A 72089-nucleotide genomic window follows, 5' to 3' on the forward strand; every position below is an offset into this window, starting at 1 on the left:
GCTTGAAATATCTGTCCTCTCAGCGTTGGTTTCAAGACACTGTGAGGTTCTGGTGAGGCACCAGGGGTGGAAGGGGGAGGGTGTGACATGGTGTGCAGCTGGGCTTGGCGTCGGGGAGATTGAGCTCAGCTGTGTAAGCCAAGTTGTGGGTAAGTGGTTGCAGCTTGCGTGGTGTCCTGGACCAGATCTGCTGTCTCCACTCTGTTCTGCTCTCCTGCCTTACGTGTTCACCACTCGGCATGGAGCCTGAGTGGCTGATCCTTTCCCAGGAAGCTGTGACAGAAACTTGCCCATCACAGGCAGAGGGGGAAGAGCAGGAATGTGTACCGCAGAGGCCTAGGCTGCATCTGGAGGGTGCTGAACCAGGTAAGTACATAGATACATACAGCCTCCAGACCGAAGCTTGTATGTACAGGTGAACCAGCTCAAGTGGATAAAATGTACCACCACGTCCTCATGGCTGGAGCTGGGGAGCAGCGGGGTTAGGGGCAACGCTTGAACTCATGACTAGTTTGGTTGTGGAGTAGAGGTGAAAGTGAAGTGAATGCTGACTTCCCCGCAAATAAAGCAAACAACCGGAATGGCACTCCTGTGTTCTTCGGCATAGTCCTCATCCGTGTGGCTTCTCTGTTCAATGTCCCCTGAAGTAATTCCTGACGCTGAGGGGATATTCTAAGGGCTGAGGGAGACTAGCTGACTGGGGACAGAAAGCGGGAGAAGTGACCGAGTCACTGAGAGTGGCTTTAGGGAAGTCTCCCTTTCTCTCTAGGCTGTGGCTAACCTCAGGGGTGAGGTTGGTGAGAGCACCCTCCCTCCATGGCAAAACCTGCATGAATGTTGTGGCAAGCAGTTTTGGGCTGTTCTGTGGGTCTCTTCTACAAAAAGAGGGGAAAAATGAAGTGATTAATGGGCACGCTTCTGCTATGCTATCCCACAGGTCTGGAGTAGCAGTGAGGTGTAGAATGGTTTGGTGCAAAAGGAACACTCAAGTTTGTGAAGCAACCTTGGACTCTGAAAGCTTTAGCGGGCGTCAAAAAATGCATAATGACAGGTCTGCTGTTAATAAAGTGGTGAAAAACCCCAGGCTAAAAAAAACAACAATAAAGCAGGGTATTATCGTACTTTTGTTCTTTCTTTTTATATATTCTGTAGCATCTCTAGTTTAACTGAACGTTATGTGTAAATATGACCTTTTTCAAAGAAATTGAAATAATCTCATTTTAAAAATTAACACGCAGTCAACACAATAGATGCTTTTACTGATCTGCCTCCACAAGCTCAATGTTAATGCAAAAAGCATAGTGATACTATAGTTTAGTAAGTAGAGAGGCATAACTATCAGGAGCTATGGCTACACATTTTAATTTCATGAAATTTATTAATACAGTTTGAATGATCTTGGAATAACCCTTCTAGACTTTTCTGGTGAATGGGTTCTCCTCACCAACATAGGTTTCTTCCCCTGTCCCGCTTTCTAGGAAATGACAAGCTGTATTAAAGCTTCCCTGGCTGGCAAGAGCCTTCCCCTAGCTGAAGCAAAGGAGCATCCAAGAGTGATACGTTTATTGCGTGGCTCATGTTTCCCCCTCCAGTTTATTCCTACATCCCACGGTCAAAACTCCACGCTTCGGTCTAGTCAAGTCAAAAATCTGTTAGCTTCAGAAACTTAAGGCATGCTGGAAGAAATAGCTGTGATATCACCACAATAGTCTTCCACTGGATCTGTCGGTGCTGTGCTGACATTATTAAATTTCGGAGGATTCAGCTGGGAAGCAGAAAGCGGTGTTTTTCTTGGTTTCATGTTGCGTGGTGTAATTGGAGATTGCCTTTTCTATCTGTGACATCCATGTTTTCTGTAACATGAAAAAGTAATTTGTAAACCAAGACAACCTATGAAGGTTCCAGTAATTCAGACACCTAAACACCCAGAGCCTTTAGTTTTATTTAGCCTTTCTTCAGGCCCATGCTCATAATTCCTGAAGTGAACATGAATTATCACAGAACCGAGATTCTCCCAGTTGCTCAGGCCACTATGCACTGCTGGAGCCTGTGTCTGGGGCCAGTGATTTCGAGTGAAGGTTTCCTTTTTGGTTGGAAGGTAGGATTTTAAGGCTCTGATTGCTTGTATTGGTAAAGTTTGCTGCAGGCTATTTTAACCATTTTTGTGCTGTGTTTATTTATTTTAATGCTGTCCCTGCAGTTTGGGCTCCCTGTTCCTCTGATTAAGATGGCCCCAGTGCTATCAGTATCACAAGTTCTGTCCCCCTCTGAGATCTGTCATGTGCTGCCACATGAATTTCAGTTTCTAGCATCACGCTGACAGCATCCAGCCCTGTATCTGCTGGCATCCAGGTGTGAGGGCAGGGGGTGACGACTGGAGACATGGATTTAAAATACGTAACTTCCTTCTCTCTGTGCTAGTCCAGATGGTCTGGGTTGCAGAAGCTGAGTTGCCTCTGAGTTGCTATGATTAGACATTACAAATTAGTTGGCAGCAATATGAGCCTAAGGTCTAGCTGTGCTTCTCCCACCCCAGGGTTTTTATTTTGCCTGGTCAGGAGCTGCTCTCCCTGCTGTAATGCACGTAGAGGCACCGAGCTTTGATGCAAAGAGTAGAAATGCACGAGAAGGGGCAGCCTGTTCTACTTCATGCTACGCTGGGATTCATCATTTTTCTTATTGACCCATCTGGTTGTTTCCTCTGTGTGTTCACACTCCGAACGAGTTAAAAACTTTGCTTCAAAAACTAGAAAGCTGGAGAGATAAATTGGATGACCTCCAGGCCTAAGGAATCCCAGCAGGGGATGTGAGAAGAGGCCGCACGTGCCTGGCAGAGCCCAGAGACCGGCTTTGGCATGGGGTGGTTGCGCTGGATCCCCTGGAGCTGCCTGTGGAGGAGGTTCCAATGCAGAGGGTGGTGATGGTTACACAGGGGTTTGCCAGGCAGTCATGGGGCGGTAGTGGCAGGATGAAAGCTGTTGAGCTTTTCAAGGCTCAGGGAGGAGAGCAGGGGATCGAGGGGGGGAAAAGAACAAGAGGACAGGACAGTGGTATGGGTGGGATGAGCAATAGCAGCGTATTTCAGGTCTGTGTTTTCACGTGCCTGCTGAGTTTTGGGTCTCTGAGAGGTGGGAACGGGACAAGGGATTCGCTGCAGTGACATTCAGTGGATTGCATGCACTCCCCATGCAGTCAGTAGAACACAGTATGGCAGCGAGAGGCAGGTGGGCAGGATGAGGCTGGATCTCACAAGGGAGCCGGGAGCCGAGACAGGCACATCACAACCAGGAGGTCTACGAGGCAGCTCGCAATGTAATAGCCCTCTGCTTGGGATGAGTCAAGGGGAATATGACATGTACGGCGTCATTCAGTTTGCTGTCTCCCTTTTGATATAGCTTAGCTAGCTCAAGGCCCTGGTCTCGTCCTCACCAGTATCAATATTGTCCAGATCATCTTCCTTTCTGCCTTGCAGCATCACGTCAGCTAAACCCATGAGCTCATCTTGGCTAGTAAAGTGTCTTTAAAAAATATATGGATCATGCTGAGATTGGGTTTCCTGGGAGCTGAAATAAGGTGGTTGGCTTCATTCAACCGGTGATGGAAAGTCTACCTTTCCTAGGGCCCAGAGTGCCCAAAGTCAACAAAATGCAGTAATGCCACCACATCCAAGTGAAAAGAACCTTTCACTGTGGGGTTTTCTCCTTTGATAAACTGGACTTGGGAGACACTGAGAAGATGGTAGCCACGTGGTGTGAAGACAGCTTTGGAAGGCAAAGGTAATATTTCAAGAACAGGAGAAGGTAACAACTTCTTGAGTAGATACCTATTGTAGATACCTATTCCAAGTACCAACCACTGACTTAGAAATGGGAAGAATTCACTCATTGCTTTTCCCTGAAAAAGTCTATCTCCTGTGATTTACTTTTAAGAATTAGTGGTAGCTAAATTTCTGTGCATTAGGTATTAGAGAATGAAATTCGACTCACAGGAGGGAAAAAAAAAAAGAACTTCTGTGAAGTTCCTACCACACTTTCAGATGTTATATACAGTGCTGTTACTAGAAATGTGATGTGGTGTGAAAACGAGGGGTAAATTTATATAACGGTGGAATTATTCATACCATCTGTTCAGTCTGAAATTGCAAGATGCGTGTTGTGCATAGATGAGCATGATACAGGTCTCTGCTCTGAGTACTACTGCGTATCAGTTGGGTGTTTGGCGGGGGTTGCTTTGGTGTTGACTTCTCCAGAGGGGCTGACAGTCTTCATTTCGCTGACACAAGAGATGGCTTTTTTTTTTTTTCTTTTTTTTTTTAGCATGATACTCTTTTTCAACAAGAATACAACCTGCTACCAACCCTGGTATAAAATTGGTACATGTTCAACAGCAAATATTCTGTAACGAATGTGTGAGCCAGAGCACTGGGGTGTTATTTTGTTTTGGTTTGGTTTTGGTCAAATGTCACAACTGTAATAGATTCTTAGCATAGCACGGCTGCTTTTAGGCCAAGATCCCCCTTTAGGGAAAGTGTAGTTGTGTAATCAGAGAAGAAAAATAAAGGTGTGCTACTGCCCCTTACCTTGGCAGTCTCTGTCGGAGCTTGTAGCAAGAAGACGGCTATGCACTGACGATACCTATTTTCATGCTGTATTAGGAAAGCATTTCGGAGGCTGAAGCCTGGGGGGGAAAAATATGGAGAAATGATATATTATGTGGGAAGCTTTGTTATTTCAAAAAGTTAATTCTGCTGGCATTTGTTTTATTTTTGATTACTTTATCTTTGTGCAGCTAAGGTGCTTTTGAGTCTAGCTGAGGATCATTAAGAGAAGATTCCATTCAAAGTGGACTAAACCATAACTGAAGTTAGAGGGGAAAAAATATCAAAAATTAAAGAGAAAGGCCTCATCTTTTTTTTCTTTTAACTCAAACAGGTCTGTGTGATGGCTGCTATGTAGGGCTACACTCGGGCTGATAGAATCATAGAATCGCCTAGGTTGGAAGGGACCTTTCAGATCATCTGGTCCAACCATCAACCTAACTGACAAAAACCATCCCTAAACCATAATATGGTGGGTTTGGGCTCTCCCTGGGGCATGTGCATGACCCGGTGCCACCGGATGACTGCTGGCAGCAACATCTCACAGCACCGGGCTCTTCGGTTCCTGCCAAACTTCTGCAAAAGTTAATCGGTGACTCTGGGTGTGACAGCAGCATCTCTTGGGTCCTGCAGATGACTTTGGGCATTATGGGGCAGGTTTCCCTGCAAGGGGATGAATCAGCAGCAATGTCACATGTCTGGAGTGAAGGGGTGGCTTAAGTTTGCTACGAAGCAAGGTTGGGGGAAGGGGGGGGGGAAAGCATCTTCAGGTAGCCACAGTCCTGCGGCAGATGGCAGGCATGCTTGGGTGAGCTGGTTGTGGCAGGGAGGAGGGCACAGCAACCTGTTGTAATGCACTGGATTCACGTGTGGTTGGTTTTTTTTAGCTGGAGTTGACGTTGCTGTCAACAAAGCGAGGGTGAGCGAGGCGCAGGATTGCCTCCCTGCGAGCGGTGGCCCGCGGCGGACCCCTGCTCCTGAGCCCGCGCAGCCTGAGGGGAGCGCGAAGCTTGAGCTGCCAAGGCAAGGCAGCGCTTTTCGGAGCCCACTACAGTTGACATATCTTTTTGATGAACTTATCTAGTTCCCATCGTTTGCTCCGAATCCCTGTACTTGCTGCTGCATAATGCTTCTGGTCCAAGCATTTCCAAGCCCTCTACAGTCAGACGTCAATATGTCTCTGGAAGATAAAGTGTCCTGTAATCCTAGTTTTACAGAAAAGGAAGGTGGAGCACAGACTGGTTAAATCCCTGCAGCAAATCAGTTAGCAGCGGAAATTTGTAGCAACAGGGGGGGTACGTTTCAGAACTCATGCCTTCTGTCTGTCCGTGGTCAATGGGAAATACAACTTTACGGTTCCAAATATGAATTTTCTGGGCAATGCTCAGCATCAGGCTCTCAGTAATGTTTTCTAAAAGAAATTCTGTGGCTGTAGATATTATCAGTCTTTGATATAGCAACGCATCAGTGGGTCTGGCTCCTTCAGTCTTAAGGTAAAGCATTATTAGGGGAGCAATAATAAGTAATTGCAAAGATTAAATCCAGAGCAGAATGTTAAAAGGAAAGCGATTTCCTAATCAGAAAGTATGTTGCTGCTTATGATCTTCATAGATGGGTTCCTACTATTACAGTTACACGGTAAGTTACATCTCTTGTACAAGGTCCTGGCATTTACAGGTAGTTCTGCTTTTAGAGTAGCATATAATAATATAATGTAGACTATATATATATTATATAGCATAATATTGTGTTATGAGCACACCATTATATCTCTTATCCCTTCCCTGATAGGTAGCAGGCTAGAAGTATCCTGCTTAATTATCAGCCTCCTGCCTGCTGCCAAAGGAGTATTTCTATGATTTTGCTATTTTTTTTTTCTAGTCCTTGTTTTGTGGTATGTAATGGAGACTGCCAGAGCTAGAGCTGTGATAAAGCTGGTAGGAAAATATGGGGGAGAAGTCAGGCAATGAGGTCCAAAGTGCAGGGAAGGGCCATAACCAGTGGCCAGAGCCAGGGCTGGGATGCAGCAGGTAACTTTGCCTTTTCCTCTGGTTGCGGCTGGATCACGGATCACAGGGATAGAAGGACCCTGGTTAGAAATCTCTGAATGTAGGAAATGCAGGCTTGGCCAAAAACGCAACAAATCTTATTCCCATCTCTATGATGGCTTTTGTGCCCGATCTTGTATGGGCAAACCACCCTCTCCAGCTCCCAGAAGTTGTTGACCTTGCATCTAGACTGGGCTTAGGCAGGAACGTGGGGCTGCCCTCCCCCCGACCCTGCGGGGCGAGAGGTGTCTGCCTGTTTGGTTGGGAGGGAGACACGTTGGGCAGACAGACAGTGCCTGGAGCAAGTTTAAAAAAAGGTTATTCTTGTCTGTGTTCATCCCCTTATCTTCAGTCATTTGCCTTTTATTGCCTACCTTTAATTCCTGTCAGCATTGATGCTGAACGCTAACTGCTCTGGGTGAATGTATTTCAGAGTTATCATAAAATTTATGGGCTCTAGGTTTATTTCCCATATCTATTGATTTCCTACAGAGCACTCTAGCTTCCTGAGCTTCTCCTCATAGTCTTTAGGATTAGGATGGCCAACAGGCCATTTTTCTTGTATCTCTTTGATATAGGAGGCTCCTGGGTTCTGGGCAGCGTGAGACTGAGGTGTGTAAGGCCCTGAATGAACGTCTCAGACCAAGGGAAGGCCTGATTTTTTCATGCCTGCTCCCTGACCCAAGCTCTGATTTGATGATTCCAGGGACGTTGTTTTGGCAGGGTAAGGCTGGTCACTCTCTGTGGAGGTCAGTCCTCCTCTCCTCCTCCCCCAAGGATGCAGCAGCAGATGTTTTTGGGGCAGTTTCCCCTGGCGATGCATTTGTATGTCCGTGAACAAGGAAGCATTGACATATGGGGGTGGTTTCCATCCTCACAATAGCTGGTGGGGGGGTGAGTAGGAGCAGCAGCAGGAGGTACATCTCTCCATCGTCCTTGGGGATTGCTGCTGCGCAGGTGTGGGGACACCCAGGAGTGGAGTGCGCTGGGCTGCCGGGCAGTGGGACAACTGAAAAAGTGCTGCACAAACTACTACAGAGTTGAAAATGTACCTGGGAAAGAGGCCTGGGGTTTGGCAGAGTGTGTTAGGACGGTTAGGGCAAGGAAATACTTGGTTCGTGAGAAATAAGCCACTGGAGTCTTGATACCTCCTTGGGGGCGAATGGATAATATGACAGTCGCTGCTGTGTACGGGAAAGTCACTGTTAGAGGCAGGGGACATGGAGTGTCATGTCTGTGTTAGCAGGTGATGCCTCGCAGTAAGAGCAGAGCTGTGAAGCCAAACGGTGCCCAGGCACCGGCGCTTCCACTCCAGGCGTCTGGGGGTGGTTTGTGGGCAAACAGCGTCTGTATCCTTACGCTGCCACGTACGCAGTGCATTGAGGCGGTGTTTATGAAGACGTTGAAATGCACGTGGGCACGTACCTGTAACGTGGATGGGGTCAATGTTTCTCAGTGTCAGCCTGTCTAGCGGGATGGGCTGGTCTAGGACTGTGCAGAACCCACCCTCTCTTACGAAGGACTGCAGCTCAGGAGCGAGGGAAGGACAGACAGGGATTAAGCCAGTGTCTGAGCCCCCGTATTTCTGGGAATAGACAATGAAGTTGGTTAGCTGGTTGTCTGCTATCTGCTCATGAAGTATAGGCACTAAACAGCCTAAATTACATGTTTTCTTTTATCAATCAGACAGCATATTTGCCTGAGGAACCTCAGAAAAACTCATTGGTACCTGGAGTTCTCCTGCAAGGTCACATCTTGTACTAAAAAAACACAGTAGAAACACAATACAAGTCCACTGGCAGAAAACATTCAGTTTAAGGTGTTCAAAGGTCTTTCCCCTCGCCTCTTTCACGCTGCCCCTCCCCCCTTCTTTTAATAGCAGGACTTTTTCTCCGTTCCTTGGAGGTGCGTTTCCCCATCTCCCCTCACGTACATGCAGAGCACAATTGCTGGGCCTCTAGACGAGTTGCAGACCTTCACAGAAAGTTCATCAACTCATGCACATGGGGCAACCCTCAAAGAACCTTGCCTAAGGGCACCAGGTCCCCTTCAATCTCTGCTCCCTTCATCCCCCCCATTGCGAAGGGATGGTGCTGCTGGTCTAGAATCTCTCACTGCATGCCTTCTCTATCTCCTCCAAAAGCAGAACACCTGCTTCTTTAGAAAAAAGCCAATAAGTCTTTAAATCAGACAGGAACTTCTTGATATTTAGCAGAGGTCCACTTAGCCTTAATTTAGATCGGCTTTATAAACTTAATTAGCTAGATGCACTCCTACACTGAAGCTTTAGGAATTTCAGGTCATCTAGTGCCTTTTTTAGGTGGCTAAATACAGAGATTTATCAGCTATAGAACTATCTAGCATCTTTCATCAATAATAACTTTCTTAAGAGGAGTCATAATCTCCAGTTTAAACTAGGAGAAAACAAGACAAAGAGAGGCCACGTGCAACAGGCTGCGTTAGAACTGAGAATGAATCCAGCTTTCCATCTATTTTAGCATTTCCCTGTTTGGCTTTGTTTGTTTGTTTTGGTGGGGTTTTTTTTCCCCCTTTTTTACTTCTTTCCAACAGTTCTGGTATCTCTGGGATAAAAATTTCTTAGGTTGCTGGACTGAGTCATGAGGGGAGCATTAGAAAACTTCTTACATTCTTGAAACTTTTCTGATGTTTAGGACTCCTGCACATCAAAACAACACCAGGAAAATACTAAGTTAATATAATAACATTAATTCTGCCTGTCCTAGTGTTCTTTTAACATACTGAGCCTACAAACAGGGTTTTGAATCAGTGTTACGGTTTGCTATTAGCATAAGAAAGTACCACCCGTCCTTCATGCTGATTAGTCATGTATTTTTATCGTCAGATCAATCTTCCAAAGTACATTCAAAATATTTACTAAGGTAAAAAACATAATAACCACAACCATGTATATCTCTTATCTATTATTACCTTTTTGTTACGTTTGATTTTGGTAATTAATAAGAAATCATCGAATAGGAAGAGGTAGACATCAAGGAGTCTTGTGCTTTCTGAGGAGGAAAACAAAAAAGTCAACTTGGTGTGATTATTTTAAGGAATTGCTGCCTCTAAGATGAGGCACATCTATGAATCACTGCATCTCACAAAATGCTTTTAACAAAGAAGCATCGTTTCCAACATTTTACAGAATTACTCATCCCCTAGCCTGCACTTTCAAATGCAGCACTTAAAAAATTGTATGTCTCTTGATGATTTTGCCTACTAATACTAGTACTTTGTAGCAGCTGCCTCATTATGAAAAAACAACTGCTTGCCTGCCAGGAGAGGTCACCTGGATCATCTATGAAGACAACAATCAGCTAGCTATAAATTAGAAAATCCTACCTGGTAAAAGTGAACCTGCTGAAAATGGCGGAGATAAAGAAATAGGGAGGTGCCACCTTTTCCTGGGGTGGCATAACACTTTTAATAGTCTGCTGCCCTCTTCACAGGCTTTTGCAGTGATGAAATGTCAATTGATAGCATCACAAAAACCTTCCAAAAACTATGCAGAACGGTGTTGGCTTATCTTTTCTTCCTAGCTCAGAGGTCATGAGGATGTGAAGAATGTAACAACAAATGTCTGTGAGAGTGCTTCAAAGTCTTTCACGTTGATCTCCAAGCCATGTTGAAAACTCAGGTATTATTATAATAAATAATAGGAAGAAATTTAACAAAAGCAAGAGTAATTTTTTAAGCAACTTACTGCAGGAAAACTGGACTCTCTACTGGATTTGCAGAGTTTGCTCCTTTGACCTCTTCCTTGTTTATGGCACTTTCTATCCCTTTCTGTGAATCTTTCTTTCATTTCCCTTTTTTTTTCGTCCCAATTTGCACTTCCAGAATCACTTCCTTTCTCTGCTGCAGGCTTTATCCTATATAATCTGTCCTCTGGCTACTCTACCAATAGGGCATCTCTGGGCATGAAAAGTAGGCATGAAATGCCGAGCTACTCTTCACAGCAACAGGGGCTGGTCAGAGCTGTTGCTTCCAGGCAGTCTTGCAGGATCCTAAAATACTTTCTTGGGTGTTTAGTTCTGCAAGGTTTGGCTTGAAAGCTTTTCATTTAATTAACGTTGCACAAAGCAACATGAGTAACTACTGAAAATTAAAATTCTAACTAGGTCATGGATCAGCGAGCTGCATGGCGAATAAAGAAACTACCATGGGGACCATTTTATGTGTCAGTGGAGATTCAGAAGACTACAAACAAGCAAGTTAACATGTATTAGACATCTTTATAAAAACTACCCTTCTGTAAGTTTCTATGAAGTCAAAAACTTGCTAGAGGGTTCTCCACAGCATCTCTTGTACAGCAGTAGGCTTTTGTGGGCGCTATACAGGAAAGAATTATTTGTTGTAAACTGTGTCTGCTGCTGTGGACAAACTTTTTCTTTGATTTACGCTGCGTTCACAGCCTCATTGAATGGCATCAGTTGGAAGGAACCCCTGGAGGTCTCTGGTCCAACCCACGGCTCCAAGCAGGCCAAGCCGGAGCAGGTTGTTCAGTCAAGTTTCGAGTATGTCTGAGAAAGGAGACTCTGCATCCTCCCTGGTCCCTTGAACCAATATTTGACCACCCTAATTGTTAACAAGTTTTTCCAAATCTAATGGGGGAATACCCCATGCTGCAACTTGCATTATTATGTCTCATCCGTTAGCTCCATCTGCCTTAAACCAGCCATTAGGCAGTTGAAGACAACAATAATGTCTTCTCCCCTTCCTCTTCCTACATCTGAACACACTTTGCTCAGCTGCTCCTATTCTCAATTACAGGATTATCAAAAAAACATGCAATTGTGGTCTCTGTGACCTCAGTGTCATTCAAACAAGAACAGTTCACCTTAACACCAAACTTGTGAGAGTCTGGTCAGAGTTGTGACTTTAGGACATACTTCTTTCTGTTGTGCAGTGTTATATTTGACTTGTGATTTCATTTTTGTCTTGAAAGATATTTCATGCAGACAAGTGGCCAAATGCCAGGCACTTTTGTGTTGCAGATTGCAGGCTGTCGTGCTGGGTAAGAGTTATGCTCATACCTCCTTCTCCGTTTTCTAATTATGTATTGCAGAAAGAAATGTGGCCGCCCGATGGCCACCCTTACACTCCTCATTTGGGGCTGACGTCTCATCAAGAGAGCAATGAATGCAGAGGGAAGCAGTGGCAGGAGAGGACTCAGTGGCTTGCTTTCTTCTCTGCCCGCCACCCCCTAAACATCAGGAGCAACCTTTTCTTCTGCTCACCCTGGTGTTGTGCCGCCTCCTCTGCTACTATAATTGTCCTCTGCTGCTATAATTCTCTTCATGTGGGAAGAAAAGCGAAAAAACCTGAAAAATGGATGATGTCCCTTTTGCTGCTCCCTTTATAACAGTAAGAATGGTGGTGGGAGACAGAAAGTGTTAGGTCCTTACTCTCTTTGCCTCTGCTCCTGAGGAGGCGGTGAAGAAAATGGAAGGCAGGAGCTGTGTTCATTTCTGCCAAGCTGCTGCTACAGCCTTGCAGCCACCGTGGCAGGCAGCTTCCAGCATCCTTTCAGATGCTGGTCTTCTCCAGGCACAAAAAGCGATCAAACGGCACAGAAAGCGATCAAACCGCCCAGGCTCTGCTTCCTCCTTGGGCAAGGAGGGAATCCTCCTCTCCTGCACAGGCAGAGATTCGGCAGCAGCTCCCCAGCGAGCAACCCGTGCCCTGCTACGAAATGGTGCCCGTGTGTCTGGAGACGTGAGTCCCTGCTCTGCCCAGGTGACAGGCAGCTGCGAGCAGCGCTGTGGAAATCAACGTGCTCGCGTGGGACCACTGGGCTACCCGTGGAGTTAGTGGCATGTGGTGCGAGGGCTCTGTTTGTAAAAGGGAAGCCACCCAGCAGGGGAACACCTTCCTGTTCCAAGACATCCATCAGAACAGCGGTCTTAGCGGAGATGGAGTATGAAATTAAAAAGAGGAAAAACCTCTGGACTTTTCAGTAGTTTTCAATGAAGCACATAGCTGACATAGTGCCAGGGAGGTGAGGTAGGTTGACATAATTCCCCTGGGCATGTGGGGCACCTTGTGTGGGACAGCCTAAACTTCCTGTTTTCCTATCGCCAATTTCTTGAACGTGACAGTAAAATGCTCCCTTTGAGTGGCAGGTGTTGGCCAGACAAGCTGATTTCTTCAGCGCCTGGCAGGCTGCGTATCCAGATGTGACAAGGAACAATCTTGCAGATTACTCATCCGTTTTGCCACTCTGGCTGTTTTCTCAGTCTCGCTCTGACAAACTGTACATTTGCTTTTTCTTTCCCGCACCTGCCCAAATACTGTTGCAGAGGTTCATTCCAGACCTGCCGTAACGAAACATGATTCTGTTAGCTACCTCCTGTTGCCAGGACATTTAGGGACGTTACCTGCGAGCGTTAGCCTCCCTTCATGAAGGAGAAGTCTGTTCGCTGAAGACAAAATGTTTTCACTGCTGTTTTCTCTTAAGCTTTGCTTCAAATACTTGACCCAAAAAAGAGAGAGAGAGAGAGAAAGAATGGGGAATTTTGCACATCTGATGATGAACTGGGAGGCAACCAGCAGTTAAAGAAACTGAGCACACGTGTGCTCTTAACTCAGGCTAAATACATCACGCAGCTAATAACCGAGCACGGCTGTGTTTCTTCAGCACTGCTGTTGCTTAAATGCGTTTACGCTTTTGAAATGTTAAGCTGGGTTTTTCTTTTCCGGAGTGAGTTTAATGGTTTTTGCAGCTCTGCCTGTGAACAGACATAATCCTCGAGGTGAGACCCACTTGATGATATTAGCATAAAGCTGCTTAAGTCTGTCTGTCTGGGTAAGGGGGTAACCACAGCAGAAAGGTGCCCATGTTCCCAGGTATGCTGCGTAATTTTTTGTAGTGCTATTTAAATGTAAATAGAAATTTATTCGGGTCAGCTTGAGGAGAGAGGGGCAAGTAATTTCTACTTTGTACCTTATAAAAAGGTAGCAATACTTACATCTATCCCATTTCATTCTGCCCCCTAAAAGCAAACACTGGGGAGTCCTCCTGGATCATACGATCGTGCCTCCTGGATCATACGATCGTGCTCTCTTGGATGCCAGCTGAGAGCAGCCCATGCTGCCATCCAAGGCGTCGTGCACAGCCTGCGTGTTCAGCTACAGTGTCTGCAGTGCTCGGGCTGCAGCAGCTCCTCCTAGAGCAGAGCCCCCCCCAGTAACTAGAACGTAGACAGCCAGCCAACTTCAGACCACGCTATAAAGATGGATAGGAAACTAAACCTTCCTCAAGGGAAAATGCCCTTTAAAAAAAAAACCGCTTACCTCTGGGACAAAGAATCTCTTGTCACGATCCCAGACCTGAGGCCAAATTATGACCTCTTGCAGCTGTCTGAACTTCTGAAAGTTGTCCAACCACTTGACTTTACCTTCCAGATCCCCTAAGATATGTGAAACATCAGTTACTGCCAAGGCTGGCAAAAACAGTCCTGTTTCTAGATGATGAATACTGATTTTCTCCAGTGGAAGCCAAAGCGCTTCACATGTGAAACCCCGGATGAAATCTTGGCTTCATTGTAAATAATGCCTACGCTCTTCTTAGATCAGCAGAGCCAGAATTTCAAACCATGCATTCAAACATACTTAAATTCACTGCTAAATGAAAAGGCTGTGTTTACTAATCTGACTGGGGAACAGGGGGAATCATATAAAACTCAATTAAACTGCAATCTTAAACATTTCTTTAAAAAAAATCCTGCCTTTTAAAATTGTCTAGTCTAGTGAAAAAGAAACAATTGTCATTATATACAGCCTGATCAAAAGTCTGTTGAAATTAATGAGAAGTAATTTTGGGGAAGTGGTGCCAGAAGTGACTGAAGTGTTTAAGTGGGATGAGGGAGCCTCAGAATGTGAAAAATGGGATCTAAGTCTTTGCTGATTCAGGGCCATTGTGGGGAAAACTTTAATGGACCTGCAACTCAGATTCCAAGTTTTTATCTTGAGTGATATTGCAAATAATGGTTTCGGACACACACACGCATATACACCAGAAGGAGAATGCTGGGACTGCATCTGTTCCTTATGTCACTGGTTCACTGACCAAAAAATGAAGGCAGATCTTTGTCAGGTGTCTGTGAATAAAGAGGGGTCACGGCTCTATCTTTGGTTTCCTTGGCTCAGAGGTATCTAAACTCTGGAAGGACCAGTAATATCCCCTGTATATCCCATTGTCTTTTGGGGCCATACCTAAAACTGCTGCCCTCCCAGCAGAAGTCCCCATACTAGCGACAAAACCATCTTATTTTCCTATGGGACCCCTTCTGTGCCGAAAAGTGTGTTCCTTGCATGGCCATTAGGCTAGACTCCTCATAAGACTTGGCAAGAAGAGAAAGAACCCGAGTCTCTCTTTTAAGTGGTAATTCCATCATTGGAGTATTTACCCAAGAAGAAGGAGCCTTAGGTTTATCTGTCTCTAGAAGGCATTAACTGTCTCTCTGTCTCGTCTCCCAAGAAGATGTTTGAGCTCTCAGCCTCCAGGAGGGGGAGAAGGATGGTGGCAGAGAGGAAGCCACCACGCTGGGTGTCTCAGGGCCCTGGTGTGCTGCTGGTGAAGATGAAGTGCTGGCTAACACCTCTCCCTGCCAAGATTGGCAGAATAAGTGTTTTGCTGATGCTCTGTCTTGTCTTTGATTTCAGTGAGGGCTGCGTGAGGCCTTTGGGGAATAAAACTATCTGCTGCTGTACTACATGACCATAAGACACTTAGAGACGCATTTATAGGTTCCTGAACAAGACTGAAATAATAAATCATTTAGAATTAATAAATTATTTACTTAAAACAAAATGCAGGGGAAAAAAAAATTCCTGGACCGACCTCTTTTTTTTTCCACAATAGCTAGAGAAAATCTGTAGCTGAGATAACTCTTCAGCTGCTTTACATGCTAGGACCCTGTCATTTAGTAAAAGGTCACTGACATAATATTCCCCTTGTGAGTGCAATTTTATCCTATTAAGGATTAGCCCCAACAAATCCTCCCTAGACACAAATCCAACTCAAAGACTTCTTTGTTTGAAGATATTTCTTGATTTGTTCCAATTTGTGATCTGCTCTTAATTGTTTGCATGTCACTGCAGAGGATTCTGAGCAAATACAAGTGACTCACTGATTTGGGAGTCCCGTGACCTTGCTCAGAGAGGCTTTGACAGCACCAGGGTGGCACCAATCATTTCCTACAGAATGAGGAAGGGCTGAGGATTGTAAGAGAGGCATGCACATCCTCATTGCATCTCTGCAGGGAGACCGGACCCATTCACGCTCAAAGGACATGCACAAAACGGCCGCATAACTTGCTAATTGCTAATCGCACACTTGACTTTTAACCTTAGCTACTTACGTATGGACTTTTCCACCTTCTCTTTAAGTGACCAGATAAAGCCTTTCTCTGTTTCATCAGCGCTCCGCTTCCAGATGTTGTTAAGGAGGAGAGGATAACGTGTCAGTCGATGCAAAGGAGCCACCAGCAGCTCCGGCAGATGCAGCCTCTTGCACCGTTCGTTTTGTTCACACCACTGCTGAGGACAAGGACAAACTGCTTTAGGCCTCGGCTTCCTCTCTGCAAATCTTCCAGGCAAACAGTTTTCTGCATCGTCAAATGACTGTAGTTAAAGATGGGACTAATTGAAGGTGAACTTCTCACACGGTGAGAGCAAGGCCAGCGTAAAGGCTCTCTACAGGTGAAATCGCATCACTCCTCCGGATTCACTTTCTGCATTGCTGCTTCCCATTTTGGACGCTGTGGCCGTGCTAGCAGATCAAGGAGTGGTCTTATTTACCTGCCATTTTATTTTCATCAGGAAAACCTCAGTTATGTTTGAGGGCCACCTTACGTTTTAGGGTCACCTGCTACTTCCCTCTGGGGACCTTTTTCCCAGTCATGAGCGCTATGAAATCCTTGTCAGGGAGCAAGCGACGTCAAACTCCCAGGTCCTAAAAGCTGCAAAGTTTGGCTGCTACAAAGAGGTGTCCTCCCTGTTTTGGGCTCCCTGTGGTAAAAAAGCCCGCTTCTTCAGGTTTCTCTTTCTAAGCCTGTACTGTTGAAGGCCAGTCTTAAGTATTTGCAGGACACTCTGGTCTGCTAACGATAAGTCAGAAAGAGCAGAGCCCTCTTCCCGGGCTGCTCCGGCTGGAGTTGTCGCTTCAGGCAGTTATGGTGTTGGCAAAGATGGAGCCTGCCCTAGTGCTGTAGCTTTTCAAAGACATCATTGATTGATAGCTCTTTCCAGCCTTAGAGGGAGGTAAACACTCACTTACTGGTAGTGTTTAGATACCTGTCAGAGGAGCTGAAACGCTGCCATTGCAGAGGGGTTGCTTGCTGTTCTACCCAGGACGTTGCTTCCTCCCTGCGGGCACATGGGTCAGCAAATACCCGTGAGGAGGAAGGCAGCCCGGCTTTCTCACCAGGGCTCAGCTAAAACCCACCCCGCTCTCTCATCGCGGGCTCCCAAGACACATGAAAGCGGTGACATCCTCCTGGATTTTATTCCCCTTGTTTTGGCTTGTATCATATGTCCCTTTCCTTAAGCAGAAGGAAGCCATCGTACGCTTCTCCAGTTTCGAGGTTTGCGTACGTCGCAGCTGATGTGGCACAGCACGAGGGCTGGGGGCTGTTTCGTCCCCAGGGAATGTGCGCCCTGTCATCTGCTAAAGCATACAATACCCTATGTACTGTGGTCCCACCCAACATCTAAACCAAGCTGATAAGCAGGACATGTATCCAATTAAAATACTTGAGAGAGATTTTACAATGTGGCTTGATTTTTGTTTCTTTTTTTTTTTTTCTTTCTGTAACCATTTCACTTTGTTAAAGTGGAGATCACCAAATCAAGGGATTATGTGCAAAACATCTGGATGATAGAGGCTGGCAGTCCGTGTTTTCCGCCTGCAAAAATGCAGCCAGTTGTTCCCTTTTGACTTCCCCCTCTTGCCTGTTCTAAATTACAAGTAGGGACTTCCACACGTACACTCAGAAGGGTGACTTCGTATCTATGGTACCCTCTGCAGTTCAAAAAAATCCGTGTAAATGCTATCTACAGAGTTTTGCTTCCAATGAATTTTCCTAGTCTGCTGTTAAAAACCTGTCATAAGGCTGGAAGGCTGAAGACAATGACAACAACAACAACAAAGCCATCACTTTACTTTCAGGTAGATGCCAAAATCTTCTCTCTGTCTCAGGTTTTCCAAGTAGAAGACAGCGGAGGTATAATTAAGGCAATAAATCTGATGCGTCTGGCAGAGGTCACCCTGGAAAAACTGCAGAAAAGACTTAGAAACTTATCCAGAAATTAAAAAATGTCATGACAAAGGGAGGGACATCGCCTTTGTTTTTTTAATGTGCATTTTACCTGAGATTTCCTCAGACCTTGGAAAACAGAGGAAGAGGGAAAGGGGGAGTTTAAAAAGTAAAGAGCAAGTTAAAAAGTAGTAAAAGTGGTAAAGTCATAAAAAAACCGGGACAGCACTCAAGCAATGCAGGGGAGCACAATTCTAACGGCTCTGCAGAGGTGTGAAGCATTCTTAGACTTTGGTATCATTAGACATAAAGTACGTGAAGTTCACATAGAAGCTGAAGGAAACCACTGTCTATGCAACAGCTTTACATGGCCTCGTATAGCACGTCACTTTATATGCGAGTGTGTTAGATCGCTCTTAGAAATATTGAATGCCATCTGTGACAAAACTCAGTTTTGTCTGAGATTTTGTCTGTTTCTCACAAACATTATCGATAAGAACACCTTAAGTCAGAGGTAATGGGGGGGAGAAGCCCAGCTCTAGCCTCACTTTCCCTTTTTGAAATCCTAACCCCATTTTAGTGTTTTCCCAGAAGTTTTCTAATGGCCTCTGCTAGGGATAGTTCTGGTTCATGAATTGATTTTCTGTCTGTATTAATGATTCCGACTTTTCAGTCATTGGGAAGTTATGCAGGAAATACTATATATGTGGGAAAGCCCCTGGACAATGTCGTTTGGAGAACTGCCCTGTTTACCACGCAGACCGCCCCAAAGGGTTGCGGGGCAGTGCTCGGCAGCGGCAGGATAGCTGTGCCTGTGCCTCTCTGTCGCTTAGCAGACACAGGCTGAACCTGCAAGAGGTATTTCAGTCCCACTGAGCTCTTAATTAGGCACTTAAATATACTTGTGGATCTGGTCCATGGAGTAAAGGAAAGATCTATGCGATAATTAGGGGACTGGAACATCTCTCTAATGAAGAAAGGCTGAGGGACTTGGGTCTTTTCAGTCTGGAAAAAAGATGACTGAGAGGGGATCTTGTCAATGCTTATAAATACTTAAAGGGTGGGTGTCAGGAGGATGGGGCCAGGCTCTTTTCAGTGGTGCCCAGTGACAGGACAAGGGACAATGGGCACGAACTTGAACACAGGAAGTTCCATCTAAACAGAAGGAGGAACTTTACTTTGAGGGTGGCAGAGCACTGGAACAGGCTGCCCAGAGAGGTGGTGGAGTCTCCTCCTCTGGAGACATTCAAAACCCGCCTGGATGCGTTCCTGTGCAACCTGCTCTAGGTGACCCTGCTCTGGCAGGGGGGTTGGACTAGATGATCTCCAGAGGTCCCTTCCAACCCCTACACTTCTGTGATTCTGTGAGTGGAAGGAGGCAGGGAACATCCAGCAGTGGGGCTGGGGTCTGATCTCAGGGAAACATCTTCCATAGAGCGAGAAGCTCACCTCTGCTGGTGGCAAAGTCTCCTTGAGGTCTGGGCTACTGCTCCCCAGGAAGGGAAAGTCTTTCCACACTTTGTTCCACCTGCAGAGCACCTTTCCACTACTACCTCACATGTGCCAATGAATAAAAAGTAAAAACATCCTACTGACAGGAGGTGCTTGAGGCTGAGACCATGCCTGTGATGGGTGGTGTCTCTTTGACTGACTTGATTGCTCTGAAGCACCCGCATGCTACGATGAATGGTCTGCTGCAAGGACTTGCTGATATTAAGCAAGAATACTTTTAATTATGTCATTATGTTACCTTTCTGAGTATGGAGCTGAAGTCCATAGGAGAGTCTGACTTGCTGACATGCTCCTTCACAGTTTCAAAAAAACTTTTCAGAAAACCGAGACTTATCTAAGCAAGGGGAAAAAAAGAAAGAAACTAACATCAGTGATCTTCTGAAGTTAAGTTTAAAACAACTTTATTTCCCATCCCTGGTCTCTTCAAAGTCTACAAGCCTAATGGGGTGCCTATACTTGTCTTCCCGCGTTGCCAAAATTAGCTTCAGAATTACGCCCAGAATGCTTTAACTAGTCGGAACCTAAACCAAATCTATACAAATACCCACCTACGTTGTGAAAATGCCATATGACAAAAACTTTGACACAAGGTTAGTTATTCCATTTAAACGTATTTTAGGGTAGCAGCTGTTTTTGATATGAATTGACATGAAAAATTACAATGGATGTATGATATCGACTGGAAAACACTGATTGTGTATGGCAGAGCTGTGACAATTAAGGAAGTCTTCGTGGTCACTTGCAGAAGATACCATCTTTCACAGTTTGAATTTCTTGTTTCATGCTATTGAAGATGAGGGAAATTTATATAAAATGCTATTAAAAGTCACGTATTGCCTATAAGTTAACTTCTTGTGTTTGCACAGGAGTCAAGGGTGCCCACGGTGTCAGTCAGATGTGGGTGAAAGCCTGCTCCTAATCCCACACTTGCCTCCTAAAGGCATTATTTCAACACAGATTCATGACCAGGCTCAGCTTTAGGCCAAATTTTAGGCCAGAAAGGAACATCATCTTCTGTGATACTGGTACAAACTGCTGTTGTAGCTGCACACCCTGCTTTGTTTGGTGTACTTTTAGGGGCAGGGTTACTTTTAGAATGATGCTTAGTCTTTCATTTTGACAAGGGTGCATTTTACACCTTTTACAGTGTGCATTTTTCAAAGATTCATCCTGCTGTCAAGAAGAAATGCGTGCTGTAAAATGCATGAAAAAAGTCATAAAAGGCATTGAGAGCAGCTATTTTCTCCTACATTTTGTCAGTATACAAGTGATATGCCTATACAAGTAGGCATAATAGGTGATCATTTATCATTCTCGTTAATAAGGACAACACAATTAGAAAACAAAATAAAAAATGTGTTAAAGATAATTGTCTCAAGACATGACCAGGCTCCAGCCAAGCTCCAAGCTTTTGCAATTGCTAAATGGCACACAGCAATATACCCACTCCTTTCTTTGAACAAGAACGAAGGAATCAGCAGCCACACATCAACTGAACTCTAGCAGCTGGCTGCATGTAGGGTCTCAGCCCACAACAAGCACAAGGTGAAACACATCAGCTAAAAAAATCTCTTTCCTTGTATCTCCAAACCTGCTCAGGTGGTCCCTCACAGCAGCTCACCTGGTGGGTGGTCAGTCACTGAGCAGAGGTGACTTGCTTGTATGTTTGAGCTCTGGCCAATTGTCCCTACTCTGAAGAGTTTTCCTGCTTTTATTGTTTCGGCTAAGAAGAGAGATGTTAACTGTTAAGGCAAGGGAATTACAACAAGGGAAAGAACTTGAAGTAAGCAACTTCAGAAGTTCAGCGTACGTAGCTGAAGAGCCCCTTCCAAAATTCACTTTGCTATTAAGGATAAGGTGTCCTGTAAAAGAGCTCTCAAGCTAAGAGAAACTTCTGGTTTGCTTCTAAAGTTGTGTAAAAGCTATTTTGTGAACCTCAGCTGGAGAGGGGTGATCATAATTTTATTTCAACTTGCTCTACTGGACTGGCGTAATAGATAGCAAAGTCTTCATGCCCATCTGTTCGATAAAGAAAACTTGTTATTGTTATTGCAGTTATTTTGCCATTCTTACTGTTTTGCTGTCAGGATTCTGCAATCAGAATTTATCTTCACAAATCCTTTTAAAAGGATGCTGCTTACAAGAATTAGTCTCAAACCTGTGCTTACTTAGAAACAACTGCCAAACGAGCTTTCCTCTGTGTTCAAATGCCTGTTTATCTTTTGCTGGATGCACATGAGAATAATTTGCACTTGTGAAATTTGACCCCCACTGATACACCAACTAGAAATGAAGGAAAGACTAATTATTGGAACTAAGTTGCAAATGTAATCATTGAATCTGAATAGATGCTTTATGGATGGTTTCTTGTCTCCTTTTATAGGGCTGTTTGGTTTCTGATCTCAGTTAAGACTTTTATTTTTTTTTTACTCACCTTGTTTAACTCCTCCAAGTTTGCGAAAAGTCTCCACAAATCCACATCCAGGAGAAATTCATTACTTTGGAGGTATTTTAGAGTGTTCATAAATATCTTTAAAAACAGAACAAATCCATGTTATTTACTATTTGTGCCAATTCAAAATATATCTTTTTTTCTTCTTCTTCCTGAAAGTAGCATGTTTGCATTGTAATTCTCATGAAATGATAATTTGATTTGGGGAGGGCAGAAGACAACACTCTGAGAAATTTTTCCTGACCTGCCTGAAGGCTAAATATTGGGCTTTGTGTGAGGAGGAGGGTATGAGTGATGTCTCTGGGGTGTCTCTGCAGCTGCCACAGAAGCAGCTATGTCCCTGCTGTGGTCTCTAGCTGAACACGGGCAACTGAGCCCCATGCAGACCCATGTGAAGGAAATAATAACATCAGAGTCATAGTTACAGATTTCTATGACCTTTCTAAATGCTTTCCTTCTTACCCCATGCATCTGCTGCTATATAAGTTGTTTCAAGTTGCTATGGGAAAAAAAATGCTGGAATAGCGTAAGTAGAGGGCTCATGAAGACTTTTCGTCTCTTTGGATTGTTTTATTAACTTGTATTGAGTGAAAACTGCATGTGTATTTATTGGCTGTTTAAGTTTTTGTATTATTTAAGCCCTGACAGTGATGTTGGAGCTGTGTCGAATCTGACCTAAATCTGAAAAAGGCTTAAAAAATGTAGATAACCCAGTAGAATTTCTTGCATATGTGTGAAAAGCATTAATGAAAAAACCCCTCACCCAGGTGCCAAGACTGAAGAGCTAGTGAGAGTGTTTGCTTAGCCTTGCGTAATTCTGCAGTTGCCACGAACAGTTGACCTGAGAGCTTAAAGGGGATTTACAGTGGTCTTGAAGTTCCCTGTGGAGATTCATTTAAATCAGTGGAATGTTTCTATACTGGGAAGTACTTACAGTAGCAGGTATCTGTAAAACTGGCTATCCAAATTCAATGGGTTCTTTCTTTGGCAGGAGAGTTTGGGAAGCTGGCACGGGCTGAATAGTTTATCATTCATGGGTCACGCGGGGCTGGCTCAGGCTTGTCTGTGTGTTCCTACAACAGACTCACCACGGGGCCTGCATGTCTCCTGTTACCTCATCTGCTCAAGCGTTCATCTGTTTTAACTCTCAGATCTCAAAACAAAGCGTATAGAAGGAAGGATGCTTCCATCCTGGCTTGGACCAAGGGTCCTGTCATCCCCTTTCCTCTCCCTTTCTGTTCTGCCGCACTGTGGAGGAGTTCAGCCCACTCCTCTATTTATTCCCTTTATTTTGCAGTAATACTTCTTGTATTGCCTGGGCTAACTTTTCAGCAACATGGAAAAAACTTCACTGATCTTTTTCTTTTGACTAATAAGAAAACAGAAATCGTCTGTGCAGAATAAGAGAAAAACGATAAGACATTTAGGGAAGCTTCCATCCTTTTAGAGGGATACACTAACTTTTGAGCTGTGATGAACGTAAATAGTGCAGCTATTCTTGTAACTGTGTAATATTCCTGTCCATATTTCAAAGCTCTTAAAATTCACCATGATGGGGGCAATTTGGAGTTTTTGGGAGAGGAGTTGTCTCTTAGTTTGCTTGATTTCTTGTGGTATTAGAACTACAGGTCTGCTGAATTTTGAGGTTTTTGTGCTCTAGTCGGAGTAGCCTAAACAGCTCTATATGAAGTTAAACGAAGAGCATAACGGCTAGCGGTAGAGAAATATCCTGTATAGTCAATTGGAGAGTGGCTTCAGTTCAGTGTTAGCGAGGGGAATAGAGAGAGAATAATTCAGCTGAAATTGCCGGAAGGATCTGCAATTAGATGGTGTTTGCAAAGCACTAGAAAGTGATGTCCAGAAGAAGAGATGCCATCAAGAAGATAAAAACCAAAGGGAACTGTGGAAACAGGATGAGCGGGCAAGGTGGGAGAAAAAACAAGTGCTTAAGTCATTCCCCCATAGACACCCAATGCGAGGTTACAGGTGGCTTTATGTCTGCCATGCTGACAGCAGGGCAAATAATGTTTCATTATTTTTGGTAAATGAAATCTGAAGTTACCGTCTTGAGAACCAGCAAATGATCCAGAAAGTAAGTGCATTCACTTGTGAAAAGTTCCCACACTGCTGCTTCTTTTTTCACTTCTAACTGGCTGTCGACATCTTTCTGCTCACTCTGTTGCGTCTTTATAAATTCATGCCAAGATTTACTCTATTGATTGAAGAAGAAAGAAAACCACTGACTGTTGCATCAACTGCTTCAGACCTTATGAAAAGAATCTATGATCTCTTTGCCCATGTAAAGAGCCCGACTGCCAGTGTCAGTGATTCTTCTGAAAGCTTAAAGACTCCTTGAAAAAGATTAAAAAACCTGACATTTTCCTCCAAAATATTTATAATATAAACACATTGAATTTGCAAGTAACACAGTATGATAGTCTGTTTGTAGGATGCTGTATCAAAAAATAGTGGGCAGCTTGCAAATGCTAAGGAATTTAGTCTGTTTTGCTGCTGCTGGAAAGCAGGGATGGATGATAGCTTCCTCTTTTCCAGATGGTAAAATCAAGGTACCAAAGGACTAGGTCTTCGTAGGTACTTGGATATTGTTTTGTTTAGTCCTAAGGTGGCCATTATTACCTTACTGACCTGCTCCAAAGTCAGATGTTCACATATAAGTTAGGCACTGATGGGAGTTCTCAACAACCGAGTCTATGGGGAACTGCACATAACAGCCAGCGGTGAGAAGCAAAAGGTTTGCTTTGGAGAGCAGATGGTGTCAGGTGTGGGTTAGCTGAATATCACCCCAGTAGCCCAAACTTGGTATTTCTACGGCTAGGGGGCCCCGGAGGCCAGGAGCCTTGTTTATCTGGCAGACAGTCTTTGGTGGGATTTCTTCAGCTGAACCTCGGTGTTGGCACTGACCTCTCTGTGGCCGCCTCTGAATACACCCTGAAGGCAGCAGGGGGGGCGACCCTGCCATGTTTGGCATCTCTGTGATGCTGCAATTTCTTTCCCCAGATCTGCAGGTGCTGCTGGGAGGGTTGTCTTGATGCTTTTTATTTTTTTTTTTTTTTTTTTTGAAGATGGTACCTCCCTGATCTAGGGCAGTCTGGAAGCCTGGCAAAATCCAGGGTTTTACGAGGGCCGTTGCTAACCCTCTACAACACTCACAGTTTCCCCCTCACCCCTCCATTTCAAACAACAAAAATACACCTTATGCTTTATGCGTGAATTTTGCAGCGGTGCCTCATATCCAGATTAATGTAGAGAAAAATGGTAAATTGAAATGAACGCAAAACTTTTATCCCCATCTTTGAGTGTCCTTCGTACAGTATACTGTTTTGATACCTTAAAGCAGAAAAATTCATATGTGCTGCAGTCTATGATCTTAACGGTTGAAAGACAGTTTTCCAGATCAGATGCTTGCTTCTGTTTGTCTTTACCCTGTTGAATGACAAAAAAAGCGCCCCTGATTCACACAATGCTTTAAAGACCATTAAGAAGTTTACCCAGATCAGTAACCTTGCTCTCATCTGTAAGGAATTTGCCCTTAACTGAGTGATTTCCTTGTATTTCCAGGCTCTCCTACACAGAGATGAGGCAGTGATGGCAGGTTTATTTGTAGCTATGGGTGGGGTGTGTAGGTGGCTTAGGTGTGGATGTGTAAGATCTTATTTATGTAACGCAGAAGTCTTTGGCAGGGCAAATCATTGGTATGGCAACAGACAATGGGCTGTCCTCGGAAGACAGAACAAATAAAATATTTTCTTCCTTCATCACTGTAAAAAGTAGGGGACGACAAACTCAGAGTTGAAATCGTCCTCCTGCCATAGGTATACAAAGCTTGAGTGTTTGTTTGTTTATTTGTTTATTAATTTTTTTTATTTGAGATACGTATTGAAAAACCTCCTTTGGTCAGCTGCAGAGTAGAGTCTATAAAATGAGGTTTTAGAAAGCTTAAAGAGCAGGAGGAGTTTGTCTATGTGAGGGATCATGAAATAAAAACAATTGCTTTTGGTTTGACTTTGTTTTTCAGGCCGACAGTGCCATGTAAAAAGTATAACCAGTATTTATGAACTCTAATTTAGTGCTCTGAGCATAGACTTATAAGGTGTTTGCCTAAGTTTTGTCCGCTCTCTGGAACAGTATACTCGTACTTCATGGATTTCTATTGTCTGAAATTTAGGCACTGATCTCAAGGCAATTTTTAAATATGTGTTTGATTATAATATTAGAAGTCCAGAGTTTAAGCTCAACTCCTAATTTTGAAAGCTTGAAATGGAGCAGAAACAATAATGTAATTATATATGCCCCCACACTTAACAAGTGCACCAGCAAATGAATCTTCATAGATTAAATTTTATGGTATTTAATAGTCTCAGAAATCATTTTTTGCTAGATATCAAATACATTTTATTGCAAATTTCAAATATTTTGCTGAATTTAAAATTTCTCAGTTTTAGGCTGTGCTCCTTCAGATGCTATAGAAATGCTATCAAATGAAGTGGGAACTCTTGTACACGAGTAATTGCACTGGATTCACTTGCACAAACTCTTCTTTGATAGTTGAGATTTAGAAGATAAAATGCAAAAAATATTAGGAAGGGACTGTTCACAATTACATGTTTAGGGGTGCGAAGTTTTCGAGACACTTGTAAATGATTTTTTTGAATGATGAACAGTGCTCAGGAAGGAAATTTGGATACCATAGTAAGAGAAAATTCTCATAACTAGAAAAGACAAGGAAATATGTTAGACAAGCAAATTAACTGAAGTGTGTTGGTGTGTGTGCTTTTACTGGCAAGTGTGAGGGTGCCCGAGAGGACAGGAAAGGCCTCAGAAAGCATCTAAAAAGCTACTTTGATAGGTAAAGCCTAGATTCCTCTGTGTGAGTGGGAGTTAGGCAGATACTCTAGAGCCCTAAGGCACTAAGGGCTAGGTTGGCATGCAGAAAATGCAGGATACACTGTGGTCAAGGCAATGATGTGACTGACTTACCCACCTCATGCTCTCTTAGCCCGGGGAGCTGCATTTGACATGCTACCACCACTGAGGACCTTGAAGGAGAGCTCCTGCATTGCCCGCCCCGCTCTGCCCTCCTGGTGCCGAGGGCACCTCTCCTCTCACCATCCATGGGGACGGGGAGTGGCGGCGCTGGCTGTGTTTTCATGTGCATCACGTGCAGCGGCACTGGTGGCTGCACTGGAGCCACCCTGCCTTCATTGCAGATTAATGTCCAAGCAGTCCCAGGGTGGGCTGAGAGTTCAACCTCCGAGTTCAGCTCACCCTGCTGGCTGCCTTTCTCCAAGGGCAGTAAAGTAAAGAAACTCTTTTTACCCAGGTTAGTTGTGGGAGAAGGCAAGGTCAGTGCAAGAGAAAAAAACACGGTGAAATACTCACAACTCCTCTTTTGGCAAATGGCCACCTTGGCTTTTTGGACTCTAATGGGTAAAACAAATGTGTTATCAGTAAAGAAACAAATAGCTAAAAATAAAACTGTTATTTATCTATTCTTTAAATTTTTTTTATTAATTTTTTTAATACGAAGGCTGATATACTATACTTGGCTCAGACATAATACTTGTGTTTAGGCAGTTTGTGCACCAGACTTAAAACACATTAAGCCTGTTGGGTTCCTCCCAGCAAGAATTATGTCTATCTGTGATGGGATCTTGGATGATGCTAAACACTCCCACTTGCTGCAGATGATCAGTATGTGATTGCCAATACCTTACATGGGAAAACACATCATACCTCAAGCCAATTCTTGAAGATAATCATTGTTTTGAAGCAAGAATTAGGGTATGTCTGCTCATTAGTAATATCTTGGAGCTATGCAGGTATTTAAAACTCCTGTGAATAAACAATCCTACAAACCCTAAGCCCCAGAGCTGTCATGGGGCTGGCACAGTGGTGCAAGCTGTAACTCATGATCCTTAGTGAGGCACAGGGAAAGCTGGGGATCCAGATGTAGGAATGCACTGGTGAGAGGTGAGGAATGCCTGTGTTTGTTCAGCAAGAAATTGGAAAGAGTTTTCTACATGTGGCACCTGTGTGGAATCACAGTTGAAACTTTCTCCTTTCAGATTTCGAAGGCCTTGGTCATTCTTTCTGGGGATGGCTGGCTTGTTTGTTTTCATGAAACTGCTGGTTGTGACCTTGACTCACTTATTTTTTGAGAAAATTTTGGTCTCTGGTCGCCAGCATCTTCTGGTCTCTGGCAATCGCACTACACACTATAATATTCTAGCGGGAGGTGTTCCTGCCCAGGACAGGGGGGTTAGGACTAGAGGATCTTTAAGGTTCCTTCCAACCCGAACCATTCTATGATTATATTCCACAATAGATACTTGTGGAAATTACTAGCAGGTCTACGTTTCAGCATTGGAAGGTCTTGTGAGCTACCTCTAGCCATGAGTTGGGTCTGCTACCCTTGTGATTAGAGCACTACTGGAAAAGGTGGCATGGGCCACTCTCTTCCCTGTGCTTAAAGCTGCGCAGGTAGGAATTTGTAACTCAGCTGTTTGCAGATGGAGACCCTGACCTGGGCCCTGGTTGCTCCTGGCCTGGGCTCTGGTTGCCTGTGGAGGAGGGAGGTGATCCGTGTCCAGCCCGCCTCATCTACCTCTTACATTTTGCATTCAGCAGTATAATGCAGGCAAAAATATAAAAAACAAACAAACAAAACCCAACCAAAAACGAGGGGATTTTTAAAATTAGCGATGCAGTTGCTTTGGTGTGGGGTAACAGGATCCCCCATGGAGGCTGTGCTGCCTCGCCTGTTGTCATCGCACCGATCCTCCCTCCCCATCCCACACACGCACGTGCATGTTTTAGTCATGGCTTTTGCTGGGCTTAGCCGAGCAAACCCCACCCTGTGTCTGACCTGCGCTTAGCAGGAGGGCCGCGTGGGGCAGGTAGTCCATGGCACTGTCTGACACCAGGAGGTCTCCAGGGAACACCTCGAGTCCCGGCAGACTCACTACCAGGGAGCTACGCCTGCGCTCGGCCGATCTGTGAGATGCAACAACAACACACGTCATCTCTCTCCGCCCGTGGCTGCAGAGGAAACTTCTGAAGTGCTCCTTGCTGAGACAGGAGGAAATGAGCTAAAAAACCAAATCACAGCGGCTGTGACATGATGTGTTAAAGGAACAATGAGCAGAAAATTTCAGTGATAGACAGCAAACTTAGAATTATCTTTCCAACTGCACATTGTTGCTGAGATCATGACCATGGCTTACTTCAGATAATAGGTACTTAAAGAATTTAAATATTGGAAATTCCTGGGTTCTTGTGAGATTAGGTGAAAAGCGGAGATTTCAGAACCTATGTTTTGGCACTGGAGTCCAAAGGAGCACTTAAATATCATGTCCTTAGCTGATATGCGGGTTGTCATTACTTTGTTACTACTCCGTAGTAACTTGACAATGCTAGGTTAACAGTTGGACTTGATGGCCTTAAAGGTCTCTTCCAACCATAACAATTCTATGATTCTGTACTTTCAACCTTCATATAACTCAGTTGATTTCAAGAAAAGACAGCATACTAGTGAAACACTTAAAATGTTGTGGGTTTTTTTTTTTTTAATATTTAACTTTTTGGCTAGTTTGAGCTCTTTTCTTTCTAAATGTTTTTGGTGTTTTTACTGCTAATTCAAATATTTTGTATTTTGGATATAATATGATTTAGTGGCCCTGCTGGTTGAAAACAAATGGCTCTTTCCAACTATTGTTGTTACTAACAGAGGGCATTGTCCAGGATGTAGATCCATCAAGTGAAGTGACACAGGCGTTCTGTATCCAACAGCATGTTTGTGCCAGCAGCTGCTTGCATTCAAATACAGAAACTACTGGTGCACATCAAAAACCTTTTTGGATTTTGCTAATAACTCACACCGATACCAATTAATTGTGTTAGTATGCCGTTGCAAAGTGACTGGTGTCTACAGCTGCTGTTGTGCTGTCTTTGATTGACTGATGCATGAAAACGGCATTAGAGTTCAAAGGGTCAGTAATTAAGTAGCTGAGGGAGGAGATGTGAAATGTGTGTACATATATAAAAATTCTCTTTCTCAGTCACCATTTATTGTGTATGGTATTTTTTTGTCGGTTAAGTGTAATTCTTACTGGTTTGGGTTTTCTTTTTGCCTAGGCAGATACCTTACGGTGAATATCTAGCCATCTGCCAGCACCCGGCAGGTATATTTTTCCCTATAAGTGCGTGAACTCGACAACTTATCAACTGGCAGATGAGCTCTGAGGTAAAGAACTGGGATTTGATACGTATAACGGGACATGGAGATTATGCTTTTTGTTATGATCTGACAGTGACATTGTTTGCAATTGCCTTAGCTAAACCAATCGAATTATATAGATGGAAGGAAAAACTTCTCCTAATAATAGTGTGGGCTGTAGGCTATCAGGAGAGCCAGGTCTGGGACTTTAACACTTTGAATATGGACATATTAGGGCTTGAAAATCACGTGTTGAGGAGTTTGCAATGTACAAGTTCTCCAAAAGCTTTTCTTCTTCTGTTAGCCCTAACTGAATGGGGAACGTAGGATCTGTTTATTTAACTTTAGGGATTTACAATGAAACTCTGAGGTTTCTCATGAAACTGAACCTAACACATGGCTTGAGAGCTTTTATGGATGGGGTCTGTTTCTTGGTTGTCTGCAAGCCCATACCAGCGCAGGGAGACCGCTTGCTGATGAGGTGCGCTGAGTGCTACCCAGTGCAAATTTTCAGCATTGGTAACAATTGCATTAAGATGCTTCTGAAACCTACAGTGATTCCACGATGCAATCTCTTGGGCAGCCGGGTTATTATACAAGCCAGATGCTGCAATCTAATACAAGGCAAATTCTTAAAGTTGTCAGTCCTGCACTAGGAAATCCATGAGATTTATTTCAGGTTGGATTCACAGCTATATTTTGCCAATGTATTATTGATTTTTGAAGTATCTAGCCTACTTCAATTTTAGAATATATTTTGAAGTTGGAGGCCAGGGGCTTCTGAAGATTAGTAATGGGAAGCATAGTTTCATTGTAACTGAGTTAAATGGTGTTATTTCCCTAGATGAAAAAGGCTTTGAACTTTAGACACACACATGCCTAAACAAGCTCTTCACATAGGTCTGCAGCCCTGCGGTGTGTGGGAGCATGCCAAGGTCACGTGGGTGCGTATCTACGATATACCTTTGCAATCTGACGTGCCTGGGCTGATTAATGACTTACATGCCTAAATTATGTACTCATGCTTCACAGATGAAGGGACAGGTATCTGTGATCACCTGGCCTGATGCCTGTAGATTTATTAGGTATATTAGATGTTTTAGTTGGTTTTACTGGAGGAATTAAAGTACCAAAGTGCTGTGTAATTCAGTTTACCAGTTATGAGTCTGTATGCAATATTTTAGTGTCTTTCCATACCTAAAGACTCTGTAGCTTTGCCTTTTTCTTTAGTGTTTTTTTTTTTTTTTTTTTTTTTTTACTAGGGGCAGAGGACTGAAGTGTTTGAGTGAGAGAAATGCTTGTACTTTAGGGATGAACTCAAGTACCTGAGGAGATATCATCTGCAAAAATTCCTTCTTTAAATCTTCTTGCTTTGTGAAATGAGATAATATCACAAGTTTGCTTTACAAAGTTACGGAAAATTATTAAAGACACTGAAGCATGTAATTTATTTTTCTGTGGTCTGGAAAAATAAATATCCTGTCTATATAGTTTTTTCTAGGACATGGAGAGTTTCAGCTGATTGCTTTTTAGAGGTCTGTATCTTTATATGTCCATAATCTTAGCCTAACTAGCTGTCCCAGGGAACAGCCATCTATATAAATCACCTTACTTCAATAACAGATACATTATTTAAAGGAATACCCACAAGATGAGAATAAAAGCAACTGAAGAGGTTACAAATGCCAGCATTATAGGGTGGTCACAGTGCTGAGATTGCTGCCAGGTGGTGACACTGTTACCCAGGCCACTCAGGGAGGGTATTTGGACTCCCCGATTCAAAGAGTTAGCATGACAATTTACAGGCATATGAGACATTAAAAGAGGAAGAGGAGCACTTCAAGATAGATGAGCCCAGCTCCCTTGAGTCATTGAAAATGGGCTGCCATGGCCGTTACTGAGAAGACTCTTCATTAGTGGTTGTCTTTAGGAAATAGCGTAATCCAGTTTTCCACCCAATCTCTGATACGCTGAAAGGTGCAAGGAGAAAATGAACTCAGAGTAAACTAAAGGTTTTGTTTTATCAATGTTTTCTTCCACTTCAGTGTTGGCTTTAGCATCTCACCTTGTCTCCACCACACGCACCTCTCTCTGTGCTGCCCCTCTTATCCTTTTTGTTTATTTATTTTGGCTGATTATTTTTAATCAGTATCAGTTCAGCATGTTGCTATGCCGACAGGGGATGGACTGGCATTCCTGACTGAGGGCTGTGTGTGGGAAGGCTGTTTAAGATGAGCATTGCTGCTTTAAGAAAGACTTTTGAAAGTAAAGCCTGGGAGTGGGGAGAAGAGATGTTCATTAAAACTGAAGGATGGAGGTATGTGTTTACCCTGGACGATATATGTCAGTCTTGGAGGAGGTTTGCCAACTGTTCCAATGTGCTTCTAGATGGAGAGAATAATCTGACATTTCAGCAGTTTTCTCTGGCTGTGATAAGAAGGGATTAGATGAATACAGCCCTTGCCTAGACCTTGGACCAAACTCAACTTGATAAAAAGTGTTTAAAGCAGAAACTGGTGATTCGTGTATTATATTTCTGCCCATTCTAATATTGGTCAAGACAAAAAATGGAAATCATAATATGTCATCCAAATATCCTTTTGTCAATCTTTCCTGCTGACGGCTATGGAACAAATCTCACGTTGTTTCTTGTATGATTTTAAAATGTGTCTGGATAGAAGTACAGAGCCAGTATCCTAGCTGGCATATAGTGGTTTTCTTCTGAAGCTGCCAGGTTCGTGGCACCAAGAGAAGGTGTTTACGTTAAACGGTCAGTGTTCTCCTGTTTAGCCATTTGCATTCAGTATTCTTCAAAGTCTCCCCTGAAGTTTGCTACAGATCACATAAATCTTCACCCTGTCAGTGAGATACGCTTATGTATTTCAGTTTTGAGTTGGATCAGATCAGACTCTTGCCATAATAGGTACAGATCACATGTTTTCACAACGAGACACAAAGATCTCTCCCTCCCCTCCACTCTCCGTTGTAAATTCAAAATGCCAAAGAGTGGGTTGAAAATCGCAACAGTTCAGAAAATCTAGGAAGCCTCTTCTACAGTGCACATGTGACTTCAGATGCACACACACATCTGTTCAGACGTGTCTGGGGAATTGCATTGCGTAAAGACTCCCAGACTGTATCAACCTGCTCCAACCCACCCAGTCCCAAACATAAATGTATTTGAAACACAGACCTGTTTGTAAGCCGCAGGTTATAACAGAGCTTTTTACCTGAAAAATGAGTAAATATTGGGAAGAAGAGGAGACACAGGTCAACAAATGGTGTCTGCTGCCTTGATAAGTGAAACACGTTATGGCAGTCGCAGAAGCAGTGTATTGCTGTTTGTTGTGAGGCTACTTCTGTCTTTGCCAAGACTCGCTCACTAGTGTTGGTGCTTTTAATATACCTCACTCACCTGCATGCCCCACCTGAAATCTTCGAGGGGATCATGCAGTAAAGCGAGCACTGCCCCATCGGTGAGAGAGGGATGGTCATTAAGGGAGGTACTAGCTCCCACTTCCTTGTTGTCTGGGGAGAAAACAAACTTCAGTTCCCTTCTGTAAACATTTGAACATCTTCAGGAAACAAAAATGGCTGAACCAAACTCATTCCTAGTCAAGCTTTTGCTTTCTGATAATCGCTTGTAAGAGCTTGATGCAATTCACTGCACAGATCTATGGTACGCAGCACCTTATTTTGCCTGCGCTAATTTACAAAATCCAAGTATTTGTCTCAGTTTGTAGGATTAGCAATCCCCCTACCCAGTAGCAGCCTAGGTCTGCTTTGCTCATGTAGGAGAACAATATTGAGCTGTTCTCCTAGCTTCTTTGCTCCCTTCTCCCTCCCACAAAGTTTTGAAGAATGTCGCTCAAGATTATGAGATGTTTCGCATTCTTCAAGCTGAAATTTGACGCCGCTAATCCAAACAGCCAGACTTTTTGGCAGTTAGTTCCTAGGGCAGAGCTCTCCTATGGTCCAGCTGAAATATTGCGTGAAATATAGCTAAACGTGTTGGGGAGAGGGCCGCCTTTGAAAGAAAATCTCATTGAATAAGTTTAGTTTAACAAGCTGGTGACAGGCATTTCACAAAGCAAATCTACAAATTGAAGTTGAGTTACACATACGTGCCTTGTTCTTCGATTTTGTCTTAGAGTGAAGAGGATTCATTAAAATCGTAGAGAAGTAAAACTTAGAATTACATAAAATAGATACATGCATACCTTTGTATAGGAAATCCAATGTTCTGAAAGAAAGTGAGATATTCTTGTTACTTGGTCAGAAAGCAAGCAAGCAATCTGATTTTGTGAAAAAAGTACTCATTTGTTAACAGAAATGTCCTACGTAGATTTAGGCATTGGCTAATTATTTTCACTGTTATGGAGAAAGGAGGAGAGCTCATTTGATATCCAGAATGTTTCCTATATTTGAAGTGTGTGTGGGGAGAATAGCTTTTGGTCTGTGGCACAAAACTAACTGGTTAGTAAAGAGCTATACACCTATTTAACGCCATCCATGTTCAGTGACAGTGTAGGTCCTTTGAGTAAGGACAGAGCCAAGCATGTGCCTGAATTTAACTTCTTGTGCAAGAAATGCAAGGTCTTTGAGAGTAGATGTAGTAGCAGACCTGGGGTGAAGTTACTGGGGAGAGCTGCCAGGGAAGAACCCTGCTAAAGGACCCTGGAAAGAAAATAATCTTCTAAAACCCAAACCAGGACTGGATAAATTACTTAGTCTTGTTCTTTCATAGCCCCGCAAACAGGTATACTGGACCACCAGGGTGAAAGGACAGAGGTGGGAAAGAGTGGCCATGTGCAGAAGCGGACTAGACCAAGCTGGTCACCAAGAGACAAGGCTGGAACCGTTGCCTTTTGCTGATATGGAAGGAAAAATCGCCCTTCCTGATGAGCATAGAAGTTGGTCTGTTGTATCAGAGGAATGTGGGACAGGTTGTAGTTCAGGTTAAGAATTGTGGTTTTGTTTATGCACTGGGCCATGACAGATTAACACTGAATATGCAAGACTGAAAAGGAGGTTGCATCATCCTATTCCTCTTACCTGGACACCCTCCTGTGGTGTAGGACTGGGGCGGGGGAGTCTCCTAGGCAGAGTAGCAGAGTTGGCTCTCCAAGATTTTTGGAGTGTCTCATTGGGACTGCCAGGATCTTTTTGGCTCAGCAGCTTTGATCTGGGGCCAGCAGACTCGGGATCTGCTATAGCTGTCTCAGACTTGGCTTTGGAAGACAGTAGTTTTGCATGGACACAAGAAGGCAATGACAACGAGGAAGTTGTAGTGCACCGAGGTGGACTCTTACAAACGTGGTGGAGACAGCTGGTGTATTCCTTTTGATTCCCCAGCTGAGCTGTGTCAGAGCAGTCCTGAAATGACAGTGCTTGTGAGGCGGAGGCCATCCTTAGACGCCTTAAAGTTGGAGAAGTGGAAATTCTGGCCAGAGCATGCCGGTCAAACTGGAAAGGTGCATGGTGGCTCCCAATGCACTCCTCTGTGGGAAGCTTCAGAAGTGAAGACTCTGTATAACCTCGTCTTCGAATGTAGTCCCCTGGAGGCATGGTGGTGTCCATACAAACTGATACTGCCTGCTTTTCACAGGAACTGAAGACATCTTCTGGACTGTTGCTTCCAGACAAAGCAACATTTTCTTCATAAAGATCAGCTTCCCTGTTCTGTAGTTCCACACTGATGCAGGTTTCTTTGACCAGGTCTGAAGAATAATCAGAGTTCGGTTGTTGCATTCTTTATTTGCAGCATGAAGATTTATAGGTCTGTGTAGCTAGGAAACATGATCAGAAAAAGTTCTTAAAAAATCACCATATGTATTTTTGTACAGGAAAACATGCAAATAGAAAAATAATCTCAACAAAATAATGTAGATATGTGCACTAGTACAGAAACAATTCCCTGCGTTTTGAGTCCTGCTTTAAAGCACGTTGCAACAGTTTCAGGACCCAACTTCAGCATGTGGTTTAAGCAGCTGCTAATTTTGAGTGTGCAAGCAGTCTCAGCATCAGTCAGTAGAACTAATTAGGTGGTAAAGGATCTCTGCTCATCTGGTACTGCCGCCGCATAATTTCCTGTTGCCACTCCCCCATCAATAAGTGAGATTGTGGCGCTGCTGTACATGGGATAAAAATGAAGTCACTAGCTCTCAGGACTCCTTGTTGCAAAATCGCTTATGTACAAATACTAATTACTCGCTGAATGCTTAAGCAAATACTATTTAACATTTATTTAAGGTGAGTCTAATCACTCTTGCTTTTCTTTTCAGCAGGAGAATTATTTTGTAGTAAACATCATGTATGCATTGTAATCAAATAATGAAGACAACGATTTATCAAAGTAACTTATCTGTTGATTTATCAGTAAATAATCTTATGCTCTGTGATTTATGAAGCTCTATTTTAAGGTCTTTTGATGACTAATCTCTCTAAAACCGGACTGACATTTCAGGTTATAACTGAAGATTACTAATTCCATCTCTTCAACCTCTTCTTTAATTCACCTTCTTTGTTTGCTAAGAGGAATCTTGAATCTGTTCATGATTGCTGGCTTCTTTTGGACACTTTTATTTATGAGAATGAGTTTATTCCAACATATGTTGACTTTTTTCTTGAGCTATTTAGTATCACACATTGAATATGATTTTTGTCTAATTATATAGTTGCATCAGATTGATTTATAAAGTGATTAGAAACAAATGATTTCATCAAGTTTTCTAGTTCAAAGTATTGTTTTTTACAAACTCTTCAGCCATTAGGACAGTCATTCAGATGCTTACAGGAAGAAAAAGCATATCTTTATGATGGAAATGTCTTCTTTCACAAATGTAGTGAATAGCCACAAATATATTAGCGTCTATTCATTCCTCCTTAATAGATAAGGGCTAATTAACACATATTCTTATTAAAATGGTCAAACATTAAAAATCAAATTCGAGATATATCATGAATGACAGTAATGACAAATTATTACTATTTTCCACCTCAGAGCAAAGATATGATTGCATACCATTGCTCCGAGATTTGCTGTTATTGCTTTTCAATCTTTTAAGACTTTTATTTTGTGAAGTGCAATCACATCTAACTGATCATCGTTTGGCCAGGAATTCTCTTTGCTTTTTTATTTTTTAATTTTTTGTAATAATCACCTCTTCTCCATGCAGAATTTTGCAACTCAGCATGGAGCTTCCAGATATCCATGTGAACAGTGTTCTGTTGTAGAAGTAGAAAAGTTTAAAGACATTTTTTCATGGAAATCTTATATTAAAAATATGATTTATTATTTTTTGCTTTTAAGATTACCATGCCTTTCCTTTAACAAGTTGAATCTTACGAGTTTCTTTATGGGTACTTCTGGGTTACTTTTCTGAATAGAATCTGTCAGCAGCAAAATATTTGTAAAGAAAAATACATTGTTAAAAAAAAAGTGCAGAAACATGTCACGCACATGCAGAAAAATTAGTATATATGATTAAACTTACCAAGGTAGCCAGATGAAAGTCTACCAGCTTCCAGTATGTCACATCCTTTTCATGTGAAATTAAGTCAAATTTTCAACAAGTGCTTGATTAACTGACACTAGGCTTAGCAGCAGCGTTTTCTCTTTTAAAGCCTCCTTGCTGAATGCTGGTATAGGGAACTAGTGTTTCTTCTTGTAGGTTTGTTTCTAGGGGATTTGTTTATCAGGTCAGACGGAAGTGGCTTCAGGATCAATGCCCGTTTACAAAAGGTAACATGATACATACATTTTCTTAAACTTCATTCCTTCTATAATTTTTTTTTGTACTTTCCACATCGATAAAGTTTGGCAAGAGTGATCTGTCAAGTATATAATAAGTTGCAAGAGCAGACGAAATGCCTTCACCCCTCCAACAAACCGTTTTTTTTTTTTTTTTCATGCTGCTTGTCTTGATTCATTCGGCTGGATCTAACTATGCGTTGTTCATCCTTCATGGAAGAATAGTAGTGATATATCCCTAGGTTACATTATTTACAATTAGATTTTAATTTTAGCAAGCGTGCTAACTATCTGAGTAATTCTGAACAGACAGATTTTTAGTATAGGACTATTTGAGAATTCATCCAAACATCGATAATACACTATTTTGTTGTGTTGCAGAACTGATTGGAAACCACCAAAATTGGTTTAGACATTCTTTGGTTGGGTGAATTGAAAGTGAAACTTCAGAAAAGATGGTTTATTTGGTAGATAACTGGTGAGGAAGCACTAACCTTCGCAAATGTTGAAATCTATCATGCAATTAACAGAGGGCTGAGCAAACACTGTGATGCAGAAATTTGCGCTATAACACTTTCATTTTCTGCAAAGTGGTTTTTTTGTTTTGTCTTTTTTTTGTTGTTGTTGTGTGTTGTTTTGTGTTTTTTTTTTTTTCCAAAACTCATCTACAAACCAAAATATGATACCCCAAAACTGGTATGAGTAAGTGCCTTTGATTTTACTTAGCATTGGATGTGACTGTGGATTGAGGGAGGATTCTTTCAAGAGAATGACAGAAGAAAACAAACTCAAAAACTTTATTTGCAAGACTGTGACATTATTGTTTTCAGTAATCATTGAGTTTGGTTTCTAAGAGAAAGGGATAAGTTTAAAAAAAAAGTGATCACCCTGTCTGATAGCTGACAGTACAAGTGTATTTGCTTTAAGTAGGGGTTTTAGGAATGTACGAGTTTTTGGTGTTTTTTTTTGACTCTTTATGCTGCTCTCAAGGTGATATTAGGATCAGATGAAGTGGAACAGACCTTTCTGCCTGATAAAATATGCAAAAGTCTGGAGATTTTAGAGTGTTCAAAGCTATCTATCCTTTCCAAGTGCACAGTAGATACCTAGGTGCACTGCAGCTGGGCAAGTTGGGTTGGTGAGGCTCTCCGGGAAGAAGTAAAGAGGTGCATTCTTCTGTGGGAAGGGGACAGACAGTCAGCAAGTGAAGCCATAGCTTTCCTTGGGGTGGGTGGGGGGGAACCACCTCTGTGGCGGGGAGAGCTGAGAGCTGTGCCCTCTGCTCCTGGCACTCTACATTTTTATGTAGTGCATAAGCAGGCTCTTCTGCTTAATTGAAATCTTCTGGATGTGCTTTAAACCTGCTGCTATGATTTTACCTCCACAACTTCTTATATGAAAGTATCAAGGTGCCTCTTTGCAAGCACCAGTCCCCAGATTAGTACGGGGTCGACCAGACCAGACCTTACTGCTGCTCTTCAGCTAGTGGATGCCTCATCCTAAATCTAAATCTACCCCCAACTTTTGAATGTCTGAACATTCAAATACTGCTATTCTGTTTGCCTACGTGCCATTCAGAGGGTGACAGAGATGGCTGGGCTAGAAAGAAGGCTGTTGTACATCTCTTGGATACCAATACCCATACTTGGGCCTTGATAGCGGCCATGTGGGATCATTTTTGAAAGAGAAAGTTGGGTAAATATTAGTAAAAGAAAGAAGTTGAAGTGCTAGCCTGAGATCAGGGCTGCTGAGAACTGCCCTCTGACATGTCATGCTGGGACTGGTTTAGGTGGCTTTGGGCACAGCTAGACAGAAACTTTGTTTTAAGGCCATTTTGATCAATTGGTTCTGACTGAGACTTTTTTTTGGTTCATTTGGTTGGTTTTTTTCTGTGTTTTGTGTGTTGTTTTTTTTTTTTTTTTAATTCTAGCTGAGACTTATCCTTAGTGTGATCAGTATATTTACGTTAACCCAGTAGCAATTATATAAAAAGTTATTTTATTTTCTTCCCATTTGCTGGTGCCATAAATTGAAAACTACCTCTGATTTCCTTTGCCCAGAATTAAAAGCATTCTTAAAAGTTTAAGCATTTCTCTGGCTTAACTTGGGGGGCTATTTTTGAATGAAGGTGAAATCATAGTTGCCCTCATTTTGCCCAGAATTTGCTTGCACTGCCTGACTTGTCTTTTACTCCTAATTGTAATAAAGCAAGTACCCCTCTCAGCTGGGACTATGTATGTGTACTTAACTGGATCCTATCACCACCTCTTCCCAAGTTACATAAAATGCTACATTTCCAAACGAGCATCATCCTAGCTCCAGCTATAAACTGAATCCTAGACAAACCTTTGCCAAGCATTAATCCATGAACGGTAACTTTCATCCTCAGAAGCAAACGTAGCCAAGTCATTTAACTGACTAAGCTCCAGTTACCTTGCATGTGCTTTCTAAAAAAAAATAATTGCATTAGATGAATGGCCTCTTCTGGTCTAAATCCTAACATTCATGCTGAAATCTCAGCTTTCTCTCAGCTAACTTTAAAATACACCTCTGATCTGAAGCTGAAGTTAATCATTTATCTTTTATGCATCTTTTCCTGGTAGTCTCCTTTAAACGTAGCCAGTGACACAGCTCATTGGCCTTTGCTGACATGGGCTGTAATGCTGCCATCAGCCTTAGCCACGGTCTTTTAAAGAGCTGCTGGGTTTGCCAAGTGACCCCTCCCGGGGTTAATGCCAAGTGAGACCTGTGCCCCCTTACGGATCAAGACGATACTTCAGGTCAATGATCTCCTAACTTTGAATGTTACCATGTCTATCCTAAGCGTTTTCTCCAGCCCTGGTTGTTCCAGAAATACACACAGCCAGGTGTTCCTCACCGGCCTCTTCAGTCACCTTCTGAACTCGCATATTAATCATGCTACTAAGCCTCTGTATGCTGAACCTTACACTTCATGTTGCCTCAGCAATGTAGACCAATGGCTGCTCCAGCCAGCCCTCTCCCCTTTTCACCCAGCAAGTCACTTCTTAATGTAGGAGATCCACAAATTCTGACTGTACAACTCCTTATCCTCTCATTTAGTTTAGCTTTAGCATTAGGGTAGCCTCATTTGTTTGCCAGAGGACTAACTATAGCCAGGTGAACCAAACCCGTTTTCAGCTTTGCTGCCTTGCCTCTTAAGAGCTAAGCAATTCTTATAGCTTATAGTTTTCTACCTTACCTAAGGTAGGTTTTCTACCTTACCTACAGCCTGAGCTGTAGCCTTGAGGTTCGCCTTTCTAAAGAGGTCTCTAGAGCCCAAGTGAAGCTTAGCCTTAGGGCAGAGAAATGAATGAGTGCAGCATTGTCTAGAAGTGTCTCACAGCTCTGTCATGGGTCTCCTTCTAGCTGTAACACACCTAGCTGGCCTTTTGGCTACTGACAGTCTCTTTAAGGTGGAAGGTACAGAAATAAAATCATGTGGCCCAGGATTATGTACCTCCAGCGATGTCCCTGCAGGCCCTTCGGAAATATGTAGGTTATCAGAGCTGACTGGAAAAGTCCTCAACTTTCTTTCTGTGTTTTCAAGCATCATTTGTGTTGAATTTGTTCTTTTTTATGTTTCCCTGAGGTGTCTCTCTTGTTCTGTATCAGATCATGTGTCAGATGCAGCTTGTCTCCTGCTGCTGACAAGTGTAGAAGGTCTCTCACAATATTGGCAAAGACAAACAACATCTCATTTGTACCTGGCTGGCTAGGGGCCTGGATTGCATCCAGGTCATGGGATAGGCTCATACATGGATCTGTGTTCTGTTTTCCATGTACCAGAAAATGTCAGGTTGCTGATTATCTGTTACCTCTTGAAAGGTCTCTGTGCGTCAGCCAAAGGGGTCTTATATTACAATCATAGAATGGTTTGGGTTGGAAGGGACCTTAAAGATCATCTAGTTCCAAACCCCCTGCCATGGGCAGGGACACCTCCCACTAGACCAAAGCTCAAAGGCCCATCCAGCCTGGCCTTGAACACTTTTAGGGAAGTTTGCCCTCAAAATCTTGCATGTTCTTTACATTGAGGTAAAAAGCTTTCTCTGCTCCACTCTTCTTCCTCCAGTCCTCCATTGATAGAACTGTTTGGAAATGGGCTTTACTGTGTCCCGTTTTAAATAACCTCCAGAATTTTGTGCATCCTGAACATACTCATCTAGGTATTATGCTCTCTGAGCACTCCTCCCAGGTTAGTCCCTCAAATAGGTGCTTGCTTCTGAGTTCATATGACATGTTTACAGCTGCTTGACAGCCTTTCCAAAATAAGAGAAGCAAATGGCATGTCTTCATAGTCCTGATAATAGCCCTGTGGGATCTGTGGCAGCTTTGCAGTATGACCTGGCCTTAAAAAATCAGGCTGTGTGTCCTACCTCATCTGCTGCACTCTTCTAGGAACAAACCAAGCGCAGTGGGTTACCATACTGGGGTGTGGTGTGAGATTATGGGTTTTCAGCTGGAATGCAAGTCAGTGCCGAGAGCTGCAGGGCAAGCCAGGTAAGAGTTGGTCCTAAGGTCAGATAGTCTGCTCCGTGTGTATGTGGGGGCATCCTAATGAGGCCTTAAAGCTTCAGAACACGCTTGGAGTCTTATCTCTTGCTCTACCAGTGAGACTACTCTAGGAGCATTTCTGTGGTGAGAAAGTTGGCAGGTGTGGTCTCAGCATGGATGCTTTTCACAAGACAGGGTAGAGGTAGCCACACCAATTAAAAGAAACTTGGCAAAAAGAACTCATTCCTGCTGTCCAAATCAAAACATCTGAGATCCTGCTTTCCACATACTTTGCTCTGAACAGCTCTTAACAGGCCCAGAGCACAGACGCGATTGACATCAGCTGCAGCTGTAAGTGTTCAGCTCCCTTGGTAATCAGACCTCAGGTCTCAAGTCAAGTACTCAGAGAATAAAGAGCGTGCACTTAGTGTCCTTTGTGTAAAGTTCCGTTTAAATGGCTTGGGCAGCACCGCAAAAGAACTATGCAGTAGACGAAGAGATAAAATCTATTTTTCTGGGGAAATATTCACATGAGAATGCCCGTTTCTTTTCCTGTGAATGCCAGCCTCAGTCACCTTGTGCTTCTCAGCTTTTGAACAAATGAAGAGCAGTGGTCCAAAGACAGCAGTCTCCTACATGGCTTAGTGCTGATTCATTCCCAAAGCTAGGACGTCCTGTGCCCTGAGGAAGGGTCTCATCCAACGCACAGCATGAATGTGTGATTAGGACCCACCATAATGCCAGAACTGGATGAAATGGGGCAGGGGGCTGTGCAGGTTCTGCAACCATTGCTCCATCATCTGAACCTTCCCCAAAGAGATCAAAAAAGGCATCAAAGGGGATTTATGTTCTGGTACTTTCTCATTTCTGAGTGTGTAGCTTTGGAACCAAAATATCAGTCTTCTAAAAGCCTACAGCCTCCTTCTTCCATCCCTAATTAAAGAAAAAAAAAGAAAGGAAGCTTCCTGTTTTCAGTTAGAGAGGAAAGTCTTGGATTGTCCCAGAGCTGCAGCCACAGAGCATGCAAGTTCAACCGATCCTTTCAGTAAGTGTGGACAGAAACCTTATGAAATTTAGTCAGGCAGACATTGTCTGCCATTTTTCCAGGGCTTTACCTTAGACAAATTTTGGCAGATTTCACGGGACCAACATAAATTACACAAACCCCATTTTTCTATTTGCCAGCAATATTTCAAATGACTAATCCAAAACTAGACTTAACAAAATGGGAATTTCCTCTTTTAGATTATGGCACAAAGAGTACATTTTTATCCTCTAGATTTGCCCTCAAAAATACAGAACGTTTTGCCTGGGAAGTTTCAAAAACTTCAGTTAATGGCAGACACCTATTGTATGAAATCTCTGCCAAATGTTTAAAATCTGGCAAAGCAAAGGGTAATTTAGTAATAATGAGAGCAAGTATTCGATGATTTTAACATGCACTGCTAGTTCTGCCTTTAATAATCAGATTGTGGTGTTTTTTTAACATCAGTAGACAGTAATAGTTTTACAGAAGTTAGCAAGTGATGCAGCATGCATTCCCACTTTTACACAATTGTTTTACACAATTTATAAAGCATTTACTTTTGAACTTCCTCTGGAACAAATGAAAATATGTTTTATAGAAGAAAAACAAATCCAAAAATAAAAACCCAAACACAATTAACAGAAAAACTGTCTAAAATTCTGTGAAAAACAGAGACCTTTTCTGTTCTTCAAAACCAACTTCTATGAAACTTCAATGGTCATTTTTCTGTGTATCCCAAACTGTATGGAGAAAAGCCTCTTTCCATTCAGAAATCAGTGACATCCATAATATAACTTATATCCAAAGGGGTTAAAAGGCAGAGGAGGAACAGAGTTGTTATTTCCCAAATGTTTATCAATTTTTGTATGAAACTGTCTACTTGTTTTGCAATAATCTGTAGGTATTTGTATTGGGGTAATGATATATAAAATAATAATGAAGAAGCCGCTTTGTTTTGGACTGAAATAAGACAGAAATGACATGACTGTCTTGGCAAAACTTCCTTCTATCTAATTTTGCTCTGGGTCTCGTGAAGCGTGGTTTTGGGTAGGTAATACTTTTAACGTTAAAAACAGGTCACTTCACGAGTTAAAACCTTTCAATTTGAAGAGTGAATTTCAAAAATATATTTAGAAGAAAGCATTTTTTGAGTGTTATTACACATAATGTGAGTTACTTCCAAACTGCATAGTTCAAGAAATTTGCTCTTTTTAAGAAAACTTTATTCATCTTTATTTATACTCCCTTTCATGGTTCCTCTTCTCTTCTTAGAGTTTCTTTATGAATTCCTTGGGTGTAAGCTTGAACTTTAGCATCTCGGTTCACAACGTTGCTAGCTCTTAGCAATCTAGGTGATTGACTTTCCTGTCAGACGCTGCGCCTGGTTTTCGTCTCTCAGCACCTAATCTAAAAACGCGTGGCGTCATGCAAAACAGAATGCTGAGACAGAGTTAGGAGACAACAGCCAAGGGATCAGGTCTGAATCTCACCTGGCAGATCAGAGAGCTGCTGGCCTGCTTTCTCCAATTTCACTTCAAGTTATCTGGGAGAGAGATTCGTCTCATCCACGTTCAGACAGGCATGCATCTAAAGGAGGCATTCTCCAGTCCTTCTATAGTCGGTGATAAAGCCTATTATGCATGCAGGGTGCTTCAGGGCATAATTCATCTGATCTATATTAGGCACCCATTTTAGGATCCCCGGTCGATGTTACTATTTCTCCTTAGTGGCTTTAAGTGTGACTATTCCAGATTTGTCCGTCTGTTTTACATGAATCCTTCCCACGGTTTTCAAGCAGTCTGGCCCCCCGCTGCTAATGATCATGTTTACTGGCCTGAGTATTAAGGATGATGCTGTCGGACATGTGAAGTTTGCATAGAGGTTGCCTGACCTTGTGCGTTCAGTAAGGAGCGATAAACTTGTGCCTTATCTTGATTTTATGTTCTAATCCATGGGCGTGACTGATGGAGCCTCGTCCCTCTACTGCTGCCCTGCTGTCAGAAAACTCTGCAGTATGTGAGGGCTCTTGTCAGCAAAGAGAAGACCTACAAGAACTTGCCCTGGTTGAAAGTGGCACCAGGTAGGACAAGGGTATGCTGTGCTACATAGGTCAGCTGTAACATGGTACACACAACCAGTAATGTCCCCAAGGAGGGGGTAAGAGGTTACAGAGCTTGTTGGTGCACTTGGAGCACGTGACATGGTGAACATCCTTTATTTCTCAGAGCATTTCATGGGTCTTGCAAATTATATTACCTCATTGCACAAGTGACAAACTGAGAGAAAAAGAAAATAAATAAACCAGCAACAATTCAATGAGACTTTGTCAGGCATTTTCAATCCTGGATTCCAGACCTCCAAACCCGTGCCTTCTGTGCAGCTGCACTTGGTGTCAGATAGTGATATTCTCCTCTCTGCAAGTTAATTATTACAGGAATAGAGGTGTAATGAAGGAAAGAACTGTAGTTTTCCAGCTGAAAGCAAAGCAACTTTGAAATGGAGACAGGAATCGGCTGGCAAATCATCAGTCAGGACTACAGAGCTGAAATCCGCGTGCTTGAGAGTTGACAAATGAGACTGATTCTTTTACTTTAATGTGGTTCCCAGGACAGCTGTCATTAAATTGAAAGTTGCAGAGGCTTTCTCCCAAGGACCCTCATAACTATCTTTTTCACAGTTCGATGTAAGAGCTGTAGGCAGAAGAGTAACACTGAATCAGAAGAACCTGGTATCCTTGTCACCACGAGCACTATGCAAGGCTGTTATGGTGACAGATACTGGTTGGCCAGCTGTGGGACAAATCACAAGATAAAGTTCTAGGTGAAAAAAAATCATAGTTTTACATTAACTTTCTACTAACTAGCATCTATTCTCGCCTTAAGGATGTTTATTTTCTCCTGGCTGGCTCCGTATGGCATACCACCAGGTAACATGTAACATCGGGAAGAAAAAGTTTTGAATCCCGCCCAATGCTGTTATACTTTGGCACTAGTTTATCCAGACAGCTGGATTTAGTGGATACAGTAGTCCGGCCAAGACAAGACATGTTGTAAAGAATGATAGGTGTTCCTGTTTGCTCATCAGTGGCTTCCCATGTGATAATCATAGTAATGAAAATGACAGGATTTCCATCAAATATCTGCAGACACTTTTCCATTCTGCGTATGCTTTTTAGGGCCTAATGTGCTGTGAGAGGAGGTTACTTTAGAACAAAAACCCCCAGTATTTTGGAAATTTATGAACTCATATCTAGTGTCATCAAGTTCATTCCAATTTATTATCTAAATTCAATAAATTACATTTATTTTCCAACTGCAGAACATATCAGGACAATAGAAGGGCAAGTTCAAGGGAATTTTTGCTGCACACACTTACCTGGTTGCCAGATGTTGGTGTTAATATTAGCTGGGCAAAGAGCTTTTTGATTTTGGTAGCATATATCAGTTCACTGTTTGGATATGCAGACAACGCATTTTTTTTTTTTTTTTTTTTAATAGTGACATTTGAAGCCTTAAGAGGTGATGTTTGGATGTTAGCGAACAAATGCATGTGACATGCTATCTTATGATGGAAATAGGTATGAAGCTCACCATAAAGCCAGCACTGCTTCTTGTACCCCTCTAAGACTACGTGTTCAAGTGATCAGTTCAGCAAAATCACTTGAATTATGCTGAGTTGTCCTGGCTGAGAATTTGTCCTGTTTACCTGTCTGACTCAACCGTATATAGTGTTAGATCTAAGTATGATGTGACTGACCATCCCCGAACTGGGAAACATTGCTTTAGTTTTTAAATGAATTTAAATTGTTATTAACAACATTTTTTCAATGAAGGAAGCACAGATCACTTCTTCTTATGGATGTTCACGGGGATGACAGGAAATTTATCTCTACTGTGAACTGATTAGAGAATTCATCTACCATGAATTACCATGACTACACCCACTCCTATGGTCCATTTCTTTTAGTGTTAGCTTAAGGAGAAAAGATAATGAAAGAAAATAAGGATGGTATTCCGTATAATGAAAATAGAGGTAAACACAAAATGGTTGTGGTAGTTTGTCTTTCTGCTACATGGTAATTTTCTTACCATCCTCTTTGTAGCCACTTAAAAACGCCTGGGAAGTTATTAGAATACAACTGACTTTGGAGGTTGTTTTGGTGTTGACAGTCAGTAGGCAGCAATTAGACTATTAGTTCCTTAATGATTGCAACATAATACCAAGGCAAGCAAAAGAAGGCAGCTTCTTTGTTGCATTCATCCTCAGCATAAAGCAGAGCACCCTTTGACTAAGTCATTAAAAAAGGTGCTTCATTTACAACACGAACCGTGTGTGAACACCTCTAAAAATCTCTGGCCTGCCTCCATGTGTCCTGGAGAGCAAATCCAGAGGTGCTGCTGACTGGGTAAGAGCATCACAAAACCAGGCAGCAATTTCCCTAGGGCTGGAAGCAGCTTTCTTGTTTGTCTGCAGTGCTGTGCCTTTGATATTTAACAAATAGTTAATGATTGTCCACTACAGTGGAAAAATCCACAGATTCATCATCTCAACAGGATATTCATACATATTTCTATATTTTAGATTTTTTGACATCACACTATGCTAACATACAGTTATGGCTACAAACTACTATGAATAGCAGGCTCTGTGGACTTGGTGTCAGCTATTTTGGTAATCAGCACATCCAAGTGATTTATACAACCCTCTTAGGAATAAGGCTTGGAATTTTATCTGTGTTGCTTAGACCAGAATTGCACCCACCCCTGCAGACCCATGTTAATCTATAAGAAAGATTAATAGAGTCACAATATAAAGATTAGTGTAGACTCATGCTGAGAAAAAAACACTTGGTGAAAATGTCCAAAGAGATCAGCAGAAAACGAATACAGATACAGATAGATGGGTGTGCTCCCTGATGGAAGGTATCAGACAGTACTGAGGACAGTACTTTCAATAAGCAAGTTTACAAGGAATTATTGAAATGGCAAACAGAACTCAATTGATAAGATATCCGTACTTACAAAGTGTTTATCTTTAATATTGAATTACTATTTTTCAGAAGAATAATACCTCAAGAGAACAATTGTGATACTAAGAAAGAAATGTTACCTTCATTTCCAGTTGGAATTTTGTATATCTGCTCAGCGAAAAAACAGAACTCAGAATAAAGTGAAAAGTGGCAAGCTGCTGTATGTACATCTTTGTTAAAAAGAAGGATAAGAATTTTCCTCTTGTTCTTAAATTTGAAATATTCTGATAAATTAATCTGATAGTTACTGAGTTTTTCCTTTTTTATATTCATTAGCTACCAATTGTCTCATGGGCTGTTTTCACATCCCGTGTAATGACAAAACTGATTGATTCATTTCCACTGTGCAAAAGGGCTGCAGTCCTTGTTTCAGTGATGGTGGCAGTGGTTCTGTTATTAAAATCAGTGACCTCTGAGATTTTGGGTTCACAATTTGGGCTCACGCCTTACCGGTGTAACATAACTCTTATATATTCCCTCCCTTATTTAGCTATCCGCTAAATAAGACCTCTTTTGGGAACCCATCAGTCATTGCCTCCAAAAGGCACCTTGCTTTGTGCCAAGGCTGGAACACTGAATTTGGGGCAAATGAGAGACTACTGGCTGCTCATTTCTGTGATTTTTCTGCTCTTCCTCAGATGTGGCACCACACATTGGCTGTGTTTGTAGGATCCAAAAGAGTGTAGACCTTGTGCTTCATTTCTGCAGGAGAACGATCCCAGCTCTGCAGAGCTGCCAGGCTGGAGGCTCCCTAGCCCAGCTTATTGCTAATGTGCCGCTCACTAGAATTTCTTGTGACAGTGTCTGCAGATCATTTCATCCTTTGTCTTTCACATTTATTATACGTCACATTTATTTCATACTTTGCTCTTTCAGTATGTTAACTTTTGACATGTAAGGTGAACCAATAAAAATTTTGGCCGAAGGAAATGATTTTTCATGTTAAGACTGAAATTTGGAATTCTGATAAATGTCTTTAAGTGGCTAAAGTTTTCAGAGGCTAGAGCGATTTATTAAAAAGTCATGGAATATGTGAGTATTATTTTCACGGAATATTTCTGCATTGCTTGACAGTATGTCTTGTTAAACAGTTCTTCTTATATACTTCTCTATTTCTGTATTATAAGGAACATTTCAATATAGAAAACTGATGGATAAATCTCATGAGTGGGTCATTTCTGGAGAAATCAGTCTCTAAAAAGTTATGAAAAGCAACGAAATTCTTGTGCAATTTTCCTTCCAAAGAAAACCTTTCTTCTGCAGAAACCGTGAAGTTGAAGGTGTCAACACAACAGAGCCTTTAGTAACTTAATCCATGTCATATTTCTATCTTCTTTAATAGAAACATTTTTTGAAGTTGCCTTTTTACTTTCTTTAAATATTGCCTAAATGGTACTTGAAATTACCTCCATAAAATAGACTCAATAATTATCTAACAGTGTCTGAAAGTAGTTTGAAACACTGTTCAGTTCTAGCTCATCTCATGAATAAATTTTTCAGTCGGCAGATGATGCCATCTGCAGCATGCCAGCACCATTTTCATCCCTGTAAAAGAAAAACAAATCTATTTAAACTGCCAAAACAATCAGTTAATCTCATAATGGAAAGGATAATAAATAATATGGCATAACATTAAAATGCCTGTCTACTAGTGTACATACATATTACACTATCTTGTTTAGACAATCTGCTGCATTAAAACCATTGCATTTATTTAAAAGTGGTGAAATGGCATTGTGCTTGAAAGTTGGATGGAATCCTCGAAATCCACTGAATTAAAGGAAAAGCTGCTTTTAACCTAAACGGGGGCATAATATTAAGTTCCATTTATTTAGAGTTAAGTCCAGAGGAACACAAGCAGCCTTCTGGACCTTTGCAGGTATGCCAAGCCAGAAGACACATATCTCATACCGTAAAGAGAGGCTCATATTCAGGAAAGATCACATATGAAAGTAGCTCACAAATGGGAGAAAACATCACACTTCCAGGGGTCCCCAGGGTACCCATGGTGGTACCTGAAGTATAGCACGGTCTCAGGATGAGGTGTCAGTGTCAGCCTCACGTGCTTTTGCTGCTTTGCTTGCACTCACACATGGATATTTGGGTTATGGTTGTTGTGGGACATAGCCTCTATGTGGAAACAGCACTGGAACATCTGAGAAGTCAGTTCTGCTCTATTCTGGTTCAAAGCATTGATCAGAGCAGTAGTGGGACTTGCAAGATGTGGTGTAGTCAGTGGTTTGGATTGGAAATTGCTCGGTCAGAGTTTGCTTGAGTCTGTGCTGAATTTTCTTTGCGGTTTGGATGAGTCACTTGATCTGTACATCTCTCTAAAACAGACATCAATCCTGTCTTCCTTTGTGCTGTATCGTACTTTTTCCATTTAAAAACCAAAAAGGCCATCTACCTGCTTTGAGGAGTTTGCAGGAAGCTATCACTAACAGAGTAGCCTATTGTATAAAAGGATGGATTTTCTTGTACAACAAGCTGCTATTCTATGTGAAGAACGATGGAAGGATTTGTCCTGGAACATTTTACGTTTCTAGAAGAATAATTGAGGATGAAAGACACACTTGGAAGTCATCTGGTCAAAACCCTTGCTAAATGTTAAAATAAACAAATGTTAACTTAGATCAGGGAGTATTACATATCCCGTGCTTATTCTGCCTTGTGATATGGACAATTCAGTTCTTCACATTATACCCAGTAAAGGTCATGACCCCCTCAAAGTGTCTGTGCAGAGACTATGCATGCATTGCTAAGTATAGGCGAAATATATACGTTAATAAAAAAAACTTCATGGAATAACCACTCAAGGGTAGAAATAATGGGGTAAGTGCTGGGGGGGAGAGAGAGCAAAAGAAAGAACAATTCCTTCTTTTCTAACAGAGAAAACAGAGGGGAAAAAACTCCTTTTGAGAGAAAGGAGTGGCTAAAACACACAATCACAATAACTGCACTTTAAAATAAAAGAAGTTATGGAGTAATATGTAGATATGCTCTTTGAAACCTTCTTTTTAAAAAAAGGTATAGTGCAATCCAGTCTATTGAAACTGGTAGCTTTGACTACAGTGGACGAGGATTTTCCCTTTTTAGTTAAAATCCTTGATCCCTTTTATTCTCTTGTATTTATTTGCCCCAAAGCTCTTTCTCCATTTCCTATAATTTGGCTAGATAGGTAATTTTAGCGGTGGGCTTATAAAACAAGCAGGTGTGTTGACCTAAAAGCCAAATGGTCACAAGAGGTTCCAGTCTGCAGGATGCACCTATTTCATATATGCGTGACAGTGGAAATTTTGTGAGTGTTCCGGAGGCAAAACCCAGGTTAGCAATATCCATGTATACATCCACAGTTTTCTCCGTGTGTGTATTTGTGTGTATCTATGGATATGTACTGTAAGGACTAGGGACATCTTATGGCTGGAAATATATTGTTATCATTATAATAAGAGAGTAATTTTCAGTAATCAAACTGTATTCAGTGGTCCTAATTAGCTCTGTAACTGAGTATCCTTTCCAAGTTATGGGTCACCATTTCCAATGATTTTATGGTTAAGATTCAGCAACAATGTCTTGTAAAACGTAGTATTATGGAATATAAATAATGAAGGAGCTGGTTGTAGCTCCATAGTTAAAGAAGAGTTGAAGTTTTTATTTAAAGTAATGTTGGGGTTTTTTCCCCTAGTCCGTCGCACAAACTTACTCTTTATGTCATAGCTATGTGCCTTGGAGATGTTTCTTTCTGCAGTCCTTATAGAGAGATTAAAGTTTGTTTGGGGGATCATCCCTACAAACCTGCCCCACAATAAAAAGACTTTTCTGAGTCATGTAGCTGTTCAGATTGTAGACAATACTTTAATATTGTTAACTTGGCTTTCATACAGTGTTTACTGTTTTATAATATCTTTTCTCTTTGATGCATTTCTCCTAAAGAAATAATACTGTGCTTTGAGCTAAATTCTCTAGTTGGTCACTGACTAACTCAGTTTTTATTGCCAGGGAACAAGACAGTTGTCATGCTTTGGCTTAAACTGAGGCTTCTTAGCATCACAGTGAATTTTAGGATCTTCATTCCTAGCCTGAATGGAGAGGGACGTGAATTCTTGCCTGTGAAAACTGATGGCTAGAGATCATTCACTGGCCAGGAAGGAGGCCTAAACTTCTTTAGCCCCCAGACTATCAAAATAGTAAAAAAGAAAAAAATACACACTACTGCAGAACCCAAGCTGCAGCCTGGTTGAGACTGAACAGATCCTGAGTAAACTGTTCCAGCGCTTTAATGACTATACTACGTGACTGCTCTTCTTGGGATAGTGAAGTCAGTCTTTTTTCCCCATTCCCATGCATCTCTCGTGTCTGGGAGAGGTTCCCAAGTCCCATTTATCTCACCATCATACTCATTGCACAGTTTATAGAGCACGAAAACAACACATAGGAAAAGGAGGGCTATTTGCCTCGAGCCTTAAATTCTGAGATAGTAGACAGAAGCAACATTCCATATGTTGTAAATCATCCACATGTAAAGAAAGCTAGGGCTGTGCTTTTACCTTGGTTCACCGGTGAATCTGTCCCTGAGACATTTAGGTATGTGCAAGATAAAACCCAGTATTAGTCTGGCAGGCAGCAACAGAAAAAGTAATACAAACCAACACACGAATTATACACTTATAGGCTTCTATTTTTTTTTTTTTTTTTAATCAAGACCCCTCTTGCTCTTGCTTTTAGAGACCTCAGCATAGAGATAATAATTTTACAGCCTAATCCCCGCCCTGGAGTTTTCTATGAAAAGGCAATTGCCTTTGAAAGGTTTCAGAAACATTAATTCAGCTAGTGATACTGGATGGAGTGAAAACCACCACATATTTACAATGGAAAAGGTACTTTATTTTTAAGCATAACAAAAGCTAAAAATTAAGTACTGGAACTGATATGGAAATAGCCTTCCCTGGACTGTAAGGCACTGTATTTTTGCAAAGCAAATCAGGTTTTAATTGATTAAAATATGAGCATTTTGAAAGCATGTCACTAAAAAAAAAAAAAGTTGCTATTTTGAAAGAAGTAGTTTATGCTTGCATAGTATAAGCCAAGCTCCCTGAGCTCCAAAACAATTACAAACTAGATAGTACATAATTTAAAAAAAAAATAAAGCGAGTCCAGGGAGTAATGAGAGATGGTATTCACGATTCACTTATATATTACACTGAAGGCAGTTTGGTTACAGGGAAATAGAAGAAAATGACAGGGTTGGACTAGTGTTGAGCCAGACACCAATAACTTTTGCATCGTTGCTGTGTAATTATTGTCTAAGCAGCATAGCTTCGAAGCAGTAGGGATTAGCCTTTTGAAATGTTATCCTCAAAGGAAAATTGCAAACAAACAACAAATCCAAGGGGAATCAAATACAAAAGTTGACATTAACTCAAGAATACATTTACACAGTTAACCACTAAACGTCAGGAAATGCCACAGTTCAGTCCGGCTGTGTAATTGTGTTGCTGCTCTTTCATGTGCGTTATCTCACAGGCTGATTACACGGACGTCTGAAGTCCCTCAGGCAGAATCTAACAGATAAAATCGCCCCGCACAGATATAAACCTACGCATGTGTTCAGTATTCCTTAAAGATGTGTCAGTAGCCAGTGACAAACTTGTGGATATGAGGTGGGGAGAGGACTCAAACTCCAGTAAAATAAAAGTCAAAGCTCTGTCATCTCCAGTGCCATAAAGACCTCTTTAAGGGGACACCCAGATGAAATCTGGAATATAACCTGAATATTCCTGTGAAGGAGTATAAAAAAATATCTCTGGAGACTGCAAGTTAATGCATTGCTTTTCCTAGAAAATTGAAGTCAGAAATGAATGTGAGATGCAACTATGAGATCCTGCCTCAAACAGAGACCAGTAGTTGAGGTTTCAGAGGTGTCCTCCACCTTGAGACCACACGTGAGATTTACAGATAATGCTGACCTGTGACACAGATCTGTGTCTTGCAGCCATCATCACCACCTTCTGCTATGCCTGTTTATTGCTCTCACATTTGATTTTGGCTGGCTGCAGAACATCTACTGAGTGGAATCTCTCATCTTTCCTTTTTCTCTGATAAGCCCTCCTAAAACCTGAGCTACAAGACTCAGATGGCAAACTGTAGCAGAAACATTTTGCGTGTGTATGTGCATGTGTATGGAAAAATCCAAAAGAAAAAGAGAAAATGCCAGGAAAGGACAGCCCTCCTAGGAGAACACGGGATTATCTCAGGGATGTGGAAGGGGGAATGGAAAATGAAATTGGTAAACTTCCCAAGTCAAAAGGGACCAATGTCTTCTTCCCATGACTTTACAGGTAGAGTGACAGATATGCCCTCATTTCTAAAATAAGTTTTGGAGCTAAAGACACAGTTGTTCTTTGCTTGTTGCCTTGTACTGTTGCCTGACTAAAGAACAAAGCAAAATGGCTGCTGTGTTTTAATCAAACCTTATAGTGTCATGGTATGTGATGTAATTTCTAGCTATGCTTCCTATCTATACAGTCTAAATTCTTTTTGGATGCTAGAAACAGCTCATAGCACCATCCCTGTTGTGCTGTTTTCGTTTCTTCTCATTCTGCTCAAGTCAAAGTGGAAGGAGTTTTCAGGGATTGTCAGGTGGTTTGTGGGGTGTTGTGAGCCCTGGAACTGGGAAGGAGCTCCCCTAGTGTGTAGTGGTGCAAGTCACAGAATCACAGAATGGTTCGGGTTGGAAGGGACCTTAAAGATCATCTAGTTCCAACCCCCCTGCCATAGGCAGGGACACCTCCCACTAGACCAGGTTGCTCAAAGCCCCATCCAGCCTGGCCTTGAACACTTCCAGGGATGGGGCATCCACAGCTTCCCCGGGGGAACCTGTTCCAGTGCCTCACCACCCTCACAGTCAAGAATTTCTTCCTGATATCCAATCTAAATCTACCCTCGTTCAGATTGAAGCCGTTACCCCGTGTCCTATCATAACACTCCCTGATAAAGAGTCCCTCCCCATCCTTCCTGTAGGCCCCCTTTAGGTACTGGAAAGCTGCTATAAGGTCTCCTTGGAGCCTTCTCTTCTCCAGGCTGAACAACCTCAATCACAAGCTTTCTGCTCTCCTCAGCCTTGTTTCTCATAGCTGGGTCTGTAGTGAAGAGTGCCTGGGGAGCAGGGACAGCTGAGATGTATGTGCAATACCACCTGGGCGGTGGTGGAGGGAGGTAGCTGAGACATTTTGTAATTGTAGTGAGAAGGCAAGGAGATAATAGCAATAAATAGACTGGGAACTATGAGAAACAGGAACCAGTAGGAGCAGTAGCTGTGGTAATCATCCATGCTCTGGAGCAAGTGGTTGCAGAAAAATCCATCCTTCAGCCATGTACTCCTTCTTTTCTGAATTTCCTTATTGTCAGAGTGTCTTTGATAGAGAGAGGATTCGGTGGATATAGCAGCAGGCTTACAGGGCTGTGTAGAGAAATACTATCACCTTTCTCTTCCTCTGATGGTCCTCTTCCTCTGGAGTTCTGTGCAAACAGCAAAAAATTGCATAGCTTCATCCAGCACCCTGTGACTTCTCACCAGACACCTTGTCAAACTTAACATATTGTTTACCATCACTCTCTGTATATGGTACCACAGCCAGATTTTTCATTTGTGTGACTGATTTCAGTGTAAGCTAACGTGGATGAACAGCTGAACAAGACTTCCCAAAGCAGTGTAGAAGTACCTTACTGAAATCTGGATGGAAACTTTCCCTGTTCTTTCTGGCAGAATTCTTTCTGGCTTCCGGCTGCTGGCAGTACAAAGTTATTGGATTAAACACAGTTTGCCTGCCTGTGAGGTATTCTGGGTGCTCAGAATAAGAAGCTGGATGAGCAAATAAGCGATATGTCATGAGAAGGTACACAGGTGTTTGGTTCAATGGGAAACTTGTGAAGCACGTTAGGAGTAATGACAGGAATAACCGGAGCGTGGGCTCAGTTTCCCTCACCTCCCTTCCTTTCATCCTTTCACACTGCCATGCAGGACTCTATATTTTCCTAGAAGATTGGTTTTGATCGCAGTTACTTGGACTTCCAGCTGTATTCCCAACCCCCTCCTGTCAGACAGACCGATTTAACATGAAATCCACGTGTTTTAGAGAGGGTGGGTCATGCTCGATAAGACTCTCAGTAGAGACAATTGTGGAGGTCTGGTTGATGCAGGCAGTATAAAAATAAAGTCAGGGCTGGAAGCATTCACAGAGCGGCAGCTGCAGATGAGAAGTGTGCTCTCGTCATGGATAGAGGCAGCGTCCAGGGGGAATATCAGAGCCAGGAGGTACCAACCTCCTTTGCTGCAAAGCCTCATCACGGTATTTGGTGGTAAGAAGTACCCTCTCCAGCAGCTTTATTCTTGCTCCTGGACAGAGTTGGGGAATGGTCCTTCTCATAAGGCATAGGGCTTTTGAATACTTCACCAGATGCTTTTTTCAGCAAGTCAGGAGCTAGGAAATCTGGGGGCAAACAAATTGCCTGGGACGACAGGGGAATAAGCCATTTTTGGGAGCAGAGGAGGTACCAGGTCCAAGGGGACTGTTTATATCTTGTTTTATCTCAGTAAGCCAGAGGGAAATGCTCTTTCAAACATGTTAAAATTCATTAAAGCTTTAGAGAGGAAAGCAGGGCCTGGATAACCAGATGTTTGGATGGGGTAAACTTTGGCAGTTGCTAATTAGCTATTATAGAAGTTGGACAGGAACAGACAGCCTGGTCACAATAGAAATAATAATATGCTGATCTTTTCTGTTTTTCTGTGTCCCACCACCCCCATGGCTGCCTGCTTGTTCCTCAGAGATATCAAACCATTGGCCACAGTAGTTAGAAATGTGGTTTAAACAGCTGTCATTTTGCATCCTGCTGGCTGCTTAGCTCCCTTTTATCCTCTGTCCCAGATGCAGGGCTCTCTTTCCATCAATGATTTACTTGCATAGCTCCTCTGCTTGAAATACCAACTGTCCTTCCTGACCAAGTTTTCCTTGGTGTTATGTAAGACAAAAAAAAAAATAACACCACCTCCCCCCCCAAGTAATTAAATTTATTGTCAAACATTTTTATTTGTTGATGTTTGTTTATTGTTAAATACTGGCAGCTGAGCAGCCATTGTCCATGATGGTGTGGGTAAATCTACACAGCACAATGGGCTGCTGTGTGAACACACATTTTCTCTTGTGTTTTCCTTAGCATGGACAAGTTAAAACAATATGGAGCTATTTCAGTCACAAACCCTGAGCAAGGAATCAAGAATTTAACAAAGAAATCCTTCAAGCTCTTGTAAGAAAAAGCAGCTGAACATCGTTCTTGTAATGAAGTAAATGACTTCTAACCTTGTAGCTTTACAGACAGAAGTAGGAGAAAATATTAGTCTGCTAAAAGTCACAAATGGCTGCCATCAAACAAGTCTGATTCAAAGACCACCAAAGGCATAGTTCATGTTCTGGGACTTCCAGACAGGCTTTTCCAACCAAACACCTTCAAGGCTGTGACACAGTCAAGGGTTTACTGGGATCAGACGCCAGCAGATAGATTTCCTGTGGATTTATAATCCCAATCCATACTATGCAACCTTGATATCAATGAGTATTTCACCTGCGGATATGGGTGAGTTTTCTCCCTGCAATGTGGAAGAAAGGGACATCTTCAGTTTTAAACAAACATTTTTTAGTAGGTTTTACTTAGACGCACATCCTGCCAGAGGCAAGCATGGCATCTGGATGAGCGCCGGTAATATGACAATGCTGCAACAGAAAAGACCGCCTCAATTACTTCTCCTTTACTCTTACAGAGGTTTAAAGGCATGCATCTCTAATTACTTCCTGGTATTTGGCTTCGCAGATCTTTACAGGCAGGCACACTAACCACAAGTATGTTTTTTGCAGGATCTAGAATGAGATTGTGAGGCACTTCTGTGAATGTATACATGGAGTAGGTAATGCAGACTGGGAGACATTAATAGAAACAGTGCCATATTACATATTTAGGAGCCCTACAATTGACTGGGACTTAAAAGAGCAACAAAATGGAAGCTGTCTTGGGTAACAAAATCTGAGAAACTTCCCGTTACTCCTGTTCCTGTCATCTTTCTTGTTTATAGCCAGGAGGGGTCTCTGACTTGGGTGACCTTGAGCACTTCTGGGACTGAAAAAGGGGTATGTCTTGCTGCTTCTTTTTGTAACAAAAGAGTAAGGTAAATAGCAGAGGAGAAAGATGAGGAAAGGAAATGAAATGAAAGAAGGCAAGGCCAGTAACAAATACAGCAGTGGTAAGAGAAGAGCTGCCTTCTTACTTCTCCTTGACCAGCAGAACCGAGACAGGATGATATGACGGTGTCGCCAAAGCTTGAAGGACTCCTGAGGAAACAGAAGTGGCTAAGAAGAAAGGACAGTTTGGGGCAGTAGGAGCATTGCTGTGGAACTTAGTGGGAGCCCAATATGGGTACTTTAAGAGATTGCTCAAGACTATGAGTCCTAGGGTTTGAAAATTCCTCTCTTAGAAAAGTTCTTAAGAGGAAGGAGGATTTGAGGCACAAGTAATGTGTTTTCTGCCCCTTTTTTGATTATCTCATCTCTATCCCTGTCTTTGAGCTATCTTTATTTTTTAAAAAATCTTGTTTGTTCAGTGGTCACAGGCAGTGTGACTTGAGTTATTCACTTGGATGTGAAGCAATCCCCTGTTTTGGGCCTCTCAAGCTGTGCCATAACATCTTCTGCAACTCACTACATCTAGACCTTGTTAGTATGTTCCAATGACTGCCTAAAGCACAGATTTTCCTGGTTAGAAATAATAGTATCAGATAACAGTTTCTTATAATGAGCAAGGAGTTAATATGAGAGTCGGAAGACTTATTCTAGTTACAGATGTCAAAAACCAAGTAGTAATTCATATTATACATATTTGCTTATTATTGGTTTATTTTGATTTTTTTATTGCTGTAGAAGTACTCTCACCAACCCTGCAAATAATGCCTTGAGGACAGACTTTAGTGAGTGAAGTCAGTGAACCCTTGAGAGACAGCATTTTGCCTCCATCAAATACATTAAATAAGCCCATTTTTATGACTTGGGGTTAGCAACGGTCATAAATGTCTGAAAAGAGTCTTTATCATCCACACAAAATTAAGTAACTAGTTCATCCATTTATCATACTGCACGAAGCCATAGAACTTCTGTTCTTTTGTGCTGGGACTAATGGCATCACAGGCACTGACTTTCTGGGAGGTGGAACTTGCATAGCTTTAGTCCATTACCTTATGGTAATGCTCATATGAACCGTTTGACAATGATGGAGTTAGTGGAACCACTTCCCACTAATCAATATTACCACCCAAGATACTTTCTGATTTTATGAAGACTAGCCTAACAATCATGTCATCTACTGTACTAAAGAAATCCATGGCCATGGTAGCACAACAACCTTGAAAAACCTCAAGCAGTTTATAACCGGTGCTTGGTATCGTACTAAGCAGTAAAGCTGATAGTAACATTTTGCCAATTTCAACAAGTTTGAAGATAAAAGTATGTGGTGTCCTAAAGAAAATGTTCCAATTGTGAGTGGCCCCCAAAGTTTTGAGATCATGTCTGAGCTTTGATTCAGTGCTTTCCTACCTCTTTCTCTCTGTGGATCTTTAAACTTTGGCCAGTGGAGAATGGCCTTCTGAAAACTTTGCATATATAGTTAACTACAAAAGATATGTGCTGTTTTAAAAATGTGCTCTTTTTAAAAATCTGGTTTTGCAGGCACCTTAAAAATAGTCCACAGGACTTTGAGGGGTCTGCAAACTACAAGTTGAAAACAACTGATTTAAAGCATAAATGATGGTGTTCAGTGAGCCATCACGGCAGGGACAGCATTATCTGGCAATGATGGATAGAGAGCCAACCCGTAGTCATCGTAGCGTCTTTAATACATACTTGATTAACTATGTTCTTTTATCATCATTCTGCAAGGTCAAATGTTTGCTGTAGAAGAGTTTGCCATCTCTTGGCTTTGTCTGTGCGTGCTTGTGCGTGTGTGTATGTGTTGCCGTGCAGTGATTGCTTCACAAGGAAAACTAATCTCTGTGGAGCTACCAGAGGACAGATTTTCTTTAAGCAATGATTTTTTAAGTTGTTAAAGTGCAAGGACCAATCCTGTCATTGTGTATGATTTATATGGGGGGTGGGAAAGTTGTCTGCAGTGTGCGGATTTATTCCCAACTGTAAGAAGCTACAGCACTGTAGGAATTTTTCATTACTTGGATGTACCGATGTGTGAAAAGTGTTGTTTGCAATGTTAGAAAAATAGCCCAAGAGTGGGATAAAAATCTCTGTAGCATCACAAGAAATCCCATTATTCATGATGTAACTGTAAAAAAACCCTACACAGGGAATAAAATCATAAATGTCATTAGTTTTCCCTAGGAAAAAAATTTGCCCTTTTTTCAGCTTTATCAGCCAAAAGGCTCTTAACCATTAGTGGGCATTCATGACTTGCTTGTGAAGATAAGTTTGAAATGGGAATGAAGCATTTTCCTCTTTTTATGAACTCTTAAGCCATTTTTATAAAGTTATATATGTATTCACATATTCACACTTTTCTGAAAGTTTTCTTTCTTGCTTATTTTCTGAACAGCTTTTTTGTTGTTGTTGTTTTCTTTAAACGTTTGTGAAATATGAGCTATTCATATTTTTTGCTCAACACAAGGTGGCAGTAAGACATTGCCCGATGACATACAATAGCTTGGGCTGCTTGTTTTCCCTCATGTTTACTTAGCCTTCAGATAACAAAAGCCCTCCTGATGAATGAGCACTGAAAGAAAAAGAGTTTGTGATACAACCAGTTTAGAAAGATGCACAGATAAAGAATGTACTCCAGATAAGATCCCAAAAGCTTTTTTTTATTATTGTAAGCTATGTTGTATAATACTGTGGACAGTATCATAAAATGCTGTATTTTTCTCTCTTTTTTTCCTTGTGGTGTTATCGTTTCCTTAGGATTTGTACATTAAATAAAGGCTGCTCAGTGCAAAGGTGGAAATTTACCACTTTTTCAAGTTTTAATTTAGCAATATTTCCAATATTTGTTGAAATTCTGCATTTTGGAAAGGACAAAGCTTTCTACCTCAGTTCTTTGTTGTCTAGAAAACATTTTAGTGTCACTGCACAGAATAGCAGCTGCAGTGATAAACTCCTTTTCAAATGCAGCGGGAGGGAGGAATGAAGGGAGATGTGCCAGCGTATTCCACTGGCAATGTTAAGAGAGGTTTTTTTTCTTGTTCTGGGCAGATATAGATCATAGGTAACAATCCTGAGTGCAGACCAGCAAGTTGCAAATGTAGCTGCTGTTGCTTTTATTATTTATATTCATATTCCAGCAGCCCAAAGCTGATTGAAAGCATGGCTGGGCTACTGAACGTGCTAATATGATTAAAATTCATCCTCGTGGGACAATTTATGGTGTTTCAGGTCCATCTTACTCCCAGCATCCAAGAATACTATGCAGCATTTATGCATTATGTTTTTGGCTAGCTGTTCACCTGAAATGGAGTTTCAGTGGGGATGACTCTAACCTCCCAGGGGCCATTTGGTTTGTCTGTAGCCTTTCTACACGCTAACGTATTTGTTGAGTACCAAACAAAAATTATAGATGTTTCAGACAAGCTGATTTAACGGAAACTCTGCCTCCTTGTTTCACAAGTTATACACATGTGGTTTATTTTCCAAGAACTTGTTGGCAGAGATCACGTTATTTTGTTTTCCATCAGAATGATTTACTTATAGCTTCTAAAATCCAATACCACTGTTGATCCTGTGAACTCCTGTGCTTGTGAATCATACACACAACTTGGAATAAGCATCCCTTAGCATCTGTCAAAAATATAGTAGTTTTCTGATATCAAAATACTGTTAGACAACAACGTTGACCTACTTCTTCCCTTGCTTACTTCTTATAATTTTGCCCTTTAATACTTGCCACCTGGAGATGAATTATAGGCTTTGGGACTATGCAAAATAATACAGTTTTCAGAAAGCAAATTCCCAACTCTGTGATCTTGATTTTACACTAATGGCTTTTGTCATGAAGAATAGCTCCTACGGAGCACCTTTAAACTGGTATTCACACTATTCTCAATGTCTAATTCATGCATGAACATAGGGTTTGGAGTAAGAAAATGACATCCTGTAAAACTCATCAGCTTGATTGACTATGTGTGATTCCTTGAGGTAATAATACAAATGAGGGTCAGAAGGACTCTTCTGGGAATCTTCTTAGGATTCAGCTATTGTCCAAGAACTCTTTGCTAAATGTTTTTTGTCAATGTCATGATTTTGAGTGCATCGTAAAATCAGAAAAGCGTTGAAGTATTGTTACTATTAGAGCTGCTAAAATAACAAGTTGGATGTCTTCTTTTTACAGGACTAAAGATAACTAATTCTACATTACATTGCTGCTATATGATATTTATTCACAGAGAATCAAGGCTTCTGCTTTGATATATACCTGCAGTTGTCTTGGATGGAACACCAACAAATCTGAGACTGTTCAAAATTTGACTATTCTAAAAGTAAAATGGAGACTCTTCTATAAAGGAACCTTCTCCGAAAATCTCCATCAAATTGTGAGGTCTCCCTTTCTGAGAGAGTTTTACTATCTGGTAACATTCCTTTGAAGTTTTTACATTATCTTTATTTTAATCACATGCCACCAACGATGCCATTAATTTAAGTTTGTAAACCTGAAATAACATTACGTTTTTGACACCCTCATACTTGGAATGGCTGAAACACTAGTAAATAGAGCTATTCCATTGAATGCCCAAGGGAGGGAAGTGGGAAAAAAAACACCACCACGCGCTCCAAGAAAGAAATCTGAGGTCAAACAGTTTTCATGGGAGACAAACTACGTGGCTGGGATTATACTGGCCAGTTGTGGGTTACAAAATCTCTCTTGAGACTTTATCATGGCCAATTGCTGTATTAGTTTTCCACTTTTACATCTGTTTGTGGGTGTGGACAGCACTCAGAAGTGTTATTTTTTTTTAAGGCTTTTTTGTACAAGAAAGCATAGATGAGGTGCCAGGACAGGCTCTGTCTGAATGGACTTGCCATACTGCTGGTAGGCTTGCTTGCCATGTTCACACACACAGCAGACAGGTTCTCAGTCTTTAAGCTTCTCCACACAGCGGACAGTTCTTTGGCATGAACCGTGTTTTGTACGCACACGAGAAACAATGTGATCTCCACTGAGAAGCAGGTTAACCTCGGGGTTAAAGGTACTTTGAGGAATTTGAAAGCAAGTTAAGTTGTCTACATAAACAAGGCCATTTTGTCCATTCTGAAGTATTTCTTGCTTTCTACTTCTAATTAATACACCCGGTCACGTCTTTTTCATACAAACACTTGATTTCCAACTCTTTTCCCACCCCTATTAAAGCTGGTACAGCAACCACTAGTTACAGCTGAGTTCAGACTCGAGCATCTGTTGTTAAGAGTTGCTGTGCAGTTTAAGGCAAACCATTCTGAAAGGATCTCTGTCTTAAATACTAGCAATTTTTGGGACCATATAAAAAGTATGCCTCTTTCTTTTTCAAGTATCAAATTAAGTAACTTACTGTGTGGCACAAAGTCTGGACTAGAGTATGCCCGTTACATTTACCGTGACAATCTTGTACACAGAGGCAGGGCTTCTCTTTCAGAAGTCAGGATTGTGGACAACAGGAATCTGAATCGTGGGATGGCTGCACTTTTTGGCAAATAGTCACTACTGTATTTTATAATTCTGGAAAACAGAAAGGACCCAGGTGTTACAGATTCAAGATTTACTCACAAGTTCTCCATGCCTTCATGCATAGAAAAGCATTAAAATTTTAATTATATCTTACATGGAAGTTGGAGAGATTGTGATGAGTTTTTCTTCTTACAGTAGGTCATGAAGCTAAGTGTAACCCAAACAAGCAGAGAGAGACACAGACTTGGAGCAACACAGATCTTGGGATCTGTCATCCTAGGATAACAAAAGGGACTTTGCAAATGATTTATAAAAATTTAGCATACTATGAACTGTGTGCTCTCCTTACATCATGAGTTGTTCATAAGCTCATTTCTCAGCCTTCAAGTCTGGGCTCCTCATTTTTTTCTGCAGTGTTCATTCCATGTATTTTGAGAGCAGTCAAGTACAAGAAATGTATTCTTTCTGATTTCATAGCAGAAAACTCTTAGATTGGCACCGAGTGCCATTTCTATCTTGTCAATGATAATCATCTCGATTCCGGACACAAAGTTAGAGAATTTGGTTTCTATTTTTTTGTTTTTAAGAATTGTCGTGGGGACAAGAATAAACTATTTTAAGGTTAAATTATGTATTTTACCCTATGAAATGTTTGTTTTTATTCTTAACTGCATAAACATTCTTGTACAAGTTTGTTGGTAACACCATTAGCAAATACCCAGTTCAGAACCACAGAACAAGTTCTCAGAGTTTCACAAGTGTGGCTTGTGCAATGGTGACACTTCAACCATCTCTGTCCCTTGCTTGACCCCTGGACTGGCACTGACACCTCCAGCTTAGAAGCCAGTAATTGCTTTAAACAAAAGGGTAGATTCAGGTATTTCCAATCAGAGTTTGGAATGAGCATAGGAAATGAAGGAGAGCAAAGAAAAATGCTCTAAGTCACCGCAGGAAATACTGACATTAGAGGTGCTGGTATGCCTTGCCTTGCTAACAGATTTAGGTGCCTACCTGCACGGCCAGATTGATGCCTCTGTGAGGGAAGAACCAGAGTCGAAAGCTGCTCTGGGGCCACAGACACCTAACCCTGTCGCTCCTCTGTTATCGGGTTCCTAAGAGTGAGATTTCTTACAGCAGAAAAGGAGCGAGAAGAAAAAATGTGAATGATTTCAGACAGATGACTGGGGCGTTTTCCCAGATGTCAAGGGAATTTCTGGTTTTGGTCTGAATCATAAGCATGCTTCATTCTTCAGCATCTCTGTTTTGAAAAGCAATAAAGTGTCACTGAGTTCTGAGGAAAAAGGTTTGATATGTTTGTTTGCCTGAGAGCAAGGAATTGAAACTCTGCATTTCGTTTCACGTAATGATCAAGATTGAAAAGTAGCTTGACACAGAGGGCAGAAGAAATTTGAGATTTGGTTTGGTACCAAGCTAAAGAGATGATATTTTCTCAGCTTTTCCTGCCTTCAACTCTTTCATAGAGAATCAGATATATGAGGAGAAAAGTTTATTTGTGGCGGGGGAGGAAAATTAATACCAGTTATGACTGAGGTCACCATTGATATTTTATGTGGAGCCCGATATTTTATATGAGATACCCAAATCTGGGACTAAAATTTCTGTTCTACAGGACAAATCAGTCTATGATCTAGTTCATTAAGCATGTCATTACATGTTCAGGTCAGCTTTTTCCATATTTGGTTCTTTCACCAGAAATTAATGACTGCCATTAATTTGTTTTCTGTCCATGTGACTGCATATAATTTTTCAGTTGTATTTTTTTAGTAGGCAGGGGTCACGAAGTTTGCTTTTTACATCACACTATTGTTAAAGAGTTTTTGTTGGCTTTACATAAAGGCCATGACCACAAGTTGAAAGCTGTGGTTTCAAATAAAGCAAGAAAAAACAGAGAAAGAACTAAGGCTTCCTATAAAACCCAACCCACTCAACCTGTTAATTTTCCAGGTACACATGGATGTAACATCCATGACAGAGAACAAAGCATCATGGAGTTCTTGTCTCCCCTGGCAGCGATGCCCCAGAACTCTACGTTTAATTCTAGCTCATTTACAGTCATTAAAAAAAAAACACATTAAAAAGCTGTCCAAAGCAGAAACTTTAAGTTTTCTAAAAGCTTCAAAAATTATTTTTTTATATTATTGAGACTTCAGTAGTGGTAGCACACAGAATTTTGCAGTTATTATTGGCACTAGAGAGACCACAGAAACACCACGTGAGTCCGTGTGATTACTCTAGATGGGTCACTGCAACAAAACTTGCCTGTAGTAGGCTTCACTGAGTAATATGAATGTGTAGTTTTGTTGTCAGTACTCTGAATAGCTTGAAGCCCTGGTTCAAAAGTTCACTTTTTTCTTGGCTGGAAGGAATGTTAAAAGCTTTCTCTGGGGAAATGATACTACTAGGCAATGAGTTAAAAATACTGATTTATCACATTTGATACATTAAAAACAAACAGAGAAAAATGTATCTATGCCAGATTTAAAGTCCAGGTTTCAAAGTAATAAGGGATGTGATTTCAGAGGGACACCAGTACCTACCGTTTCCAGTTGCCTAGCTCTACATCTTTCACTACACAGAAAGGAGCCTCCTGGATCTCTAATCTATAATGGTCCCCATACTTTATACTGGGGACATGAACAGTAAACTGTGAGTTCCAGGTGCGCAGTGGGGACCCACTGTCTAAAACGTTGCTGTTGTAGTATCTAGCTTGTACATCTGAATTGACAGAATAGGTAAAGAGGTTTTTGTGTAGCTCCATGGGTGTCAAACAACCTGGTCAACCCTTCTGGTCTGGCTGCTGGTCACGCTGGGTGCTGGCCATCTGCAGGTCCTGGGATAATGGCCACTGTGTCTCCACAGCACTGAGGTGGTACCAACCCTCTAAAGAGGAAAGAAGAAAAATACAAATGCCTTAACTAAGAAGTGCCAGTTATGGAAACATTTTCTGCATCAAACTCTAACTCAAAAACAGAATTTGGAAGAAACGTGCAGTCTTATACTTTGCATTAATCAGGGTACTTCCCGAATCTCTTATGGCTGGATTTACAAAATGGAGGTTCTACTGGTAGGATGCTTCACTTTTTTTTTTTTCTGTTGAGGAGAAACTAAAACATGCTTACAATCAGATGAAACCCTTATAGCTCCAACTCCCTGTGCAGGGGCAAAAGCTAACACGCAAATGAACATTACTCTGGCAGGACTGGCTCTCTTGCTCCAAAATATGATTATGTTATATCACTACAGAAGTTGTGTGTCTCAAAATTTGCTTGTGTTATGCTATAAGATGTACAAAGGTACAGGGCAAAGATAACCCCATCTGCAGGGAGATCTTCAAGCCTCTGAGAGTGAGAACATCTTTTCCTTCCTGCAACTACAGTGTTGAAGGTCATCTCAAGCTCTTTGCATGTGAAGTGCTGTTGAGAACCACATGAAAGAGAGTTTTTTTGAAATGCTCTCTCTTATATGAGGCACTTCACAATATCAGCTCAAGTGTTTCTTGTTTTCTGATAAGACTAGTGAGCAATATGCAATACCGAAGAAACAGTGCCAGCAGTACAGTCCTTGAGTCAGGCTTTCATATTAAAATGGAAATAAAATGCAAATGTCTATCTTGCTGCTGTATAAATGCATTAAACCACAATGATAACACTGTTGAGCTGAATAGGAAAGCACTTTATGATGAATTGTATTAATGGAATATGGTACAGGTAGATCAGCCAGACTGATGATGTTTTTATGAAAACTTGTCAATTTTCTTGCCTTCCTTGGAAAATTGCGGGAGACTTTTAGCAGTATTTACGAAATACTTGTTGTAATCTGTTCATATTACATATTAACAAGATGATCAGTAGTAAAGCTGGGTGTTGTGGCGGATTGTAATGAATTAGGTTTCATGTCCCTGAGGTAAAAAGTGCCTTTTAAATGAAGAGATGATTGGACCCAGAATTGACCCCTGGGGTACACCGCTAGTTGCTAGTCTCCAACTAGACTTTCCATCACTGAACACCAGCCCCGGCCATTCAGACGGTTTTCAGTCCACCTCGCTGTCTGCTCATCCAGCCCATACTTCATCAGCTTGTCTCTGAGGATCTTATGGGAAACAGGGTTGAAAGTTGTACTTAACTACAAGGTAGACAATATCCACTGCTCTCCCCTCATCTACCAAGCCCTATGAAAGTGCCTCCAGCAGGTGTTACAGCTTTTAGGAGCCATGCCTCTGCCTCACCTTGAAATCCTCAGCTCTTCTCTCATCCCTCCCAATTTCCTTGTTTTCAGATAACTTCCTTCTCTCCCCCTTAAACCCTCATCTTCCTCCCTTGAGGCAGCACAACTTCCCTTTCTTTTGTCTTTCCCATTACAGTCACTAGCAGATAGGCAGCCTATGACAGATGTCCCTGACTTACCACACTGTAAGGAGCCCTTTATATGAAAGCAAACAACCAACCCCAAATCTTCTTTTACCCTGGCTCCCTCTCACTGTGGGGTGCTGTGGCCATTCTCTAGCTTTAGCTTCCAGCCACTGAATGTTGCTCCGTCACTGCAGGCACAAAGGTCAGTCTGTTGGAAATCTTTTTGCTATACAGTTACCCATGTATCATGGCAAGATCTCCTCTGACTTTTTCTTTAAAGAATTTCAGTCTCTTTTGCCTACCAGTCTCTCCATAAGACAGATTTTTCTTGAGATCACGCTGTTTTTGTAGCCCTTTTCTGAATTCAACATCTTAACAGTATCTGAAGGACTGAGCAGTTAAGGACATATTTAATTCAAATTTTCTGTTTGTGATTTGTATGTGTGAATCTTTGCAACATTAGAAGTTGTTGTAACCTAATAGCAGCTGGAATATGCCTCTATGTGTCCACTCTGGCATAGAAGCATTGGCCTGTATTTGCAAAAGCTGGTTAATGCTCAAAGGATGAGATTAAAATGCGTGTGAGGTCAGAACCTCAAGAGAATCTTGTAATAACAGTACATGAGGGATGTATCCACGTATAATGTAACAATAGCACTTTTTACTAAACAGTTTTATTTTCTTAAACAACTTTGTGCTCAAGCATGATTTGATTGAAAGGATTAAATAAAATCTCAGAGTCTGTGATTGAATTTTCTTTAGGCACCCTAAGTCACAGCAATGGCAGCATCAAACAAACAGATTGATTCAGGCCCTCTGAATCATGAGATTTAATAAAGAAATATCTATTAAATGCAATATTGCCTCCCTGAGAGCTTCTCCTTGACTTCAGGCTAACAACCATCAACCCTTCCTCCCCCAGTTTGGATGGGAATTCAGTACAGATCCAATGTGTAAACTTGCCTGACACTGCCTGAGGATGGGATGGCTGTGCTCAGGGTGAAGCTTCAGGAGGGAACTCAATCAACCTGAAGAGGCTGAGCTCAGGAAGGTGGCAGTCCTGCATCTACTGCCCTGAATGCTGTAAAGTCATCTTGCCCGATCTGAGGCCGGTGGTCCAGCCAGGGAACAGACTTAGCTGGGAGAAGAAGGAAGGAAGGAAGGGAGGGAGGCTGGCTGCTTGGCTGGCTGGCTGTTTTTCCTATGGTTTACTGAGCTGAACTGCCTCACTGAGAGTGCCAAGTGCCAGAGCAGGTGGAAAGGACGAAGAAGTGCTACCTGAAATGGAGGTCTGGGAAGCAGAACCACTCCTTTGGCAGCAGCAAGCTGTTAGGCTGGCACATTTCTTCTTCCATTTTTGACTCTCTGCTTCATCTCCTACCAGGCCACTTCCTTCCTTGTTGTACCCCATTCTCTCACATCTTGATTTGCCTTTTGCCTCCTGCCCTGTCCCCAGTCATGTTCCCTTACCTTCTCATCCTCCCTGCCAGTTCCTGTGGCCCATACAAGCCAACCCAGAAACCTGGTACCTTCAACTGATGGTGGTCTAGCTTCAGCTGCAGAGGAAATTATGAAAAATGGCAGAGGGTTTTGGCAAGGACATTGCTCTTCCAGTAACTCAAAGATGTTTCTCTGCTGTTACCTACAGTTGCTTGAACCTTAGCTGTGCTGCACCACTGTAGATCTAATTGCTAGAGACCTCTTGCTCCTGATGGATGTGGGTTTCAGTATTCATCTTCACGAGAAACTCTGCACCCAGATTCCTAGTGTTTGTGCAGCGTCCCTTGTCATGGCCACAGAATAATCACAGCTGTGCCCTGTCTCCTCCCCAGAGGAACTCTTTGCTATTAGGAGTGTCACCACTTTGACTTCTGCTGGCATGCTGCTGGCTCAGGTGTTTTGACACAAAGGTTGCAATGATCTGGCAGTCAGCTCGCAGGGGCTTCAAGGCTGAAGGTCCCCACCCTAGGCCATTGGTACGAATTCAGAATAAATGAGAAGCAAATAATGACTTCAGCTATAGTACTCTACATTAATCTCACAAAAGAGGATCAGCCAATACTTCAGCAAGCAAATAAAAACTAAATTTGACTTATCTCTACTTGTCCGTATCACATACATGTGTGTATTTATTCAGCATACACAGAAAAACAAGCAATGTTTCATGCTGCCAAATCTTTTTCTCTGCAAAATGCCTACTCAAAGAGAGAATCTCTGGTGAAGAACAAGAGCTGGTCAGTGGCAATAAATACACATTGTAGGAAGTGCCACATACGTACCCGGTTGTCAGTAGTCCTGACTTTCTCACTGACTACTCTGCGCCCTTCAGTGAGGCACCTAGCCTGTCTTCATCACAGTTCATCACATAATAAATGGAGACAATAACCCTTAGCCCCAGTGTAAATAGGTTGATGATTTGAGGATGAAAAATATATAAAATGACATTGTATTGCTTTTACTCTCAAGGATTACAAAGCATTCAGCACATTACAGTACAGTCAGCACTAAAAGCTTCAATTTCTAATGGCTCCATTTAAAAGCTTAAAGTACAACACTTGTCCAATACGTGACCTATTATTGCAGTCACTGACATTTGGGGGAGTTCTCCCTTCTTTTAATATATAGTTTTGGAACATTGCTTTCTCCAGCTGGAAAATGTCCTAATTAGAGAGTTTGTTTTTCCTTTAACAGTCCCCACAGCATTAAAAAAAAACCACAACCGGGGACCAAATACTCAGACTAGGTTCAAGATGCAAGCACATGTCAGAAGCAGAGGAGGTAATGGCACAGTGCCACCAGTAAGAGAACAGTACATCAGTTACAATGCAGGGAAAACAAGAAGAAAGCATGCCAACTTAGGAGAATTTCTTTGCTGTGCCTTCAGTTTCAGGGCCATACATACAAGTGTCTTGGCAATTATTCTGAAACTTCAGATATGCCTCTTCAAAGATCCTCTAAAAGTTCCCTCTTACCTAATAGTTCAGAATACATATTTTTTTGTGGTAAAAGATGCCACGTGTAACAAGCACTCCCTCCCTACCTGCTGAAAGGAAAGAGCCCTGTTGGATCAGTGGCCTTAGTCCAACACTGGGAAAAACGTTGCACCATTTCTTTCAGTTTATGAAATGCATCTGTTCAAAAGCCAGTTCAAGTTGTTTGAGACTGTCCTTTCCTACTTTTTCTCTAGTAAAAATGTGTGAGTTAGTTAGAAAAAACATTGAGTACAAGAGGTTACCTTTCCTTGGCCAGTATATTTTCCTGTGTTTCCATATGCCTACTTTTATATGATAAAGATTGTCAAGTTTTAGTAGCTGCCTCCTAACAAAAGAATTATTTACATGGGAGTGTACCAAAGCAATCATTGTTTTGTTTGCCATTGAGCCCATGCTGTTCTCTATAAAAGTGTAAACCAGGGTCAGAAACACCACCATATAATGAGGTGAAAAGGCACTCATTGCAAACAGAAAACCTTAAATAAATAGCTTGTTTTCAGCACACAGACTGACCTGTTTTAACAGGTCTTGTGACAACTA

At 41.9% G+C, this 72089-nt stretch overlaps 1 protein-coding gene across 1 annotated transcript; it reads right to left on the reverse strand.

Annotated features, from left to right (window-relative positions):
* Positions 1–1745: 1745 nt before the first annotated feature.
* Positions 1746–35878, reverse strand: PLEKHG7 (pleckstrin homology and RhoGEF domain containing G7). The gene is made up of 15 exons (XM_054199477.1): positions 35183–35878; positions 28778–29000; positions 27292–27332; positions 25240–25335; positions 23954–24103; positions 21874–21969; positions 19678–19773; positions 17834–17947; positions 16032–16206; positions 13963–14078; positions 13047–13140; positions 9595–9674; positions 8071–8230; positions 4580–4677; positions 1746–1853 (listed from the first exon to the last, which is right to left on the reverse strand). The coding sequence occupies exons 1-15, from the start codon at positions 35876–35878 to the stop codon at positions 1746–1748; spliced, it is 2343 nt and encodes a 780-aa protein (XP_054055452.1).
* Positions 35879–72089: the final 36211 nt, after the last annotated feature.

The sequence above is a fragment of the Rissa tridactyla genome, chromosome 1, assembly GCF_028500815.1.
Source record: "Rissa tridactyla isolate bRisTri1 chromosome 1, bRisTri1.patW.cur.20221130, whole genome shotgun sequence".
Lineage (NCBI taxonomy): Eukaryota > Metazoa > Chordata > Aves > Charadriiformes > Laridae > Rissa > Rissa tridactyla.

Excerpts from the sequence above, each read along its gene's own strand:
- PLEKHG7 (XM_054199477.1), bottom strand. The coding sequence starts at position 35,878 with ATGCAACAACCGAACTCTGATTATTCTTCAGACCTGGTCAAAGAAACC. Across the intron at positions 16,207-17,833 it reads ATTTTGGCATCTACCTGAAA|TGGTGTGAACAAAACGAACG; the intron begins GTAAAGTGATGG and ends TGTCCTCAGCAG. Across the intron at positions 4,678-8,070 it reads TGACCCCATCCACGTTACAG|GCTTCAGCCTCCGAAATGCT; the intron begins GTACGTGCCCAC and ends TTTCCCCCCCAG.